Here is a 72,089-nt window from a genome sequence, read left to right as displayed (position 1 = left end):
TTATCCTTAAAGCGGAGTTCCAGCTGAAAAAAAAAAAAAGTCAGCAGCTACAAAAACTAGCTGCTGACTTTTAAAATGCAGCCACTTACCTGTTCCTTGGTCCAGTGGTGTGCTCACCATCGCTGATTTCACTGGCCGTCTTCTCTCCCTAGCACCGTCATCTTTAGTGTGGGCACCCACCCAGCTGGGATAGCTTGTGGCTTCACAGCTGGGTGTCCACTGCGCATGCGTTAGAATCACTGCGCTTTTTGAATGGCCCTGTAGTCTTCTGGGACTGTGCACTGGATCTGTCAGGGCTCCAGGGTGTGACCAGAAGTGTGTGAACTGACGCAGGGAAACGCAGGCTTCAGATATGTTATAAATAAGACAATTTATTAAAGACTAACAATACAAACATAAACGCAGTGCACCAAACCCCAAGCTAACACAAATACATACAACAAGGTGACACAAACCCAAACCTAAACTGATACAGATACACAGGTACATACACATATAGAGCACAACGTAATCAGGCAGGCCGGGACGATAACTATCGGGCAGGTAGGTACAGGAGGAGCAGGTGGAGAGAATGGTCAGGGTCACAAGCCAGGGATCAAAACAGGAGAAGTAGCAGAGGTCCGGATCAGGCAGGGTCGGCAACAAATCAGACAGGAACAGGAATGCAGGATACAGGGGCCCATAGAAAAACACAAACCAAGGCAGAGACTGCAGGTCTGGCTATCCCTTAAATACACCTGCATGATCAGCTTCACGTGTTTGGCTGGCTGCAGGGTTGAGTCTCTGATTGCTGGGAGCACCCGCTGGCCAGCCCTGGTACTGCAGCCCACAAGGCAGGTGAGTCCCACCATTACTGGCAAGTCCATTCCTGACAGGATCTTTCAGTGCACATGCTTTGTGAGCAGTTTTAACCTTTTGGGCTTATTAAAGGATTGGGTGTTTATTTACTACACCATGAGAGTATGTTTTTGCTTCCTGGCTTGATGTGCTATATCTTGAATCCTACCATGGATGGATGAGCTACTTGAGAATGTTTGAAGGATTGCTGCAGATTTTAAACCCAGTGTGGCTGGGAAAGTGCTTATGATCTTACCTGAGTGTGGGTCAAACTGTGAGGTAAGAGGCTGAAGTGACAGGTGGTTGGCACTGCAGTGGAGCGCAGATAGCTATATATTGTGGATCACATATAAAAGAGTTTTGTGAATAGCAAGGAGTCCGAAACATGAAACACATTTGATGACAGACTTTTTTAGATTAATATACTGTATGGACTTCACTTTATGATGTTTGTTTCATTTATAGTGTAATTATCTTTGTTATTTTGCACATTTTATTTAAGTTGTTTATATTGTTGTGTCACACTTTTAATTATTTCTCATTTTTTATGGTGTGGGAACACGACAGCTGGAGTGGCAACATCTGTGTGGGGGGAGATTTGTTTTGTTTTGTTTTTTTTTTGTATTTGAGGTTTTGTTTGGCTAGTTTGGGGTTATTTTGTTCTTGCTCTAAAAAAAGTAATTTAAAGTATGGTATCAAAAGAAATTACTATCAGTCACCAAATAATTATATCAAGACTGCCTAGGTTGACTGCAAAACAAAGCAGCAATTGTAAGACAATCATGTTCAAAATCAATATAACATTAATCACAGCAGCGCTCCACACTTTTAAAAGTTCATAGTTTTCCACCAATTGGTGATGAAAAGTGGAACAAATCCCAGTCAGTGAGATGTTTTCTTCTGGGTAGATAGCTCACAGCTTCACTCCTCCACTTTTAATCAGAGTAGCAGATCAATCACCCTTTGTGCTCAGTGAACCACATCCCCTCAGGATACAACACTCACCGCAAGCAAATGCCTGTCATATTACTGATAGGCAAATAGCTCGTTTATTCGATCATCCATTTAGGTGGATCCATCTAAAATCTTCCTTCCCCACAGTGGTACTTTAAAACTCTAAAAGCTCAAGATAAGGGAACAAAGCAACACACAAAGCATAATTCCATTTAACAAATTTATTGCTTGTTCATTCCCATTAAAAACTCACTCACAAACATAAAAAGAATGATCGCTTATTACAATCTCAATTCGTTAGACGTCAGACCTCCAAAATCACAGTAATGCATGCGGTATCTCACCACCCTGTTGATCCACGGACTGACGTTACTTCCTTCACGCCATTTACCCACGTCCCTAATGTTTCCTCCTTACAACTATTTCTGAGGGGATGTTCAAAATCATGTTAAAGGTACTGGGACACAAACAGTTGAACACTGTTCACGTAATCAGTAAAATATTTGGGGTATACATGTGCATGTAATCACAACAGTTTTTAGGCGGCTTTTTGAGGGAAATAAATATAATTTAACATTGATTTATTGATTTAAAAATGTCTGGTGTCAGTCCAATTAAAAATTCAGCCTCATCAAAATGTTTTAAAGAAAAGTATGGGGCTGCAAAAAAATTATACTCACCTAGGTGAATGATAATTCATCTGTCCCCTCAGCTTCTAAGAATAACTACACTATATTGGGACACCCCTTGGATTGAATCATTGGATTCAGGTGTTCCAATCACCTCCATGGCCACAGGTGTAAAAATCAAGTACCTAAGCATGCAGACAGCTTCTACAAACATTTGTGAAAGAATGGGTCGCTCTTAGGGGCTCAATGAATTCAAGTGTGGTACCATGATAGGTTGCCACCTGTGCAATAAGTCTATCTGTGAAATTTCCTTTCTACTAAATATTCCACAGTCAACTGTTAGTGGTATTATAACAAAGTGGAAGCAACTGGGAACAAGAGCAACTCATCCACAAAGTCATAGGCAACTTAAAATGAGAGAGCGGGGTCAGTGCATGCCGAAGCATAAAATGCACAGAAGTCGCCAACTGGAGATTTGTTCTCTGGAGTGACAAATCATGCTTTTATGTAATCCAATGGACATGTCTGGGTTTGCCAGAGGAACGGTACTTCCCTGACTGTATTGTGCCAAGTGTAAAGTTTGGTGGAGGGGGGATTATGGTGTGGGGTTGTTTTTCAGAGGATGGGCTTGGCCTTTTAGTTCCAGTGAAGGTAACTCTTAAGGCGTCAGTATACCAAGACATTTTGAACAATTTCATGCTCCCAACTTTGTTAGAACAGTTTGGGTATGGCCCCTTTCTGTTCCAACGTGTCTGCTCACCAGTGCACAAAGCAAACGAGTCCTGACCTCAACCCGATAGAACTCCTTTCGGATGAATTAGAGCAGAGACTGTGAGCCAGGCCTTCTCGTCCGACATCAGTGCCTGACCTCACAAATGCATGTCTGGAAAAATGGTCAAACATTCCCATAGACACACTCCTAAACCTTGTGGACAACCTTCCCAGAAGAGTTGAAGCTGTTATAGCTGCAAAGGGTGGGCCAACTCAATATTAAACCCTACAGACTAAGGGATACCATTAAAGTTCATGTGCGTGTAGGGGCAGTCGTCCCAATACTTTTGGCAATATTGTGTATGTGATCAAAGTCTCTCTGCTCTGCCCCTTCAGTGCTCATGGGAGCACCAGGTTTTTGTGGGGGTGACAGCATGTGGCTCAGGTTCTCAGGAGCATGCTGAGAGCCTGAGCAAGCTGCTGGTCCAGGCATTTCGGTAGTTCCCAACTGTAAAGTCAGGATATTTCCTGAGCCTGGACTGGCTGAGTGATGTCATCTGACAGGCTTTAGCCTGCTGTCAGCTGAAAATAGGCAACAGGTGTACAGAATGAACTGCTCTTCTGCGATCCATAGGAGAAGTAGGGCCAAAATAACTTAGGCCATACTTCTCCTTTTGTTACTGTGCATTTAGTCACTACAATATACTTTTGTCAGGTTAATTAGTACACTTGAATGTTAACCACTTCCCGTCCGGCCCATGTATAGCAGTGCAGGGGCAGTGTAGGGGCGGGTGGGCATTTATAAATGTCATCCCCACTCCCTGCTTGTGTGTACTCCCTGCTTGTGCGCGCTCCCCTCTCTGACATCATTGCTTACTACGTGTGAAATCTTTGAATGATCACAGAGATCACATGGTACAAGGCTATTCACAACAGCCTTGTACCATATGACAAGCTGTGACCAATCACAACTCACTTAGTATTTCTCAATGGCTACAAGAATGTAGCCAGAGAGAAGGAGAAATTATTGCTTTTATAGCCTTTATAGGTGTGAAAGCAATCAGTGTAAAAAAAAAAAAATCTTCATCACCTCCTACAAATATTAGTGTCACTATGACACTGTACTGCTAGGGTGACGGTATGTTAAAAAAAGAAATTCATAAATAATAATATAAAAAAATAAAATAAAAATGTAAAACAAATTTTGAAAAATTATAATTTTTGTTTATAAACTAATTTGAGTTATTTTTTTTTTTACTAAAAATAAATTTTGGCCAAGATTTATGAAGAAAGATTATTTATTTGCAAAATTTTATAAGAAAAACACTTTTTTCAAAATATATGGACTTTTTCATTTATATAGCAAAAAAAATAAAAATCCTAGTGGTGAATAAATACCACCAAAATAAAGTTTTCTCTATCTCAAAAAAATTTAAAAAATTCATATGGGTACAGTGTTGCATGACCGTGCAATTGTCAAAGTGTGATAGCACTGAAAGCTGAAAATTGGCCTGGACAGGAAGGGGGTAAAGGTGTCAGGACTTGAAGTGGTTAATTTCTTGATAATTTCTTGATTTAAAAAAGGCTGATGTCAGTATTGTCCAAAATGTGGCCTAGTGAAAGTGTTTAAATACTGTACGCATAGTCATATTCTTTTTTCTGTACAATAAAAACATACTCATATTTATTTCTTCTTTTAACAATGGATGGTGTGGGTCCTGTACAAAATGTGACATAGTGTATAGATACCATGCACATATTCACAATATTTTGTTTCTATTTTTCAGTGCAATATACGCATTTGAATGATGATTTCTTGTTTTAAAAATGGTTGTTGTGGGTCCTGTTCAAAACGCAGCCTAGTCAATTTTTTTTTGTTACATACAGTGCACAGTTACTACATATTACACACCCCTAATATACTGTATGTATATATATATATATATATATATATATATATATATATATATATATATATATACATATATATACTGTATATGAGTGTAAAGGTGTGCTGGTTGCTTTAAATCTTAAACAGCAGTTGCAAAGCATTTTTTTTCTTTTCTCTCTTTGTGAGTGACAGACAGGAAAAGCAGGACTGTGCTCTAATTGGTTGTTGCTACAGCTGAAAAAGATCCACCCATAGCAGCTGAACTTATGATTGGCTGTGGAGGAAAGGAGAGGGGAAAAAGGAAGAAGAAGCACATGAGAGGAGGCAGACATTTTCAGGGGATTGCATGGAGCAGGGGCTCCTGATGTAAAGTCACAGAGGCTCACTCTCTGTGCTCCTGGAACCCATAAACTGGGCTGGGAGTGTGTAGCAGAGAAATTGTTGCAGGAGGACGGTGTGCAAACCAAGGATTGTCCTGCCTGACACTCAGGATTACAGCCACTCAAGTGCATGTGTCTCTCAAAGTCTGGAGCTTCTGAAAGAGAGAGGATTTCTACTGCTGTCTAATGCTATCTAGAGGACAATCCAGAAAAAGTGAGTACTCTCTGATGAAAGGGGATTTTGATATTGCTGCATTTGCTGTTCATCTCTGGAGAATGGTCATGAGAAAGCCTGCTCTCTAATTCTCAGAGTGACACAGATCTTGGAAAGCCCAAGCTGCTCAGAATTAGCTATTCCTGCTGCTGATTGATGAGAGAACTCTGTCTCTGTATATTACTGGTTTGTCTCCTCAAGACTTGTGCTGTGGCCGAAGAGTGTGTTTAGTTCCAAATCCCCACAGAAGCTTGCTGCTTTGAATATACTGAGCAAGTGTCAGTATGTCAGGATTTCACCTATATGGTAAAGATTTGTTGAAGTGTTGTTTTTCTTCTATTGCAATGTTCACTGGAAGATTCTGCTTAAAGGAGACTGTGCTATCCTGCTACCCCTGGATTACAAATACTCTCCCATGCAGAGAGTGTGTGCTCTTCCATTGATTAAAGGGCCCCAACGTTGAGAGACTTTAAGTTTCATCTCACTGGCCAGTGGTTAGGTAGGACATTTCTGCTCTAGATAGTATTGCTATAGCAAATGTCAATAAGCTGCTAAATCTCATTAACAGTTATTGTTTCATGTGTCAATGTCACTCTCATATGTCACCCTAGTCAGTGTGATACTAGTCAGTTTTTGGAGTGTTTGGCGAGTGAATTGTGACTTCTTACTAACTGTGTTATGCAAAGTGGTATTTGTGTTTTACAGTTGTGTCCAAAATTATTCAACCCCCAATGCTGTAAAGGGGTTTAGGGACTATAGTGTACATTTGGAATTGTATTCAGAATCAAATCCTACAAGGACGTTGTAACTACCCAAATGCAACTAAAATGACATCAATTGTTTATGTAATACAGTAGTAAATGGTTCTTATGTGGTTTCTTCATTGCCACAATTATTCAACCCCTTAAAGACTACCACTCTGAAGAACAGAGGTTCATACAGGTGCTTTCCATCAGGTATTGAAAACACCTGTGGATGTCACCGAGCAGCAATCAAGCATAATAAGCACCAATTAGGCAGCTTTAAAATGACTGTGATACTCAGCTCCTTCTAGACATTTACTGGTGTGGTTACAAACATGGTGAAGGCAAGAGAATGGTCCAGGAAGACAAGAGAAGAGGTGATTTCTCTTCACAGGAAGGGCAATGGCTATAAGAAGATTGCAAAGATGTTAAACATACCAAGAGACACCTTAGGAAGCATCATTCGCAAATTCAAGGCAAAGGGCACTGTTGAAACGCTACCTGGTCGTGGCAGAAAGAAGATGCTGACTTCGACTGCTGTGCGCTACCTGAAGCGTAGAGTGGAGAGAAGTCCCCGTGTGACTGCTGAGGAACTGAGAAAAGATTTGTCAGATGTGGGTACAGAAGTTTCAGCCCAGACAATAAGACGCACACTGCGTAATGAAGGCCTCCGTGCCAGAACTCCCAGGCGTACCCCCTTGCTGTCTCCAAAGAATAAGAAGAGTCGACTGCAGTATGCCAAAAGCCATGTGGACAAACCACAAAAGTTGTGGGATAGTGTTCTGTGGACTGATGAAACAAAATTAGAACTGTTTGGGCCCATGGATCAACGCTATGTTTGGAGGAGGAAGAACAAGGCCTATGATGAAAAGAACACCTTGCCTACTGTGAAGCATGGTGGAGGGTCAATCATGCTTTGGGGCTGTTTTGCTTCTGCAGGTACAGGGAAGCTTCAGCGTGTGCAAGGTACCATGAATTCTCTTCAGTACCAGGAGATATTGGATGGAAACGTGATGCAGTCCGTCACACACCTGAGGCTTGGGAGACGTTGGACCTTTCAACAGGACAATGATCCCAAGCATACCTCCAAGTCCACTAGAGCATGGTTGCAGAGGAAAGGCTGGAACATTTTGGAGTGGCCATCGCAGTCACCAGACTTAAATCCGATTGAGAACCTCTGGTGGGACTTAAAGAAAGCAGTTGCAGTGCGCAAGCCTAAGAATGTGACTGAACTGGAGGCCTTTGCCCATGAAGAATGGGCGAAGATACCCGTAGATCGCTGCAAGACACTTGTGTCAAGCTATGCTTCACGTTTAAAAGCTGTTATAACTGTAAAAGGATGCTGTACTAAGTACTAAGATTGAATGTCACTTGGGGGTTGAATAAAACTGATAATGCTGTGAGCACAGAAAAGACATTTGTGGTTATTTCATTATAACTGTTATGTTATATTTGTCTGACCTACAAGTGCCTCTTTAATGTAAATGTAAGCAAGATGACTGAATGATCAAAAGCAATGTCAAACTGGCCAAAACACTCAATTTCAGTGGGGGTTGAATAATTTTGGACACAACTGTATGTACATTACCTGTGTTAAATCAGCTAGTTCTTTTTCAGGGTTTGTCTTCTTCAATAAAACCCAGAAAAAATATTCTCAGAGTGTTGAAGTGTTCTGGGTATGATCGGAGGTGTCACCAGATTCAGGTGGGAGAAGAACCTATATATCTAGCCAAGTTCCACCCAAGAGTGTGCTACCTGTATATACAGTAAATGTTCAAAGAAGAGTAGACAGCACCTGCAAAACTAGTTGCTGCACACAGATCCCTGCTTTCTAGGCTTGATCTGTAGCAAGGATCCAAAACAGGGGTTGCATCACACATTGTTGAACATTTAAATAAACTTTATTTATGTGGCAACCCCTGGGTTCTTGCTATATTGCTATATATATATATATATATATATATATATATAGCTCAAAATAAATTAAAGGAACTCCTGGGATATTGATCAGGTAATTTAAGTAGCAGAGGGGATTGTTAATCAGTTTCAGCTGATTTGGTGTTGATGTTGATGGGCATCAATGAGATGACACCCATAACAGGAATGGTTTTACATTTTTTTTTTTTTATTTTTTCCCTACTCATCTTTTCTGTCTGTTTTTCACTCACTTTGCACTTGGCGAGGGTCAGTGTCACTACTGGTAGCATGAGGCGATAAGTGGACCCTACAGAGGTTGCACAGGCAGTCCAACTCCTCCAAGATGGCACATCAATACATGCTATTATCAAGAGGTTTGCTGTGTCTCCCAGCACAGTATCAAGAGCATGGAGGAGATTCCAGGAGACAGACAGTTACTATAGGAGAGCTGGACAGGGCTGTAGTAGGTCCTTAATAGGATGAGCACTGCCAGAGCCCCACAAAATTACCTTCAGCAGACCACTGGTGTGAATATCTCTGACCAAACAGAGCCATAGAAGGTCCTTAACCCATCAGCAGGACCGGTGTCTGCTCCTTTGTGCAAGGAGGAACAGGATGAGAACTGTCAGAGAGAATGTCTCTGACCAAACAATCAGAAACAGACTTCATGAGGGTGGCCTGAAGGCCCAACATCCTCTAGTGGGCCCCGTGCTCACTGACCGGCACCATAGAGCTCGATTGGCATGTGCCACTGAACACCAGAATTGGCAGGTCTTTCACTGGCGCCCTGTGCTTTTCACAGATGAGAGCAGGTTCACCCTGAACACATGTGACAGGCGTGAAAGGGTCTGGAGAAGCCATTGAGAACATTATGCTGCCTGTAACATTGCTCATAGTGACTGTTTTGGTGGTGGGTCAGTGATGGTCTGGGGAGACATATCCATGGAGGGATGCACAGACCTCTACAGGCTAGACAATGGCACCCTGACTACCATTAGGTATCGGGATTAAATTTTTGGACCCATTGTCAGACCCTACACTGGTGCAGTGGGTCCTGGGTTCCTCCTGGTGTACAACAAGGCCCGGCCTCATATGGCAAGAGTATGCAGGCAGATCCTGGAGGATGAAGGAATTGATACCATTGAATGGCCCCCACGTTTGCCTGACCTAAATCCAATAGAAAACCTCTGGAATATCATGTTTTGTTCCATCCGACGCCGCCAAGTTGCACCTCAGATTGTCCAGGACCTCAGTGATGGCCTGGTCCAGATTTGGGAGGAAATACCCCAGGACACCATCTGTCGTCTCATTAGGAGCATGCCCCAACGTTGTCAGGCAAGCATACAAGCACGTGGGGGCCATACAAACTACTGAATATCATTTGGAGTTGCTGCAATGAATTTTCAGCAAAATGGACTAGCCTGCTGCATAATTTTTTCACTTTGATGTTCAGGGTGTCTTTGAATTCAGTTCTCTGTAGGTTGATAATTTTAATTTCCATCATACAATGGGGCATCCTTACATTCCTATCACATTACCCAGGCCATATCAGTATAGATATCCAGCATGATATTTTTCCCCACTGAGATCTGATGTGTTTTCAAAGTGTTCCTTTAATTTTTTTGAGTAGTGTGTATATATATATATATATATATATATATATATATATATAAATATAATCTCTGTGTGTGTGACAAATGGCTGGTATGAGTACTGTCCAAAATGTCAAAACATGACCTAGTCAAAGTTTTTATGTATTGTGCACATATATAAAATACTGTAAAATATTGGGTGCTATTTCAGAAAAAATAAAACTCTATTGTTGATATGATTGTTGATTAGTCACTACATAATTTGTTTTTTCTTTTTCAGGGCAAAAAATACTCTAATGTCGATTTCTTGATTAAAAAATTGCCGGTGCGGGTGATTTCAAAATGCTCATACTCACTACAATATTGGACTGCACAGTAAAAACACTTCAATGTTTATTTCTTGATTTAAAAATGGCTGGCATGAGTCTGTTTAAAATGTGCCCTACTTAAATACTGTGTATATAATCACAAAAACATTTAAACAACAACAGTATTTGTGGGCTTTTCCATGGAAATAAATATACTTTATTATTCATTTCTTGATTAAAAAATGCCTGGTGTGGCAGCTCTGCATGAGTTTTTTTAACTCAATACTGGATCTGTTTCCGCATCGTCAACCCTATGGGAAGCTCATAAAGCGTTTATCAGAGCTCATTTTATAATGGAAAGCTCACGTCTAAAGAAATCCTTGCTCCATCAGAAAACGGAGCTTATGAAACAATTACAGTTGTGTCCAAAATTATTCAACCCCCAATGCTGTAAAGGGGTTTAGGGACTATAGTGTACATTTGGAATTGTATTCAGAATCAAATCCTACAAGGACGTTGTAACTACCCAAATGCAACTAAAATGACATCAATTGTTTATGTAATACAGTAGTAAATGGTTCTTATGTGGTTTCTTCATTGCCACAATTATTCAACCCCTTAAAGACTACCACTCTGAAGAACAGAGGTTCATACAGGTGCTTTCCATCAGGTATTGAAAACACCTGTGGATGTCACCGAGCAGCAATCAAGCATAATAAGCACCAATTAGGCAGCTTTAAAATGACTGTGATACTCAGCTCCTTCTAGACATTTACTGGTGTGGTTACAAACATGGTGAAGGCAAGAGAATGGTCCAGGAAGACAAGAGAAGAGGTGATTTCTCTTCACAGGAAGGGCAATGGCTATAAGAAGATTGCAAAGATGTTAAACATACCAAGAGACACCTTAGGAAGCATCATTCGCAAATTCAAGGCAAAGGGCACTGTTGAAACGCTACCTGGTCGTGGCAGAAAGAAGATGCTGACTTCGACTGCTGTGCGCTACCTGAAGCGTAGAGTGGAGAGAAGTCCCCGTGTGACTGCTGAGGAACTGAGAAAAGATTTGTCAGATGTGGGTACAGAAGTTTCAGCCCAGACAATAAGACGCACACTGCGTAATGAAGGCCTCCGTGCCAGAACTCCCAGGCGTACCCCCTTGCTGTCTCCAAAGAATAAGAAGAGTCGACTGCAGTATGCCAAAAGCCATGTGGACAAACCACAAAAGTTGTGGGATAGTGTTCTGTGGACTGATGAAACAAAATTAGAACTGTTTGGGCCCATGGATCAACGCTATGTTTGGAGGAGGAAGAACAAGGCCTATGATGAAAAGAACACCTTGCCTACTGTGAAGCATGGTGGAGGGTCAATCATGCTTTGGGGCTGTTTTGCTTCTGCAGGTACAGGGAAGCTTCAGCGTGTGCAAGGTACCATGAATTCTCTTCAGTACCAGGAGATATTGGATGGAAACGTGATGCAGTCCGTCACACACCTGAGGCTTGGGAGACGTTGGACCTTTCAACAGGACAATGATCCCAAGCATACCTCCAAGTCCACTAGAGCATGGTTGCAGAGGAAAGGCTGGAACATTTTGGAGTGGCCATCGCAGTCACCAGACTTAAATCCGATTGAGAACCTCTGGTGGGACTTAAAGAAAGCAGTTGCAGTGCGCAAGCCTAAGAATGTGACTGAACTGGAGGCCTTTGCCCATGAAGAATGGGCGAAGATACCCGTAGATCGCTGCAAGACACTTGTGTCAAGCTATGCTTCACGTTTAAAAGCTGTTATAACTGTAAAAGGATGCTGTACTAAGTACTAAGATTGAATGTCACTTGGGGGTTGAATAAAACTGATAATGCTGTGAGCACAGAAAAGACATTTGTGGTTATTTCATTATAACTGTTATGTTATATTTGTCTGACCTACAAGTGCCTCTTTAATGTAAATGTAAGCAAGATGACTGAATGATCAAAAGCAATGTCAAACTGGCCAAAACACTCAATTTCAGTGGGGGTTGAATAATTTTGGACACAACTGTATCTCAGGCAGAAAAAAAGCTTATAGAGTCACCCTCTTCCCCTAAACTTTGGTTAGTGGTACAGCTTAAGGAGCAACTTTGGGTACTCGAGGCTAGTTCCGTAGTAGAGAGACTGCTATGGATGAGACAGAGGTTTTATCAATTTGCTAATAAGTCACATAGGACGCTGGTTAATAAATTGAAAGCACATTCGACTAATTCAACTCCTGAATTTCTGTTTCAAACAGATGGTACTCCCACATTTTGCCAATTTATTGCAGATCTGGGTCCCGCCCTATTGTAACTTTATTTTTCCTTGTTGAGAGGAGAGGAACCTCATCCACAATTTAAACATTCCCATATCACAGTCATTCCCAAGCCTGGCAAGAACCTAGCAGCCCCCAGCCAACTATAGGCCCATAGCCTTGTTGAACACAGATAATAACATTTTTACAAAAATTCTAGCTAATAGTTTAGCCCCTTTGCTGCCCAAAATCATACGCAACGATCAAGTAGGGTTCATCATGGCAAGACAGGCAGTGACAACATTAGACGCATGGTCAACTTAGTAGACATACTCAAAATCTCACGATCACTGGATTTGTTGCTGAGTTTGGACGCTCAGAAGGCATTTGACAGGCTGGGATGGTCTTATATGTTTGAATTATTGCAACATGTGGGGGTGCAAAGACCTTTTTTTAAAGCGATTGAGGCATTGTATTCAGTGGTGTATTTAGGTTTGGTGCTGCCATAGGCAGCACAAAAATCATCTGCCCACATGGACACCGACCAACACAACCCCCCTTCTCCCTCTCACGGAGAGAGAATGACGTTGACCAACAACACCCCTGCACCCCACCTGGGAGAGCCTTCCACTACACCCCCCCCACCGGTGACAGAGAGACACTCATCTTCACAGCTCTGGACATCCCCGAGAGCCAGGCTCTACATACACCATCAAACATGCAGCAACCTCTCTTGGATCCCACCTGGTTCCCATGGTGCACATGTCCCTTCTTTCATGCCTTCTTCTAGGGGGAGGTGCTTCCCCCCTGAAAAATGCCGCCCTAGGCAAGTTCCTTGTTTCCCTTGTGGCAAATACACCCCTGATTGTATTCACGACCTACCGCACAGGTTAAACTTCCCTATGCCATGTCTGACACTTTCCCCATGTTTAACGGTACAAGACAGGGATGCCCTCTATCCCCGCTTTTATTTCATGTTGTGCCTTGAGGCATTGGCTGTAGCAATCAGAGCACACCCTGACATAGCGGGAGTGAATGTGAGAGGGAAGGAGAATACGCTCTCACTTTTTGCAGATGACGTATTATTGGCGATTACTACTTGTCACTGCCTGCTTTGCATAAACTCTTACAAGTTTTTAGTGACTTGTAAACACTTCAATGACGGAAGCTATATCTCTTAATATCCCACCCCAGGACCTCTTACTACTGCAAAAAAAACTACCCGTATCATTGGTGCATGTCTTCTATCAAATATCTTGGCATTCATTTAACTCTGACCTATGCCCATTTATATGACGCTAACTTTCCCCCCTTGTTTCGAAAAATTTGCGCTCTCTCAATGTGATGCTTACAATATATCTTTCTTGGACAGGGTGAATGTGTTAAAGATGTCAATTTTACCTAAGCTACTTTACCTCTTTGAGACTCTCCCTGTGGCAATACCTCAGACTTTACAGTGAGCGTTTCTTTGATTTATTTGGCATGCCAGGAGGCCCTGAATAGCTAAGACAGTTCTTTTATCTTCCAGAACTAGCAGAGGTCTGGGGGTACCAGACATTACCAAATACTACTTAGCTACTCATTTAAGACAAATGGTGTTCTTGTTTACTCAAATTCCCTGAAATAGATGGTCGGAGATTGAAATGGGTTATATATATCTGATCCACACCTGTTCGCTGCTACACCCGTCTAATTATACATTTTCCCTGCCCTCACCCCCCCCTCCCCATGCTCAATTCTATGAAATTTACCTTTAAAATATGGTCGGTTTGTGTGAAGTCTCAACAGCTGATGTCTGCATGCTTTCCCCTGATGAATATTTTATACAATCCGGAACTTCCAGATAGTCTGTCTTACCAACAGATAAGTTCCTGGACAGTCGATGGGATATTTCAATTCTGTCATCTGATTAACCCAGTCTCACACAGGATCAGGTCATTTGAGGAGATCAGGGCAAGGAAATCCACGATACCTGTATCAGCTCGATATACTTACAGTTTTGTCATTTTTTCCATGCCCTGAATCCCTCTCTAACATTGGACCACCCCACGGATTTTGAGAGGATTGCTGTTAGAGATCCATCCCAACAACATCTCATCACTTCCCTATATAAACTACTCCTCAGTAATGACTCCCTTGCTGAAAACCCTCATAGGTATGTGAGAAGGTGGGAGGAAGAACTTCACTGCCCAATTTCTTTGAAATATTGGCAGATGATTTGGGACTCGTTACTAAGACCTCTCGATGTTTTGTGTATAAAGAGAACCTACACCGTGTTCGAAATTATTATGCAAATTATATTTTTCTCATTTACCTAAATAATTGATGTAAATAACAGTCAGCATAATTTTCATGTTATCAACAATTAAGAGTACAATTCACATTTTATTGAACAAACCTCCTAATGATAGCAGTATTTTTTTTAAACATAAAAAACTTACAATGCACTGTTCCAAATTTGTTGTGTTTGCAGCATATTTGCTGAAATCAAAAGCTATTTCAATCAAACTTTTAACAACATTTTAACTTTTTAAACATTTTAACAGGTCACGTTACATTGTAACATAGGACCCCTTATTTGATAGCAGCTTCACAAGTCTTGCATCCATTGAACTTGTGAGTTTTTGGACAGTTTCTGCTTGAATTTGTTTGCAAGATGTCAGAATAGCCTACCAGAGCTGCTGTTTGGATGTAAACTGCCTCCCACCCTCATAGATCTTTTGCTTGAGGATGCTCCAAAGGTTCTCAATAGGATTGAGGTCAGGGGAGGATGGAGGCCACACCATGACTTTCTCTCCTTTTATCCCCATAGCAGCCATTGATGCAGAGGTATTCTTTGCAGCATGAGATGGTGCATTGTCATGCATGAAGATGATTTTATTACGGAAAGCATAGTTCTTCCTTCTGTACCAGGGTAGAAAGTGGTCAGTCATAAACTCCACCTACTTTGCAGAGGTCATCTTTACACCTTCGGGGACCCTAACAGAGCCGACCAGCTCTGTTCCCATGATTCCGGACCAAAACATGACTCCACCACCGCCTTGCTGACGTCGCAACCTTGTTAGAACAGGGTGGCCGTCCACCAACCATCCACTACTCTATCCATCTCGACCATCCAGGGTTGCACGGCACTCATCAGTGAACAGGACTTTTTGAAAATTAGTCTTCATGTATTTTTCTGCCCGTTTCTGCTTGTGAGCATTGGTTATTGGTGGCCGAATAGAAGGTTTATACACAGTTGCAAGACTCTGGAGGACTCTACACCTTGATGTCCGTGGGACTCCAGAGGCACCAGCAGCTTCAAATATCTGTTTGCTGCAATGTAATGGTATTTTAGCAGCTGCTCTCTTGATCCAATGCATGGATCTGGCAGAAATCTTCCTCAATATGCCTTTATCTGCACGAACCCGTCTGTGCTCTGAATCAGCCACAAATCTCTTAATAGTGTGATGATCACGCTTAAGTTCTCGTGAAATATCTAATGTTTTCATACCTCGTCCAAGGCATTGAACTATTTTGCTCTTTTCGGCAGCATAGAGATCCTTTTTCTTCCCCATATGGCTTGAAAATGGTGCTCTGCTTAATAATTTGGAACACCCTTCTTAAGTAGTTTTTCCTTAAATTGGGCTCACCGGCCAATCTAATTATCACAGGTGTCCGAAATTGTTTTCAGTGATCAAAAGAGCCCTGACACACAATGCCATCCATGAGTTAAACTGAAAAACAAAATATTTCATCTTTGTGACACTTAAATAGAATTTGCATAATAATTTGGAACGCGGTGTATATAAAATATTGATGCATTAATACAAGACCCCTGTAGTGATACATGTGATTAATCCGAATCTGTCTGAACGGTGCTGGAGGTGTCTGCATGACATAGGTTCAATGGCACAACATTTTTGGTTTTGTCCACAGATTATGAGTTGCTGGGATATAGTTAAAAGAGTCTTAGAACAAGTACTAAATGTTGCTCTCCTCTCATATCCGCTACTTTATCTTCTGGGGCTTCCTTTTAGGGGTATTTCTAAACACTCTAAAAAGTTGGGAGTGTATATCCTGACGTCTGCTAGACGGGTGATACCTAAATTCTGGAAACGAGTAGATGCCACTACACTGAATCTATTGAGAGCGATCTCTGAAATCAGAGAAATGTAATATCTTACAGCTCTAGCGGGTGATTATTCAGGTTATTTTCAGTTTATTTGGGAACCATGGGATCATTCTCCTTTTGGTAATACTCCTCCCTCCCCAACCCCCCCCCCCCCCCTTGTATAGCCTAGATGCCTCTTTGCTCACCAAACCACTAACATGTTATGTACTCTAATTCACTTTGTGATATTGCGTTCTACAGTTTGCCATGCTGTCCATTTATGTTTGTTTTGTTTTGATTATTGTTTTTCCATTGGCAATATTCACACCTAAGGTGTTGTATTTTCTGTTCTGTCAAAATAGGCCTCGTCCTTTAATAAAAATTTACAATATTAAAAAAAATGCCTGGTGTAGGTACTTTGCAAAATTTGTCCAAGACAAGGAGTTTAAATACTGTGCTTGTAGTCACTACAATATTATGGGGGCTTTTCAGGGAAATAAATACATTCTAATGTGGATTTAAAAATGTTTGTTGTGGGTTCTGTTTGAAGTGTAGCCTACTCAAATAATTGTGTAATAGTGTAATTGCAGTCATCACACTTTTGGGGGGCTTTTTAAGAGCAAAAATACTCTATTTCTTGAATTAAAGTGGTTGTAAAGGCTAAGGGTTCTTTTACACTTGCTTTGACTTTAACACACATCAAAGCACCTACTGTTTCAATATGGTTTTTAGATGTGTTTTTGATGCTTCTGTGATGCTTTTTGAAGCTTTAATGAAGCTGGGCTAATGGTGTGTATGTGTATGTTGATTTTCTATTTGTTCTAAAGGGGCTTAGAATGTCGGCTCAGTAGTGCCCCACTCAGCTCATTAGTACTCTTGCTCAGCAGATCTCCAGCTTATTAGTACCTTTGTTTTGTTCAGAAGATCCCCTGCTCGGTTGTACCCCCAGCTCTGCCAAAGCCCCAGTCATTGGTACTCTTAGCTTTGCTGATCCCCCACTCAGTAGTAACCCCCAGTTTTGCTGATCCCCCACTTAGTAGTAACCCCCAGCTCTGCTTATCCCCCACTCAGTAGTAACCCTCAGCTCTGCTGATCTTCTGGTTTGCTGATTCTCCTCTCTCTGGTCCTCGCTCCCCTACCACTATATTGCTCCCACGCTGCACACCATGTGTGACAGGGCTAGTTTCTCCTGCTCCAGTCTGCCAGCTCTGCTGATCCTCCGCCACTCAGTCCTTTCTCTCTGGTCTTGCTCACCTTCCACTATAGCATCCCCATGTTGCACACCACATTTACGTCTGCTAGTTGCTCTACTTCAGTCTGGACCCTGATCACTTTCCCATTGCTCCATGCTGCACACCAGATGTGACATCTGCACTAGACACTTCCAAAATATATACAAATGAACAGGCAGTGACTGCTGATAATGTCTTTCTGGTTTGCTTGTTGGTTTCTCAGTGCATCCTGGGATATCTCATACTTGCAATACCACCAAAACAAAGCAAAGCTTTGTCATAGAATTCTTTGGAGACTTTGGAGATGCTCTGAAGCACCAAGAAAGCGACATGGGGTATAATTTTTGAAGTGAAGCAAAGCATTGGCATTCTGAGTGCTTTAAAAAGGCATGCCCAATGCCACATTTTGAAGTAAATGTAAATGAGCCCTAAAGGTTTTTTACCTTAAAGCAGTCTCTTTATTAAGGTTAAAAAAAAACTTAAAACAGCAGTGACCCTAGCCCCCCTTTCTAATACTGTATCAATCCAGTGCTGTGCCCCGTTTCAGTTCTTCTCTTCCTCTCTGTGCTCACAAGCAGGAGAGCCATTAGTTCCTGCTGCTGTCAGTCAAGTCATGAGGGGAGGGGGTAAGGGGTGGGGCTGAGCCAGGCTGTGTGTCTCAATAAACACAAGTGATCGGCTTTTACATATGCATGCTGGGCCAACATGTGTGTTCGCCTTTGCGCATGAGCACAGTGGGAATAGGGGCGCTTTAAAAATTTTCCAATTTTATTATTTATTTTATTTGAATTTTTTTCTTTTTACACTGTGTCTTTTTTTTCTTTTGTTGCTATCACAAGGGATTAACAACATCCCTTGTGATAGCATGGTCATGACAGGTCCTCTTTATGGAGAGATCTGGGAATTATTAGACCACTGGCATTAAAATCATCTGATCTGATTGAACCACTATGTCAGGGACGCACTGGCCATAGTGCAGCTAAAGTTTCAAGGCGCACACAAATGTGCATGCGCAATCCTGTGGGTGCCCATTCTGCTATGCAGAGGCATGCCCATAAGTGCAGGCATGTGGGCATTCAACCCTGATTCTGGCGTCAAGTGGCAGCTGCACTAGCTTGTTGCTGTCTTATCTGCAGCTCCCCCTATATTTCTTTGTTTGATACCTGTGATTGACCCAACTTGTCCTGACCTCACTTGATTGCTACCTGCACTGACCTTGCCTTGTTTCCTGGATTCTGCCCCTGCCTCCTATCTCTGTCTGATCTGCCTTTAACGTTGTTGACATTGGCCTGTGACCTGACTTCTCTTCTGCCTACTGTCTATGCCTGATCTGCCCATCTGATACCCATCTTGCTCATCTGACCTGCTCTGCTGTGCCATCTGCCTGCTGCCAGCCTGCCTGCTACCTGCCTGTTCTTCTGTGCCATCTGCCTGCTGCCAGACTGCTCTGCTGTGACATCTGCCTTAAGCCAGCTGCTGTAATCCTGTCATCCATCCAGCAAGGTGTCAGCTCTTTCGGCACAGGCTACTGGACTGATCAGGCACTCATACCACGCTGTGCTCTTGTGGTTGCTGTTCCACCCTCAGTGGCTCTTGAGCTGGAGCTGTACAAGAGGCCTTCCTCTTCACATCAGGCTCACCAGCGAGGTGCGTGACACACTAGAAATAAAATTTACCTGCTAGTGCTAGCAGAGATTAGGCCTGTTCTTGCTAACACTGCAGATTTGTGTACAATGCATCCGATGTGGCTGTCAGAGGAAAAGACGAGGAAGCCCGGGCAAATGCGCCAATTTGCGTAAAGAAGTGCGCATGCGCATAGGTGGGTGACACGTAATAAAGCATTCCTGTGCACGAAAACACACCAGCACACGCAGGGTGCACTAATTGGTGACACTCAGTGGCCTTTATAAGGACTGCAGTTCTGCTCAGTGATTGCTGGATTATCATCAGCCCCTCCCGTTCCTGTGTTCCTGAGTTTCCTGCTGATTTCCTGTTACCGACCCGGCTTGATCCTGACCTTGTTCTTGTCTGCTGCTCTGTGTATGATCCCGGCTTGCTCCTGACCTTGTTCCTGTCTGCTGCTCTGTGTATGATCCCGGCATGATCCTGACCTTTCTCCTGTCTACTGCAACTCTGTGTATGACCCTGACTTGATCCTGACCTTGCTCCTGTCTGCTGCTACTCTGTGTATGACCCTGGCTTGATCCTGACGTTGATCTTGTCTGCTGCTCCATATTGATCCTGGCTCTGGCTACTGACTACACTACCTGTCCTCCGGGATCCATGTGTCCTCTGGAGAAACACCTCCTGCAACTGAAGCACCCACGGGTTCCATCTCATCAGACATTTCCAAGCAGCAACACCAATGGCAACCCGTGCTTCTTTGGGCACTGCACCTCCTGTTTCCACCTCCAGGGGCGCACTGCACTTAGCCGTAAGGGGAGCCCTCTCTCTATAGCAGCCTCCAGTCAGGTACGTGACAGCATAATCCAGCCATAATGTCAGAGGCTGAGAGAGGTGTCTCCCTGATAGAGGCTCTGTGCCAGAAGGTTGCCACCCTCATGCAAGCGGTCAAAAACCTACAAGAAGGCTATTTCCAATTAGAAGGCTGCCTGCAGAATCTTGCCACTCCTTCAGCTCCTGCTGACTAAAATCCACCCAGGGCACCCTCTGCATCCTCCACTTCTGTTCAAGAAGGCCCTGCAGTCGCTCCCACAGTAATGCTACCTCCACCAGAGCCAAGAGTACCAGTCCCGGAACGCTTTTCTGGAGATCGTCGAAAGTTCAGGGCGTTTAACAACGCATGTCTGTTATATTTGGCACTTCAACCCAGAACTTTTTCTTTAGAGTCTGTGAAGGTGGGGTTCATCATCTCGCTACTTACTGAACCTCAGTCCTGGGCACATCACCTCCTGGAGCAAAAAAGCCCAGTTTTGAACTCTGTTACTACCTTTTTCAACGCCATGTCCCAACTATATGACGATCCCCATGCATGGCCACAACAGAAGCTGCTCTTCACTCCCTCAAGGTCGCCGACCCGTGGAAGATTATACGATTGAATTCCGTAAATGGTCAGCAGATATGGAATGAGGCCGCACTCAGATACTAGTATCGGCTTGGTCTCTCTGAAGGACTCAAAAATGAATTAGCCAGAGTCGAGCCTCCTACCTCCCTTGAAGGCCTCATCCAGTTGGCCATCCAGCTTGACTGTTGTCTGCGGGAACGGCGATTGGAAAGATCTAATTCCTACCGTCCCTCCTGGATGCTACCCAAAGTGCCTTCCTTTTCTGCTCCTCTGCCCACTGTGCCACCTGCTCCTGTTGCCGAAACTGAACCTATGCAGATTGGCCTAGTCCGCTCCTCCTTGTCCCCAGATGAAAAGACACGCCCGAGACAGTTCAACCTATGCCTCTACTATGGAGTGGCTGGACATTTCTTACAAAATTGACCTGTGAGACCTAGTAAGTCTATTCCTCCACAGGCTATTTACTCTCAGATGTCCAGATAATTACCAGCTCACCTTATTCTACCTATCCTGTTGCAGGTGGCGGGAAGGGAAGTCAAGCTCCAAGCAATCATTGACTCCGGGGCATGCAGCTGTTTTTTGGACATCACCCTAGCAAAGAAGTTGCAGGTTCCACTAAGAGACAAAAAACAAAGACTCGCAGTCCATTTAGCTGATGGGACTTTTCCTCGATCTGGTCCTGTAACACAGGAAACCATTCCTATTTTGACATCCACAGACTCAGGCCATCAAGAATTTCTCTGCTTTGACATCTTGTGCTCCCCCATGTTCCCGATCATCTTGGGAATACTGTGACTTCGGGCCCATAAACCTCATGTGGACTGGCCTACAGGAAAGATTTCCTTTTCCTCCATCTACTGTCTACAACATTGCTTTCCCCCTGAACTCTCAGACTCTCCCAGTTGCCTGACCTTTCAAATGGTGCCCGACACCAGTCAAATTGTGCCTCCAACCTACCATGAAGACCTAGATGTTTTTGATAAACGGAAGGCCCTATCAAACTCCTTCCCGGGGCAGAGATTCCCTTTGGGCGAATTTTTCCATTATCCGAAGTTGAGCTGGAGGCTCTAAGAGTGTACATTGACGAGAGTCCTAAAAAGGGGTTCATTGGCCCCTATTCTTCTCCTGCTGGTGCTGGAATCTTTTTGTGGAGAAAAAGGATCACTCACTCAGGCCTTGTGTGGATTACCGGAGACTAAATAAAGTAACTATCAAAAATTGTTATCCGCTCCCTCTGGTCCCGGAGATCTTCCAAAGATTCCGTGATGCCCGAATATTTACAAAACTGGATCTCTGGGGCGCCTATAACCTAGTCAGAATCCACAAAGGAGATGAATGGAATACAGCTTTTAGAACCCGCTTTGGGCACTTCGAATACCTGGTTATGCCCTTTGGGTTGTTGAACGCTCCCGCAACCTTTCAACTCCTCCTGAACGACATTTTCTGGGAATTCTTGGATCACTTCTTGATAGTCTACCTTCACGATATGCTTATCTTTTCTGCCAGCCCTGGAACTCCACCAAGTGCATGTCAAAAAAGTCCTAGCTACCCTAGGACAGCATGGATTATATGCAAAGGCGGAGAAATGTGAATTTGAAAAACTATCAGTCCAATTCCTGGGCTTAATCATTTCCACTGATGGGATTTCTATGGACCCCCAGAAGGTAGCTGCCATCACCAACTGGCCGGCCCCCACTGATATGAAAGGTATCCAAAGATTTGTGGGCTTTGCCAATTTTTACAGAAGATTCATCAAGAACTTTTCCTCTATCATTGCTCCCATTACCCAATTAACTCGGATATATACCCGATTCCAGTGGTCTCCGGAAGCCCTAAGAATCTATTTACCTCTGCTCCGGTGCTACAGCACCCCAACCCGACTCTGCCCTTTGTCCTTCAGGTCGATGCCTCGGAGATTGCCACAGGAGCAATCTTTTCGCAACATCAGGGGCCCAAGGCTCTCTTGCACCCAGTGGCCTTTTTCTCCCGAAAGATGACTCAACCGGAAAAAAAATTACGACGTGGGGGACAGCGAATTACTGGCTATTAAATCTGCATTAGAAGAGTGGCGCTACCTCTTGGAAGGCGCTGCTCACCCTATCATGGTTTTTACCGATCATAAGAACTTGGAATATCTTCGAACCGCAAAACGGTTAAGACCAAGACAAGCTCGATGGGCCTTATTCTTTTCAAGGTTCAATTTTCATCTAACATACTGTCCAGGGTCTAAAAATGGGAAAGCAGATGCCCTGTCCCGTATGTTCCCAGACACTCCTCAAACAGCTGCTCCCAGTACTATTTTATCCTCACATAATTTCCTACTCATTCAACCTAATTTAAAAGCAGCAATTAAACAAGCTTCACTTTTTTATGCCGGGTCTGAGAGATTATCCTTGAGGAAGCATGAGGATTTCTTGTGGCATGAGGACAAGATCTTCGTTCCCCAAGAAGTCAAGCCACAAATATTTAAGATATGCCACGACCACTTGCTTGCAGGTCACTTCGGGGTACGGAAAACCACTGAACTTGTCCAGAGATCCTTTTGGTGGCCCAACCTGAGACAGGAACTGTAAAGAGTATGTTAACTCCTGCGCAACTTGTCTACGCAATAAGGGCAGCCATACCAGAGCCTGGGGCTTACTGAGACCCCTGCCAGTTCCTTGACAGCCTTGGAAGATGATTTCTATGGACTTTATTGTGGACTTACCTCCCTCTGAGGGATTCACCATCCTTGTGGTAGTGGATAGACTGTCCAAAATGGCTCACTTGCTGCCCATGGTGGGTACTCCTATTGCTACTGAAACTGCACAAACATTTATTAAGGAGATAGTAAGACTACACGGGATACCCAACAATATAGTTTCTGACAGGGGGGTACAATTTACGTCCAAATTTTGGAGATCTTTGTGCAAAATCCTGAATATTGAAGTATGTCTCTCTTCTGCTTATCATCCAGAGAGTAATGGGCAAACGGAGAGGACTAACCAAACTTTGGACCAATACCTAAGATGCTTCTCCACCTTCTCTCAAGATAACTGGGCATCTGTTCTTCCCTGTGCAGAATTCGCCTACAACAACTCTGTCCATGTTTCCACCAACCTGTCTCCTTTCTGGGCAAATTACAGTTTTCACCCTTCCTTTGTTACGGATGCCATTCCAGAAGCATCAGTACCTGCAGTCCAGGATAGGTTAACTTTCATACAATCCAATTACCAGATACTCCAGAGGACCATGCAAAAAGCTCAGGAGGATTACAAGAAACAATTTGATAAAAGAAGGAGGGGTAACCTTGGGTGGAAAGTGGGAGACAAAGTGTGGCTTGCTACAACCAATCTCAAACTTGCTTGCCCTTCATGAAAACTAGGTCCCAGGTTCATTGGACCCTTTAAAATCAAAAGGGAGATTAACCCTGTGGCCTTTGAACTGGACTTACCCGACTCTTATAAGATTCACCCGGTCTTCCATGTTTCTCTACTCAAACCAGCTGTAATGTGCCCTATCCCTGGAAGAGAGGAACCGCCCCCGCTGCCAGTCACAGTAGGGGAAGACATCAAGTTTGAAGTTTAAACCATCTTGGGTGGACGGAATAGGGGGAGACAGATTCAATATCTGGTTAAATGGAAAGGGTATCCACCGGAGGTTAGTTCCTGGGAACCAGCAAGAAATGTGCATGCTCCCAAGCTGCTTCAAGAATTTTTTTACAGATTCCCTGAATAACGAGCCTGCCTGGGCATCCGGAGGCTGCCCCTTGAGGGAGGGGACTGTCAGAGGAAAATACGAGGAAGCCCAGGCAAATGCGCCAATTTGTGTAAAGAAGTGTGCATGCGCATAGGCGGGCGACACGTAATAAAGCATTCCTGTGCACGAAAATACACCAGCACATGCAGGGTGCACTAATTGCTGACACTCAGTGGCCTTTATAAGGACTGCAGCTCTGCTCAGTGATTGCTGGATTATTGTCAGCCCCTCCCGTTCCTGTGCTCCCTGCTGATTTCCTGTTACCGACTCGGCTTGATCCTGACCTTGTTCCTGTGTGCTGCTCTGTGTATGATCCCGGCTTGCTCCTGACCTTGTTCCTGTCTGCTGCTCTGTGTATGATCCCGGCTTGATCCTGACCTTGCTCCTGTCTGCTGCTACTCTGTGTATGACCCTGGCTTGATCCTGACCTTGCTCCTGTCTGCTGCTACTCTGTGTATGACCCCGGCTTGATCCTGACATTGCTCTTGTCTGTTGCTCCATATTGATCCTGGCTCTGGCTGCTGACTACACTACCTATTCTCCGGGATCTACATGTCCTCTGGAGAAACTCCTCCTGCAACTGGAGCACCCACGGGTTCCATCTCATCAGACATTTCCAAGCAGCAACACCACTGGCAACCCATGCTTCTTTGGGCACTGCACCTCCTGTTTCCACTCCAGGGGTCAGGTACGTTACAGTGGCAGTAATCAGAAATTACACTGATAGTGCACTTGTAGGGGGGAGGAGCTAAACACAAGTGGTGGATGCAAATGAGGCTGATCCTGCTAACACTGTGTTTTGGGGGATACTATACTAATGGGGACACTAGTATTGTTCTGATCAAAGATACTAATCTGTTCAGACACTATACTAGCAATGGTGGTTATACTGTGTCTGTGACAGTGTGGTGGGAAATCAAAGGGTTACCTGTGGAGGGCATTCAGACACTACCTGGGAGGGACACTAACTAATGCTGGTGCTATCTGACATTACCTGTGACAATAGTACAGTGATCAGTAACAAATCTGAACACTGTACTAATGATAGGGCAGTGAAAACGTTAACTGAAGGGTGATCAAGGGGTTAAATGTGCCAATCTAGGTGTTTGTAAGTGAAAGTGTGCTGCTTGTACTCAGGAAGGTCTGCTCTCTTCTGTCTCTAAACCAAAAAGGGATCAGAGAAAGAAGATCTGTGTAGTTCCTGTGTCTGCGTTTACAAGATATGGACACATGCTGTACTTTTGATTCGGTACAGCCGATCAGCAGGTCCAGGCCAAAAATCATTGGCCTGGACCTGATGATCGACTTGTGCTGTACCGAATGACAGCAAAGCCAGGGCGGAATGTGTGCTTGCCCCCTACCCAGAAGTGCCAGATCTGGTGCAACAGGGCCACCCTGCCGCAGTATAAGTGTGGTGGACGGTTCTGAACTGGTTAAGGGGGTTAAGGGCTTTACATATACAGTTGTACATTTAAATGAGTCCCTGCCCTCAAGGAGAATGAAATCTAAGGTCCCTAACACATTCATGCATGCGGGCACGTTTTTGGGGTATGGGAGGAAACCCATGCAAGCACAGGGAGAACATGCAAACCCCATACAGATAACATCCTAGTTGGGATCTGGTAATGATGTACATTCACATCAGTCCCTAACCCTCAAGGGGTGTACAATCTAGGTTCCCTAACTCACATTCATACATACACATATTAGGGCCAATTTAGACAGGAGCCAATTAACCTACCAGCATGTCTTTGGAGTGTGGGAGGAAACCCACGCAGGCAGAGGGAGAACATGCAAACTCCAGGCAGGTGGTGCCATGGCTGGGATTCAAACCAACTACTCTAGTACTGCCAGAGGGAAGTGCTAACCATTTAGCCACTGTGCTGCCCTATGAATTTAATTGTTCTCTTTTGTTTCCCTTAACATCTTCTTTTAATAAGTGTATGCACTGTTTTAATCATTCTGTATTATAGACTTTTTATAGTTGGCAGTTTATGTGACCTACTGAGAGTGAATCTATTTAAAATGTTATATGAAATGCTATGTGTGTTTGGCATGCATACTCTCCACACCTAAAGAGGCCAGACAGGAAACTTTAGGAGACAGTAAAAGCAAACTTCTGTGCAAACCTTGCCTTTTTCATTTAATTTGTCTATTTATCTTATTTCATATTTTTTTTTCTCTTTTACTATTACTAAGGATAAATTGTACCCCTGACTGCAGGGCATAATAAGACCAAAAAGCTTTATATATTCTCTCCTATGCAACAAAATCTTGAAAAACATGGCAAAGCAAAAACAAACCATATCTAAAATAAATGGTAAGTATATAACCAGGTACTGCTTTAGCTATTTTGAAAAGTGGAAACAATATAGCACCAATAAAATGCTAGCTGAACTGTTAGTTTAGAGCATAGGAGAAAAGTGTACAGAATTTGGAAAATCCAGGACTGTGTTCTTTGGACATAACAAGTAAACTAAATTGATAAGTGAGTTAGCTGAAACTGTGCATGATCCTGGCAGAATGTAGCCCATGTGTGCTGGAATGCAAAAGTCAGTGAAAGGTTACAGTGTTGGTGTAATAAATTTCTTATCTTGAAGAGTGAAAAGCATGTTAGCAAAAGCTTGTGGTTATGAGCTGTGTTGAGGTTATCATTGTATAGATTTTGAGCCTTGGAGATAGGGGCATCCTAGACTACGTCTAAGTTTCTGATGTGTGAGTCTCAGGAATGTTTGATTTGTAGCTGAATACTAGATTTAAATCATAAGCACTAATTTCGGAAAAGCTACAACAAAATAAAGCATAAAACTGTACATTCACAAGGGGCTACCAGGGGCGGACTGACCATTTGGAAACTCGGGCACTGCCCGAGGGTCCGGGGTCAGTAGGGGGCCCCATGAGATGCCCCTGGTACCTTTTTTCATAGGCTTTTTTGAGTTTGGGCAAGGACACAGGGGCCCCATGATCCCCTATTGCCCGGGGGCCCCATGAGTTGTCAGTCCGTCCCTGGAGGCTACATATGGATAAGTTGGTTGTTTTTGTTCTTACAGAAATACTTTTCTATTTAAGAATTGCATTTTTATTTTCCTGGAGGCCCTGTAAGGGCCCATGGACACTTTTGCATGCATACTGTATACTTCTGAACACTGGAAGTGCATTTTTTTCTTCAATATATGCTCTGTGGTGTACTGAGAACCAGTTACATCAGTTTGTGTACTATTGAGAATGATTGGCAATGCACAGCAGTACATCACAACAGCGTTTCAAATGCAAATGCTTGTAAACGCAGCAAACGCACGCCCGGATGGGATCCTGGAAGAGGACAACCTCTGTCTTTTTTTTGCCGTCCCCGTCTCCCAATCCCCCTCTCTTTTTATCTTTCTATATTCCCCCCCCCCCCTTTTTTTTTCTGTTTTGTTTTTGTTTGGATTCAGATTCTTGTTTATACGGAACTAGCTTATTTTGTCCCCTACATCTTGTCGAGGATTCCCTCCTCGACACTATATTTATACATATTTCCATAATACATGCTATTATGTTATTGATCCTTACATTTTCTTTTTTTTTTGTATGAAACTATTTGCACCTATTCACATGGATCATTGTCACATGTGTGCGATGGCTTTTCTTATGTATGTCTACTTGTACTTATTTTCATTTTTTTTTCTCCATGTCTTGTATTGTTAAACTGTTGAAAATGTAATAAAGACAAATTTGCCTTTCAATGCAAACGCACATAAACGCGTTATGCAAACATTATATCACATGCACAGAGGAAGCTAGCTATGACTGTACGTATGTAGTGGTCACAAACCAGTAGTTTGATGTTTTGTGGCTCCGTTGTCTGACGTGTTTCGTCATGTGATCAGTGACTTAATCATTTCCTATGATTACGTCACTGATCACGTGGTGAAACGAGTCAGAAGATGGAGTCACAAAACGTCATCCCGCCCGGAAGTGTGAGTATGTCCCAGGGGTGGACTGACAACTCATGGGCCCCTGGGCAATAGAGGATCATGGGGCCCCTGTGTCCTTGCCCAAACTCAAAAAAGCCTATGAAAAAGGTACCAGGGGCATCTCATGGGGCCCCCTACTGACCCGAGTTTCCAAATGGTCAGTCCGCCTCTGGTATGTCCATTTTAGACACTACTCCAAGGATATGCATTCTTAAGGGGGCAATATACTATTGGAATAGAAATCGCTCTATCTGGTACACTGGATGTTACAAGTGCACAATTCTTGTGAGTGTTTTTAATCTTCTTTTAATAAATTATATTGTTATTTTGATACTGCACCATGAGATCTTTTTGTATTTTTGTCACATTAATTTGGCAAGAGTCTTGTGGTCTTAAAGTGATACTTACCTAATGCACGTGAAGTGGAGGAATATTGCCAGCTATTATTCCCAGAGTGTTGGGAAAGCATGTTTGACCTTACCATTGTGTGGGTCAAACCTTGAGGTAAACAGCAGCATTGGAAGGTGATGGTTCATTGTGGTGGATTGAGTATATTGAGCACGCATGACATATACGTGTCAAGAAACATGATATTTTGAATAAAGAAATTTCTCACTTGATATTTTAAGACTTTTTATAAATTTTGCATTTGTTTTTATTAGTTTAATGTGTTAGCATTTACATGCATTTTTTTATAGTATTTATGAAGTTTTTAGGGGAGTTATGAATTATTAAGCTCTGTATGTATAAGGGAAGTTGGGATTTATTGCACTTTATCTACTCATATCATTAGTTATATCACTATTTGTGTTTTATGCGTTTACATGCATTTGTAAAAAAAAAAAAATTGCACATTTATATTTTGTTATACACACTTTAGTTGTGCTGCACTTTCAGCATGAGGAACCTAGCCAACATCATTGACTAAATATGGTCATGACCCTATCTGGTCAATGATGTCATCCAGGATGCCCGCTGGCTTGTTTACAATTTGAAACAAGCCAGGGGGTGGGCAGTCAGAAGCTTCCTTTATTGGCAGTAGTAATACCACTGTTAAATGAATGGTTATTGGCCACAGCAGCCATAGGTTTGGGCAAGCAAAATGATCAAAAGAAACTATAGTAGTGATGCTGTGTACATTTTACTAGATCTCATTTAGAACAGGAGAGACACCAGACAGTGTTTATCAAAGTAATCAACATTGGGGTGTATTGTTTCACAGAAAAAAGCCAAAAAAATATTGTGCTGACTCTATTCACAGTATTTACACACTTTTACTAGGCAGCATTTTCTGAGTAAAAACAGTCAAGTGTTAATCAAGAAATCAAAATTACACTGCATTATTTCACTACAAAAAGCTGTACAGTGTTAAAGCAAACTATGTATAAGCAATGGCAACTCTAGGAACAATATTGGGGGGGGGGGCACATAAGATACCACAGTCAAAACTGGGGGGGGGGGGGGGACTAATAATTTTCACCACTAAATTACACCACTGAACAAAACTAAATAAGTACAGTATATATTAATAAGATTACTGTAGCACCCTTCAAGATAGCTATGGGGAGCTACAGTCCATTTGTTAGACAGGGGCTGAGTAGAAGCCTGTGCAAATAGTCAGAGGGAGGTCAAATTCAGGTCAGAGGTTCTGCAGACCAACTCTCTGGAACTTCCTCCTGCTCTAGGATCTTGGATAAGATTCTAGAAGCAGTGGGAGGGAGTGAGGAGTGGCTGGTCTGCACTCTCAAGGGATCCTGGCCAATCCCCAACAGGCTTGGCATGGGACCAGGACAGCCCTTAAGAGTGAGAGAGCCTGTTCAGCAGCAGGAGAGTTCAGGTGGAAGATAGATAAGTGAGGCTGGAGAGCAGGAGCCTGGGAGGGAGCTTAGATGGGAAGGGGCTCACATACAGGCTGTCAGGGATCGCGGCTCCGGAATCCGGGATCGCGGCGCCTTCCCCCGCACATGTGCACTGGCGGCAGATCACTCCGGGACACAGGCACTAGGTCCCGGCGAGCCGCGGCTGACAGGACGCCGCGCATGCGCAGTAGGAGCCGGGGGCGTCCAATGACAGCCGGGGGCGCGTCCTAGCCGGCCAATGACAGTGCAGGGCATCTTTAAATAGTGCGCAAGGTCTATCTGTGATTCTGAGTTCCTGCACCCGTCTAGTGACCCTGATTGACCCTGACTACGCTGCCTGCCCCTGTGATTGACCCGGATTGCCCTGACTACGCTGCCTGCTCCTGTGATTGACCCGGATTGCCCTGACTACTCTGCCTGCTCCTGTGATTGACCCGGTGTGCCCTGACCTTTCTACGGACTGACTTACCCTGCTGATCCTGCGTGTGACCCGACTACTCTTTGCCCGCCGATTCTGTACCCCGCTTACCCCCACGGGACCACGATCCGTTACCACCCCGCTGGGGCCGCCATCCTCTTCACATCTGGCTCTCCCGGTACCTGCATACGTCCCCGGAGGTCTCCTCAGCCACTGGTGGGCCTGCTCAGAGGTTGTGACCTGGCCCGGGACTGTTTCAAGTCCATCCCCACCATCAGAGGCCCTGGTGAAAGCACAGCCCGGGCTTAGACCCCACGCTCTGGGTAGGTCTGTCAGTTGGCAGCCTGAGGCACCACCTGGCGGATCATAACAGTACCTTGCGGCCATGACAGAGCCAGGAAGTGGACCGGCGTCCTTAGAGGATATTTGCCAGCACCTGGCAACTTTGACCCAGGCTTTCCAGAATTTCCACAGTCGCTGCGCCCGACTGGAGGACCGCATGGAGTCGTTAGCCCCCCTGACTCCCCCTGCTCAGAGTCCTCCATCTGCAGAACCTCCCGCTACCCCAGCATCCAGAGCGGTTGCCACATCCCTAGCTCCTGAACCCCGTGTTACCCTGCCGGAACGATTCCGTGGTGACCGGAGCCGCTTCCGAGCCTTCCGGAACGCTTGCACCCTGTATTTCGACTTGCAGCCCCGCACATTCACCACCGAGACCGTCAAGGTGGGGTTTATAGTCTCTCTCCTTCAGAATGAGCCCCAGGATTGGGCTCACCGTCTGATGGAGAAGCACGACCCCCATCTTGACTCCGTGACCGAATTCTCTCAGGCCATGGCTGTTTTGTATGACGACCCTCAGCGGGCTGCTTCCGCAGAGGCTACCCTATACTCTCTACGGCAAGGCCGCCGGACAGCCGAAGAATACGCGTCCGATTTTAGGCGTTGCATGGGAGACACCAGATGGAACGATGCGGCCTTATGTCACCAGTTCCGCATCGGGCTGTCTGAGTCTCTCAAAGACGAACTAGCACGAGTAGGCCTACCTGACTCCCTGGAAAAACTGATTGAGTTGGCCATTCAAATTGACCGTAGACTAAGGGAACGTCGGCTGGAAAGGAGCAGCCAGGGTCAAAGGGTGGCATGGATTCCACCGAGAGACACAGCTCCAGCCCCAGGGAACCATCCGCGAAGCACGGAATCAGGGGACAAACCGGAACCCATGCAACTGGGACTGGCCCGTTCCCACTTATCGGTCGAGGAACGTCAGAGGAGACGATCACAGAACCTATGTCTGTACTGCGGGGAAGCTGGTCACCAGGTGCGCTCCTGTCCTGCAAAAATGAGTAAGTCCACTTCCTTTTCTTTTACTTTACCTGCAGGAAGAGATGATCAGTCAAGTTACCTGGCCATACCTGTGTCTTTACAGCTCCCCGGAGGAACATTGTCGGTGACCGCAATCGTTGACTCAGGAGCCTGTAGTTGTTTTATCGATCTGACTTTTGCCCACCGGCAAAAAATCCCTCTCCAGACCAAAGAAAGGGGGTTCATCATCTTCTTGGCAGATGGGTCCAGTATAAAATCAGGGGTGGTGGACCAGGAGACACCACCCATTTTCACCACAATGGCAGACCATCACCAGGAGTTCCTCCGTTTGGATGCCATCGCATCTCCCCTTTTTCCAGTCATTCTGGGGCTCCCTTGGCTGCGGGCCCATAACCCCCAGATTGACTGGGAAAAGGGAATAATTCAATTTCGGTCACCTTACTGTTTGAGTCACTGCCAAGTCACAGGATCCGTGGTTCCCCGGTTCCTCCTGTGCTTGGATGGTGACACTAATCTATCCCAGGTTATTTCTCCGGCCTACCATGACTTCTTAGACGTTTTCAGTAAGCGAGGAGCTGACATTCTTCCTCCGCACCGTTCCGATTGCCCCATAGACCTCCTACCCGGATCTGAAATCTCGTTCAGCCGTATCTTTCCTTTGTCTGAAACGGAATCGGGAGTACTGAGGGAATATATTGACGAAAACCTTCGGAAGGGATTTATTCGTCCATCCACATCCCCAGCCGGGGCCGGGTTGTTCTTCGTAGAGAAGAAGGACAAATCGTTATGGCCCTGCATGGACTACCGTGATCTGAACAAAATAACGGTAAAGAATCGTTATCCCTTACCCCTAGTCCCCGAGCTCCTCCAGAGATTGAGATCAGCAATGATATTTACTAAATTAGACCTGCGGGGGGCCTATAACCTTGTTCGTATCAGGGAGGGGGATGAGTGGAAGACGGCTTTCCGTACGAGATTCGGTCACTATGAGTATTTGGTGATGCTGTTCGGGCTCTGTAACGCACCGGCAACCTTCCAGCACTTTATCAACGATGTTTTTCATGATTTCCTCGATGTTTTCGTGGTGGTTTATTTGGATGACATCCTAATTTTTTCCCCTTCACTGGAGGTTCATCGAGGTCACGTGTTACGGGTATTGGAACGGTTGCGTCAACACGGGCTATACGCTAAGGCAGAAAAGTGCTGTTTCTTTTTTTTTTTTTTTCTTTTAATTTAAATATTTATTATTTTTTCATGTTATTACAAAAATTCCATAGAAAGAGACACAATACATATAAATAATCAATACATTTCTACTTTGCCCCTTCTAATTACCTCTTTTCTTTCCCTCCCCTCCCAACCCATTTCGACCCCCCTTCCCCCTCCCTCCCCACTGCAAGATCTCCAATCTCTCAAGGCCCAATAACTTTAAATACCTTCCTAGTTTAAAATTTTCTATATTTCTCTTTCAATCCTGATTTTTCCCATTTTCCCCATCGCGAATAGTATGTTTCCAACCTGTCTTCCTGCATATAGTAGGTTTTTTCCATTCTACTAATCTGATTTACCCTATTGATCCAATCCTCCTCCATCTGTCTTCCTCCAAAACTTGGGTATCAACCCTTTTGCAGCACTTAAGTAGTACCATACACCTGATTCTTTATATTTATTTACTGTTGTCACAACATTATGTAGGAGACACATGGTTGGGTCTAACCCTATGTCCTTTCCAGTTATTTTTTCTATTAATTTAACTATTGTCTTCCAGAAAACCTGAATTTTTGGACATTGCCACCATATGTGAAACACCGTGCCCTCCTCCCCACATCCTCTCCAACACATTTTTGAATTCTCCCCACTCATCTTGTGCTCAGTGCTCGGTGTGATATGCCATCGTGTCAGACATTTATAGTTAATCTCGACATCTCTCATACTAACACTCTCGTGTACCAATCTAAATATCTTATTCTGTTGATCCTCATCTATCACCACCTCCAAATCTCTTTCCCAATTTTTTATAAAAATTAACTTTGTGACTGTTTCTAATTCTGTGAGTACTCTATACCTTTTTGTAACACCGTGTTTCCCATCTCTACGTGTTTCTAATAGCCTTTCGAACATATTCCACTCCTTTTTTAATCTCAAGGGTTTTGGGAGATTTCCAATGAAACATTTTAATTGATGATATTTCCACTCGTCTATTCTAGTAAACATATCTCCCCCCCTCTTTTAATTCTTTAAATGTTTTCAATTCCCCCTCTACCAATACGTCTCTCAATTGGATATCTTCCTTTTTAAACCATCTCCCTGATATCTCATCGTTTCATGGAGGGAAATACTCCGTGTTTGCAAGAGGCATTAATATAGAGTTAAAATCCCATTTCATGTGTTTATGTAAATTATCCCATATCCTTAAAACATTTAAAGTGTAAGTGCTTGTGCTTTCTTTAATTCTTCTATAATGTGCTGGAACCCATATCATCTTACTCAAACTAATTCCACTCAATTCGTTTTCTATTTTTACCCAACTTTTTCCCTTATGGTTAAATGTCCAATCATAGATTCTTGCTAAAATTACTGCTTTATAATACCTCTTGACATCAGGGAGTCCCATTCCCCCTTTCTCTTTAGTCCTACTTAGTGTTTCGTATGATATTCTTGGTTTTTTATTCCTCCATATATATTTTCTTAACATTCTTCTCATTATCTTAAAAAAACGCCTCTGGAAGTTTGATTGGGACCATTTGAAATCTATAGAGTATTTTAGGTATAATTACCATTTTAACTAGGTTTATACGTCCTAACCATGATGGATTTCCTCCTTCTAATCTTTTTAATTCTTCCTTAGTCTCATTTATCAGAGAAATATAGTTTAATCTATACAGTTGTTTATGTGAGGTGGCAAGTTTTATTCCTAGGTATTTTATATCTTTTTCTCTCCATATAAAGGGGAATTCTTTTTGTAATTTTTCTTTTTCGCTCTTTGGTATATTGATGTTCAGAATCTCTGTTTTTGTTGGATTAATTTTTAGGTTTGATAATTCACCATATTCCTTCAAGGTCTTCATTATACTTGGTAGTGTTATTCGGGGATTACCTACATAAAACAATAGGTCGTCCGCAAAGGCCGCTACTTTGTGTTCTATATTTTCTATCTGGATTCCCTTTACCGCTCCACTATTCCTTATTATTGACAACAGGGGTTCCAATGTCAAAACGTACAACAAGGGGGACAATGGGCAGCCTTGTCTTGTTCCATTGGACATCCCAATGGATTCCGACCTCTCCCCATTTACCGTGATAATTGCGGTGGGCTCCCTATATAATTTAGCTATCCACTCACGCATTCTCTCTCCAATCCCCAGCACTTCCAAGTTGTCCATCATGAAGCCCCAGTCCACTCTATCAAACGCCTTTTCGGCATCAATTGACAAGAGCACCACCGGGGCTTTCCCTTTTCTACTTTTCTGAATGAGCATTAAAGTTCTCAACCCGTTATCTCTACCCTCTCTCCCCGGGACAAAGCCCACCTGATCTCCATGGATCCATTCAGGCATTAGATCTTTCAGCCTGTTAGCTAGAACCTTTGCGTACAACTTAGTATCAGTGTTCAATAATGAAATTGGTCTGTAGCTAGAGCACTGAGAAGGATCTTTTCCCTCCTTATGAATAAGAACGACATGGGCCTGAAGGGATTCCCTCCTCCCCTCCATCCCACCTCCCAAGTCATTCATATACTTCTTCAGCTTCGGTAACAGTAATTCACTAAATTTTTTTTATAGTACTTAACTGTATAACCATCCGGGCCTGGACTTTTCCCACCCCCTGTACTTCTTAATGCTTCTTCTATTTCTTCCTGGGAAATTTCCACGTCCAAGGAGTTCAATTGTGTTTCACTAAGCTTTGGTAATCCCGCATTTTTTAAATATATCATCCTTTTTTCGTTAATACCTTCTCTAATTTCTTTTGGGGAACCTTGGGGGCTAATGTTATACAAGTTTCTATAATAGTCCGTAAATACTTGAATAATCTCTTTAGTTGAGTGGACCAACTCCCCCTTAGGACTTTTTATCTTTTCTATATAATTCCTATTTTTCTTTTTATTCAGGGCTCTCATTAAGTATTTTCCTGGTCTATCTCCCCATCTATATCTTTCACTTAATACTTTGTTATATACTCTTCTCCTCTCCTCATCCATCAATCTCTCTAGCTCATCTTTTTTATCCATTAACTTCTGTCTTGTTTCTCTTGCTATTTTCTTATTTTGTGTCTGCTCCAAATCCAGGATTTCTTTTAGGAGCCCACTAACCCTCTCTCTTCTTTCTCTTTTCTTCCTTGCTCCCATCGCTATCAGGATTCCTCTTATATATACCTTGTGGCTTTCCCATACTATGGCTGTCGATACTTCCTCTGTCTCATTCTCCTTAAAATATACCTTGATCTCTTCCTCAATCTTCTGAGCTATTTTCTCATCCATGAGAAGGGCCTCGTTCAACCTCCATCCTAGGCCTCCCGTCCACCGTCTTCCCCATCCCATTTTCATGATGACAGGGGCATGGTCCGAGAATGTGCTCATCTCTATTTCTATTTTAACCAACAGTTCTATGAGTTGATGATCTATTAAAATATAATCCAATCTCGAGTATGTCTCATGTGCATTAGAGAAGAAGGTATAGTCTCTGTCTTTCATATGCATTATTCTCCAAGTGTCCACCAGTTGATACTCGTGGATCACTTTTTTCAAAGCTCTCAGAGACCTACCACCTTCTCTCTGCACAGGGGAGGTTGCGTCCTTTTGTGGGTCCATACAGAGATTTAAATCTCCTGCTACTATCAAACGCCCTTTTTTGAAGTCTATCAGTTTTTTCAACAGGCCCTTCAAATAGATCTCCGGCTTTTTGTTGGGGCAATATATATTGGCTAACGTACACTCGATTCCCTGTAGTTTACCTTTCAAAAATAGGAATATCCCCTCCGGATCGGTCTTTCTTTCCTCCAGTTCAAATCTCATATTCTTTGCCAACCCTATTGCCACCCCTTTTGCTCTTTTAACTGGAGAATCGGCATAATACCATGTTGGATAATATTTGGATTTTAATTTCATGTTTGATTCTATCTCAAAATATGTTTCCTGTAAGAATACCACCGACATTTCCCTATGGTGTAGTTCCTTAAACAACTTAAATCTTTTCCCAGGACAGTTCAGCCCATTCACATTATATGTTATAAACTGTATTTCTTCCATCCTTCTTAATTCTGTCTATCTCTCCTCTAATACACCTCCTCCCATTAGGCCCTACTATCTTGCAGCATATTAACCCAACCTCCCCTCCCCCCTCTCCCTCCCCCCTACCCCCCCTCTCCCACCCCCTTCCCCCACCCCACCTATCTCCCTCTCTTTTTTTTTCCCCTACCCGTTTTTAGGCTTAAAAACTGCCTACTAATCATTTGTGGGTGTAATCCCACCATTGATTTAAAATTTTGGGGATAAACTCCGCCCATGGCCGGCTCACCACTCCTCCGCCCTCCCCATCTCCCCTCTCTCTATCAACTGGACACAGAGAAAAATCTTCACTACCCACATCAACCGGAACTCCAGGGGAGCTACCACACCGACAGAGGAGGGACCAGGGGGGGGCGCGAGAGGGGGAAAAAGAGAAAAAAAAAAAAAAAAAACCTTATTAACTCTTCCTCCTCTCCCTCCCCACCCCCCCTGACCCGCTGACAGTCCTCTTTTCTTGTATCTTCTGTTTCTCCTTTTTCTTCTTCCCACCCAACTATCTCCATTCTTTGCAAATCCAGTCTGTCACAAAAATCTCTCAGTTCCTCCAGGAATCTCAGATAAGCTGTAACACCATTTTTCCAGCCAATTAGGCACGCTGGGGGACCCCATCTATACTGCACGTTCTGTTTTTTCATTTGCTCCAATAGGGGTCTCACGGATCTCCTTCTCCATAGGGTCTCTGGTGTTAAGTCCGCATAAATTTGAATAGTTATATCTCCGTACTTAATAATGATCTTCCTTTAATCTTCCTCCATATCTCATCTTTAATCCCAAATTTTTGGAACTGAACAACTATATCTCTCGGTCTCTCTTTTTCAGTAGCCTGTTTAAACTTTCCTATTCTAAACACTCCATCCACTTTGATCCAGTCTGTTTCAGGTCTGTCTCTTATGGAGTTTAAAAAAACTAGTTCATGCAGTGTTTTCCCTTTTACCGACTCTGGAATTCCTCGTACTCTAAGGTTACACCTTCTTTCTTTATTTTCTTGAACTTCCATCCTATAGAGCATTTTTTTCTGAGTAATCTCCAAATTGGTTATTTTTTTCCCTAGATTATCTATGGTTTTGGCCTGATTTTTAACTTTCTCCTCTGTTTCTTTCAGTCTTGATAACAGATGTCTTAAATCATTCCGTATAGCTGTCATTTCATGTTTTATCGTTTTCTCCAAACTTTGAAACATTTCTATCATCTCTTTCTTATTTGGTACTTGTAGTTCACCGTCAATTTCTTTTTTTTCCAAGCCATCTGCTATTTGTTGGCTACAACTGCTATTTATACCCAGTGATAATCTAGGGCGATTTCCCAAACTAGTGTCCATTTCCCCTTTTGCACTTGCGCCTTGGGACCTTTCTGGAGTAGTATTTCAATATGATGTGAATTTCTTTATTGTGCCTGTTTGAGACCCTTTGAGCCCTGCTCCCTTAGGGCCTTTATTCTTCATTTCCTCTGTATATCTTATTTTCTTCTATATTCTCAAGATAGTATTATACCGATCATTTATAATTTATGAACCCGGCAAGCCTGCTATTTTTTTCTTGCGTTTTGCCCTCCTGGGTCCCTTCGCTTCTCCTCTTCTTGAACCCTGGGAATCCCCCCTCCTCTCCTTCACCGCTTGCTCCCCTATAACATTCAGGGGTCCACTATACAACAAACCCCCCGCAGCTCTCACTCACCCTTCTCCTTTCTGGACGGTGGCTTCAGGTTTTAGTGGAGGGCTTGCTTAACAGCTCAGTCCTTGGGGGATTCCTCTGGGTTTCCAGCTGTGCTCATCATTTTTTCCCCTTTTGTTTTCTTTCACTTTCCTTTTGGGAACCGTCCCAGGGCAGTAGGGTGGGTCTCCTGGTTCTCCTGGGTTTCCCAGACCCAGGATCGAGCAGCCGGCCGAGGGGTACTGCCAAAAGTAAGCCGGCGGCTCCCTCTTGCATCAGGAAGCCAACCAGCTTTTTTTTCCTCCCAGTGATCCTCCGCGGCTGGTCACGTGTTCCCACCGCGTCTCCTCGTCTCTCAGCTACCCGGGTCTCTCTCTCCTGAAGCGCCGGGGGGGGATCAGCTCCTCACCGCAATCTCCATCCAGCTCTCATCCCCGGGTCTCCGATCTATCCTCCACAGCTCTCCATACTCCGGTGGGTAAGCTCTATAACCCTGCTCCCGAGGGTCGCTGGGGCGGTCGGAAAGCGGAGCCTAGCAGAGAGCTAGTGCCACACGCTCCCCACAGCCGCCATGTTCAGGCTCCTCCCCCCCAGAAAAGTGCTGTTTCGAACAGCGCAAAATCACGTGCTTGGGACTGGTTCTCTCTTCCGCGGGGGTCGCGATGGATCCCCAGAAAGTCACGGCGATCTTAGATTGGCCAATACCCGCCGACAAAAAGGGGGTACAGCGTTTCATCGGGTTTTCTAACTTTTATAGAAAGTTTGTTAGGAACTTCTCCGGTCTGGTCTCCCCGATCACGCAACTGACGAAACAAGGGGTCCGCTTTAAGTGGACTCCCGAAGCTCAGACGGCATTCGAAAAGCTCAAGAAATTGTTCACCTCTGCTCCCATTCTCGGCCATCCGGATTCTTCTCTCCCATATGTTTTGGAAGTGGACGCCTCCGAAAACGCGGTAGGAGCGGTTCTGTCCCAAAGGAATGGTACCAAGGAACTACTGCACCCTGTGGCGTTCTTCTCCAGGAAGTTGACACCGGAGGAACGTAACTATGACATTGGAGATCGGGAGCTCCTGGCCATTAAATCCGCTCTAGAAGAATGGAGGTATTTACTGGAAGGAGCCACACACCCAATCCTAATATTCACAGATCACAAAAACCTTGAATATTTAAGAACGGCAAAACGACAGACCTCGCCAGGCGAGATGGGCTCTTTTCTTTTCTCGATTTATATTCCATATAACGTACTGACCCGGTACTAAGAATACAAAACCAGACGCTCTGTCCCGCATGTTTGAGGACCCCGACGACGCAGTGGTACCTGACACCATCTTACCTTCCGGAAGCTTCCTCGCTCTACAAACGGAACTTCGCTCCCGACTTCTCGATGCTTCTGTAGGACTACCAGTTCCGTCTGGGTCACCCCTCCAGAACCACGGTGGGCTGTTTTGGAAGAAAGATCGGATCATGGTCCCAGAAGAAGTGCGAACCTTGGTCCTAGGGCACTGCCACGACCATCCAATGGCGGGTCACTTCGGGGTTACGAAAACTCTGGAACTACTACGGCGCTCGTTCTGATGGCCGGACATGATCAAGGATTGCGAGCGTTACGTCCAGACCTGTCCCACCTGTCAAAAGAACAAGCCCTCCAGGAGCAGGGCATGGGGATTGTTACGTCCATTACCTATACCCAAGCGGGCCTGGCAAATGATAGCCATGGATTTTGTGGTCGAACTCCCACCATGCCAAGGCTACACAGCAATAATGGTGATCGTCGACCGCTTCTCAAAGATGGCACATTTCGTACCCCTGGAGAAGACCCCATCGGCACCAGAAACGGCACGGATCTTCATTAAGGAAGTAGTGAGGCTTCATGGGGTTCCCGAAGATATAATGTCAGATCGGGGAGTCCAATTCACCTCCAGGTTCTGGAACGCCTTTTGTAAAGCGCTGGGAATCAAGCTGTCGCTTTCCTCCGCCTACCATCCACAGACCAACGGCCAAACCGAGAGGACAAACCAAACGCTGGAACAGTACTTACGATGCTACACATCCTACCTTCAGGATGACTAGCTGACGTTGTTGCCTTCCGCAGAATTCTCGTACAACAACTCGAATCACTCAGCTATGGGTCAATCCCCGTTCTTTTCCAATTATGGATATCAGCCCACATTCCTCCCTGATCTGATGCCTGAAAATCCGGTACCGGCGTCTCAAGACATCTTGAACTTCTTTTCTGTCAATAACAAAACGATTCAGGAAGCCATCGCTAAAGCCCAAGAGGACAGTAAAAGGGCGTTCGACAGGAAAAGAAGGAGAGTTACTGCTTCAACCAGGGGATCAGGTTTGGCTGGCAACGACCAACTTGAAGATACTGTGTCCTTCAAGGAAGCTGGGACCCAAGTACATTGGCCCATTTCCGGTAAAACGAGTAGTCAACGAGGTGGCCTACGAACTCGAGCTTCCGCGAACCTTCAAGATACATCCTGTGTTCCATGTGTCTCTCCTGAAGCCATCCAGACCGGATCCCTTCCCGGACCGTGAATCCAGACCTCCCGAGGCAGTCACCATAGGTGACCAGGAGGAATATGAAGTGGAGACTATCCTCAGTTGCCGAAAGAGGGGGGGCCAGACACAGTTCCTGATAAAATGGAAGGGGTATGGCCCTGAGGAGAACTCTTGGGAACCCGCCCAGAACGTTCACGCACCCAGGCTCATCCGGGAGTTTTTTCGTAGTCACCCGCGGTGGAGAGATCAGTGGGGCGCCCCGGAGGGTGCCCATTGGAGGGGGCAATGTCAGGGATCGCGGCTCCGGAATCTGCACTGGCGGCAGATCATGCCGGGACACAGGCACTAGGTCCCGGCGAGCCGCGGCTGACAGGACGCCGCGCATGCGCAGTAGGAGCCGCGGGCGCGCCTCAGGTGTCCAATGACAGCCGGGGGTGCGTCCTAGCCGGCCAATGACAGTGCAGGGCGCACTATTTAAAGATGCCCTGCACTGTCACAGATTGCCGCAAGGTCTATCTGTGATTCTGAGTTCCTGCACCCGTCTAGTGACCCTGATTGACCCTGACTACGCTGCCTGCCCCTGTGATTGATCCGGATTGCCCTGACTACGCTGCCTGCTCCTGTGATTGACCCGGATTGCCCTGACTACTCTGCCTGCTCCTGTGATTGACCTGGATTGCCCTGACTACTCTGCCTGCTCCTGTGATTGACCTGGATTGCCCTGACCATTCTATGGACTGACTTACCCTGCTGATCCTGCGTGTGACCCGACTACTCTTTGCCCGCTGATTCTGTACCCCGCTTACCCCCACGGGACCATGATCCATTACCACCCTGCTGGGGCCGCCGTCCTCTTCACATCTGGCTCTCCCGGTACCTGCATACATCCCCGGAGGTCTCCTCAGCCACTGGTGGGCCTGCTCAGAGGTCGCGACCTGGCCCGGGACTGTTTCAAGTCCATCCCCACCATCAGGGGCCCTGGTGAAAGCACAGCCTGGGCTTAGACCCCACGCTCTGGGTAGGTCTGTCAGTTGGCAGCCTGAGGCACCACCTGGTGGATCATAACACAGGCAGGGGAGCTTGGAAGAAGAAAAGCTCAGGACCTCATCTGCCCCCAAAGCAAAAACCACCTGTGCAGCAGGGAAGGAGTGGCCCAACAGAAGGCCTGGAAGCAACCACCCATCAGCTCACAGACAGAGGACTGTCTGTGAGTAGACCTACACCCCCTGGGCCAGAAAGGGGAAGGAGCACTCTAGTGGGAAACTGGATTAGCTGCTACCTGGGACTGTTTCACACAGCAGTGGCAGGCACTGGCTCCCCTGCCCAGGGATTAACTCAGTACAGCTGGATGAGGAGAGGATTCATCTAGGGTCTGGGGTGGTACACCAGGAGATGCTGGCTAGCCCTCCAGAAGAGAATAATTGCTGTCTAAAGAAACTTGTACATAGTTCCAGGGAGATTGTTCTCAGCTGCCATTTCTTTGGGCATAACCTCTCCCATACACCCCTACCCCATCCAAGTTCAATTCCCCTAATAAAATACAAAAAACCAAGCTCAAAGACTGGTTACTGTCTCCTGGATGTAAGTCTGTGTGGAAAATGTGTGTTGCCTGGCTGTGCAGTACTATGGGGCGGCCCAAAACTCAGCAAAACAGTAATGCAGTATGCAATGAGACCTTTTCATTGTACTAACCTAAGGCCCTTTTCAAAAGAGCAGACGATGGGGTCTGTCTGTTCGTTTTTCAGGTGGACTCGATTGGTTCATCGATAGACTTCTATGGACGATCCTGTATGGCAAAAACAGACAGATGGGGACCCATCCCCATCCATCCAGCAGAGCGAATCAGATGACAATTGGGTGGAAATGAACAGGCGGTCTGTTTCCATCCGACCGTCCCACTGAAATCAGCGGCTAGTGCTTGTGTCCACTCTGCAGCAGCAGAGCGGACAGAGACCTGTCATCTGCCTGCTCAGAAGCGATCAGCGGAGAGATCCCCAGTTCACAGGTGGATCACACTGATGGATCCGCCACGTGTGAAAGGGGCCTTACACTTAAAAGACAAGCTTTCCAGAGTTTTCCTTTCTTCCCCAGGTACTGCTGCAGACCTGAGAAAGAAAGGAAAACTCTCATAAGCTTTTATTTATAGTTTAACCGCTTGCCCTCTGTCTGTAGCAGGTTTACTGTTACAGGGAGGACATCCTACGCAAAATCGTGTATATATACATGATCCGCGCTACCATTGTGTTCATGGACAGTGGGTGCACACCCTCGCCCTTCCGTCGGTGCTGTATTTCGGTACAGCACCGATCACTCACCAGATTCAGGCCAATGATGCCCTGGATCTGCCAATTGGCTGTACCATATTAGCCTGTGCCTGTGTTTATATTACACAGACTCAGGAAATTATGCAATCTTCTTTCCCTGGAGCACATTCCATTCTAGAGAGAGAAAAAAGCAGATCCATGTCCAAACAGCACACTTTTACAGTAAAAGCACTGCTAGGTCACATTTAACTCTCTGATTGCCCCCAGTTAAACCGTTCACTGTCTTGTCACCAGTGTCATTAGTACAGTGTACAGATTTTTTTGCTGATCACTGTATTAGTGTCACAGGCAACTTCAAATAGCGTTAGCGTCAGTTAGCATCCCTTTCAGATTGTCTGTCCTTAGATCAGAACTATACCAGCGTTCACAATAGTATAGTGTCCCCAAAAACACAGTGTTGGCAGGATCAGCTGCAATACCTGCCAGCACCTGCTTTTAGCCCCTACACTTAACTCCTCCCCTTCTCCCCCAGCAAGTGCAGTGTCAGTAGATCATTGTCACTTTATACATTGCACACAACACTGCAGGGTTATCAAGATCAGGCCTTATCTCTACTAGCACTAGCAGGTCTTTTTTTTTTATACTGGTTCAAGCAGTCCCTGACAGCCCAGTGCTCTTTTTCCCATAAGACGCACTAGGTACCTATAAATTTAGTGGACAAAATGTACAACCAAAGGTCCACTAGTGAAGATGCCTACAGTATTCTGAGTATATCAGATGAGAGTGAAGGGTACGCCTCACTGACAGGATCAGGATACAAACCTGTAGAGAGTAGCGGCACCCTGACAGATAACTCAGATGATGGAGTAAAGTTCCCTGCTAAGGTCAGGCATACCCAACCCCGTTACCAGGTTGCTGAGTAGATTCTTATAAGCAGCAGAGTGCCATTATTAGTGCCGCTCTACCTTTTGGTGAACTGGTGATGACCAGCGGCCTAGTACATCCTGGTTTTTCACATAATAGCACTGCAGTATCACTTGGTGACATGGCATGTCCCATAAGAGCAGTACAAGCTGGTGCGGTGGCTAGCACAAGTAGTGTCCTGCAGCCACCAAGAATTTTAACACAGGCCCATAGAGCCCATAATGTCCTCCCAGATGTGTTTGCAAATCTTGATTGGCAGCCCAAAAAAATTCTGTAGCACCTGTACTTCCCCCATTCACTGCCCAACCCAGAATGCAGTTGCAGGCATCATCATGGTATCATTTTTTTCAGCCAGCAATAAGCTTTCTAATTAGCTGCAGGATTGCTTTTACAAGCAGCAGGAGGAAATCCCCCCCCCCCCCCCACCGCTGCCTTTCATGGCTTTCTCATGTAGTACCGTGCCATTGGGCAACCTGAGAATGCAGCCAGCATTTACACCAGCTGACCATAGAGCTGATTGAAGACCGGAATGGTGCCAATCATCTATATAGTCTAAAACCAGAAGCTATGAGCATTTCATCACTTCAGTTTTGCTGGATATAAACAGCGCCATTTTTAAATTTGGAAAGCATCTGATCACACCAATCTTGGTGAGATCAGATGATTTAAGGGAAGAGGAGATATCTAGAGTCTAATACACCCCAGATTTCTGAGAAAAGAATACCTGTCACTACCTATTGCTATCTCAGAGGATATTTACATTCCCTGTGGTAACAATAAAAGTGATCCAAAAAAAAAAGAAATGAAAGGGATAGTATAAAAAAAAAAAATCAAACTAAATTTAAGAAAAAATTAAAGCACCGTCATCCCCCCGTGCGTGCGCAACAGCGTATGCAAGAATTGGCCCTGTGTCAGTATGTAAACAGTGGTTGCACCATGCATGCGAAGGTCAGATCGAGAGCAGTAATTCTAGCACTAAACCTCCGGAGTAAATCTAAAGTGGTAGCCTGTAAATGCTTTCAAAATGTTGCCTGTGATAATAAAAATGTGTATAGTTTGATGCCGTTGCACAGGGCATGCGCAGTTTTAAAGTGTGTCATGTTTGGTATCTTTTTGCTTGGCCTACCATCATCATAATTAAAATTAAAAAAAGTATTTAAAAATAAAATATTGCATTTGAAAAATCACTTGGCAAGCACTGTGTGACAAAAAAATTGCAATACCCACCATTTTATTCTCTAGAGTTTCAGCTTTAAAAAAATAAATGATGTTTGGTGGTTATTTTCTAGCAAAAAATACTTATTTTTTCATGTGAAAAAAAAGTGTCACAAAAGGCTTGGTCTTTAAGTGGTTAGAAGAGTGAGTGATGTGTGTCATAAGCTTATGATGCTGGGCATAAAATGCCAAAATAACAAACCCCTCCCCCCCAAAAAATTACCATTTTTTGGAAAGTAAACACCTCAAACTATTTGCAGAGAGGCATGTTGAGTCAATAGAAGAATTTATTTTTTACCACCAGAGCTTTTAATAAATATAAAAATTAAGGAAAGCTATCATCGTTTAATTGTTACAAAGAATATAACGGGGTATGCAAAAAGGAAATAAAGGCCGCAAAATGAAAATGCACAACAGATTGCAAAAGATAGCAGGACAAACCCCCAAAAATTCTTCAAATATATTAATAGTAAAAAGGTCCGGTCCGAGCATGTAGGCCCTTTATAAAATAATCTAGAGTGGGTGACCGGGGACAAAGAGAAGGCAAATTTATTAAATACCTTCTTCAGCTCTGTGTATACAAAGGAGCATGGGGCAGCTCTTGTCCATAATGGGCATGGTATTGACACAGCTCCAGATAATCCACATTGGCTCACAATTGATATGATCCAGAAATATCTAGACAGAATAAAGGTGAATAAAGCATCTGGACCGGATGGCATACACCCACGAGTCCATAAAGAATTGAGCTCTGTCATTTCAAAGCCATTGTTTCTAATTTTTAGGGACTCTTTATTGACTGGCATAGTACCACTGGATTGGCATAAGGCCAATGTGGTGCCAATATTTAAAAAGGGGTCAAAATCTTAACCAAGTGATTAAAGACCTGTTAGTTTAACATTTATTGTTCGGAAGATACTGGAGAGTTTAATAAAAGACCACATAGATGAGTTCTTGCTTGAAAAAAATATTTTAAGCAACAGACAGCATGGATTCATGAACGACAGATGTTGTCAAATAAATCTGATTTCTTTTTATGAGGGGGTGAGCAAAACCTTGGACAGAGGGGTGGCAGTGGACATGGTATACTTGGATTTTGCAAAAGTGTTTGACACAGTTCCCCACACACGGATAATTTGTAAGGTAAAGTCTACAGGCTTGGAAAAATCTGTATGTCAATGGATGGAAAACTGGCTAAAAGATCATATTCAGAGTAGTGGTTAATGATTCATACTCTGAATGGTCTAGAGTTGTCAGTGGTGTACCCCAAGGTTCAGTGTTGAGACCCTTACTTTTTAATATATTTATAAACGATATAGGGTCTGGATTAGAAATACCATTTCAGTCTTTGCAGATAACACCAAGCTGTGCAGTGGAATACCGACCTTACAGGATGTCTCCAACTTACAAGCCAACCTCAATGCACTGTTTAATTGGGCAACTATGTGGGAAATGAGGTTTAATGTTGATAAATGTAAGGTGATGCACTTGGGGACAAAGAATATGCATGCATCATACATACTAGGGGGAGTAAAATTGAGGGAATCAATGGTGGAGAAGGATCTGGGGGTTCTGGTAGATCACAAGCTTAATAATGGCATGCAATACCAAGCTGCAGTTTCTAAAGCAAGAAAAATCCTCTCTTGTATTAAAAGAGGTATAGACTCCAGAGAGAGAGAGAGATATCATATTACCCCTGTACAAATCATTAGTAACACCTCATCTGGAATATGCAGTTCAGTTTTGGGCACCAATTCACAAAAAGAACATTGGGGAACTGGAGAAAGTACAGAGAAAGGCAACTAAACTGATAAGAGGAATGGAGGAGCTCAGCTATGAGGAAAGATTAGAGGAACTGAATTTATTCTCTATTGAGAAGAGGAGATTAATGGGGGATATAATCAATGTATAAATACATCAGTGGTTCATATAGTGAGCTCAGTGTAGAGCTATTCACCCTGAGGTCATCACAGAGGACAAGGGGGCACTCTTTACGTCTGAAGGAAAAGAAATTTAATCTAAAAACATGGAAAGGTTTCTTCACAGTGAGAGCTGTGAAAATGTGGAATAGACTACCTCAAGAGTTGGTTCTGATCAGCTCAGTGGATTGCTTTAAAAAAGGCCTGGATTTTTTCTTGGATACACAGAATATAACTGGATACTAAACTTTAGAGGTAAAGGTGAGCCAGGGAATATCCGTTTGCCTCTTGCAGGATCAGGAAATATTTTTTTCCCCTGCAAGAGCAAATTGAATCATGCTTTGCTGGGGTTTTTTGCCTTCCACTGGATCATCTGTGGGTATAGGATTATAAGTTTTTGTTTTTTTTTTTTAATGGTTGAACTGGGTGGACGTTTGTCTTTTTCAGCCAGACTAACTATGTAACCACAAGTTTTTGGAAAATGACCAAAAAAACCCACAAAGTTGTCATGATAAATTGTTACACATGCCATGGGTATATGTGATATTACTCCACAAAATACATTTTGCTACTTCTCCAGAGATACCACATGTGAGAGACTTTTTTGCAGTCTAGCCAAGTACAGGACCCCACAATCCAATGGCCCTTTGAAAGCCTTATTTGTATAAAGTGACAAAGTTGTGTTAAAAAAAAGTTTGTTTTTTTTATTTTCCAATAACGTGTGGCAAAAAACATTCAATGCACTCAGCATGCCTCTCAGCAAATAGTTCCTTGAAAAGTATTCATACCTCTTAAAGTTTTCCACATTTTGTCATGTTACAACCAAAAACGTAAATGCATTTTATTGGGATTTTATGTGATAGACAAACACAAAGTTGTGAAGTGAAAGGAAAATGATAAATGGTTTTCAACATTTTTTACAAATAAATATCTGAAAAGTGTGGCGTGCATTTATATTCAGCCCCCCTGAGTCAATACTTTGTAGAACCACCTTATGCTGCAATTACAGCTGTAAGTCTTTTTGGGTATGTCTCTACCAGCTTTGCACATCTGGAGAGTGAATTTTTTGCCCATTCTTCTTTGCAAAATAGCTCAAGCTCTGTAAGATTGGATGGAGAGCGTCTGTGAACAGCAATTTTCAATTCTTGCCACAGATTCTCAGTTGGATTTAGTTTTGTACTTTAATTGGGCCATTCTAACACATGAATATGCTTTGATCTAAACCATTCCATTGTAGCTCTGGCTGTATGTTTAGGAAGGTGAACCTCTGCCCTAGTCTTTTGCAGACTCTAACAATTATAAGATTGTCCTCTATTTGGCTCCATCCATCTTTCCATCAACTCTGACCAGCTTGCCTGTCCCTGTGGAAGAAAAGCATCCCCACAACATGATACTGCCACCACCATGTTTCACGGTGGGGATGGTGTGTTCAGGGTGATGTGCAGTGTTAATTTCCCACTACACATAGCATTTTGCTTTTAGGCCAAAAAGTTCAATGTTGGTCTGATCTGGTCAGAGCACCTTCTTCCACATGTTTGCTATGTCCCCCACATGCCTTCTCGCAAACTGCAAACAGGACTTCTTATGGCTTTCTTTCAACAATGGCTTTCTTCTTTCCACTTTTCCATAAAAGCCAGATTTGTGGAGTGCATGACTAATAATTTGTCACGGTGTAAGGTCAGGTTCAGAGACCAATTGCTATAGCAGTAAAAGGCTTACCTGGAACCAGCAGGATAGGTACACCAGCGGATCCCCCTGGGAATGACGCAGGCTCACCTGAGGTGCGGGGTCTAAGTATTAACCGGTATTCACCAGAGCTCCTAATGGTGGAGATGGATTGGGCTGCGTGTTAATACCAGGTCGCAGATCTCAGGATCACCCCACCAGGGAATGAGCAGACTGGGAACCAATAGCAGATCAACAGGTAAGGGATCAGACGAAAGCAGAGTCGGTCACAAGCCAAGGGTCGGTCACAAATGGTAGCAGATCAATCGTGGTCAGGAACAAGCCAAAGGTCAGTAGCGGAGGTGTAGACAGCAGCAGGAACAGTAGCAGGAATATTGGCTGGAAAGGCACAATAATCTGGCAAGGAGGAAGTCCAAGGACATGGCTTATATAGGAAGTTCATGGGAGGAGCAAGGAGTTCAAGGTTCAAGAGCAAACAAGGCACAAGGCAGGATTATCCAATAGATGAGGCAGAGTGTTGTCCAGCATCCCAGGTAGCTCAGTGAGTAGAGTTACTGCCTGACACAGTAGAAGTCCCAGGTTCAAGTCCAGGCCCTGACAGTACTCCCCTCCTCCCAGGACGTCCTCTGGACATCTTAGGACTAGGCTTGCGTGGAAACCTCTGGTGGAATTCTCTCGTTAGTCTAGGAGCATGAACATTCTCCTCAGGCTCCCAAGAATTTTCTTCTGGTCCATATCCTTCCCATTGAACCAGATACTGTAACCTGTTCCTAAAGATCCTGGAATCAAGGATTTTCTCCACCACAAATTCTTCTTCACCCTGTACCTCAACAGGTGGAGGAGGTGAAAAAATTCTTCCAGGGAAAGGATTTTCCTGAAACGGTTTGAGTAGCGATATATGAAAAACAGGGTGAATCCTCATACTATCCGGAAGCTGTAAGCGAAAGGTGACTGGGTTGATTTGGGCAGAAATCTGAAAAGGACCCACAAACTTTTGACCCAACTTAGCAGATGGCACCTGGACCTTCAAATTCTTTGTTGATAACCAAACTTCTTCACCCACATGAAACGTAGGAAGTGTTCTCCGGTGTCTGTCTGCAGACTTTTTGTAATACTCCTGAGCTTCCCTCAAAGTCTCAATCAATTTCTCTTGAATCTCCTGCAATGTAGTTAGTCTATCGGTAACAGCAGGGATTGGAGTTGTGATAGGGAGATCAGGAATAAAAACTGGATGGTAACCGGCGTTTAAGTAAAAAGGACTTTGAGAGGTGGAACTATGTTTAGAATTGTTGTATGCAAACTCTGCAGTGGGAAGACAGTCATCCTGAAGATAAGTGACAAAGCATCGAAGATACTGTTCCATTGTTTGATTAGTTCTCTCAGTCTGACCATTAGACTGGGGATGAAAAGCAGAGGACAGATTAATTGTAACACCTAAGGCTGAGCAAAAACTTCTCCAGAATTTCGAAGTAAACTGCACACCTCTGTCAGACACCACATCATCAGGGATTCCATGCAGTTTAAAAATTTCTCGAACCATCAATTCAGCGGTCTGTTCAGCAGTGGGCACCCCCTTAACTGGAACAAAATGGGCCATTTTAGTGAGACGGTCAACCACTACCAAAATGGTGGTCATTCCTTTTGAGGGAGGTAAATCAACCACAAAATCCATAGAAATAGACCCCCATGGTCTTGATGGAACAGGGAGTGGCTGAAGCAACCCCAAAGGGGAGGCTCGGGGAATCTTATTGCGTGCACAGGTCAAGCATGAGGTCACATAGCGTTTGACATCTTTCTTGTACCCCGGCCACCAAAAGGAACGTGATAATAGTTCTTCGGTCTTAGCGACTCCAAAATGCCCAGCAAGTTTGGAATCATGAACCAACTTGAGAGCTTCCACCCGAACAGATTCAGGTACATGAAGATGATGTCCTTGAATCCAAAAGCCATTCTTATAAGTCAGGTTAATGTCCGTAGGTGGATGATTGAGAAGTGGGTCATTCTCATACCCCTCTTTAAGAAGATTCAAGAATGCCTTAGGACATGTGGCCCCTAGAAAGTTCTTTTGAGGCAGGATTGTGCATTCAGAAGTGTTCTCCTGGAGAGGCCCAGACAACATTCGTGATAAGGCATCAGCCTTTCCGTTTCTTGACCCAGGTCGATATGAGATAATAAAATTGAACCTGGAAAAGAACAGTGACCAACGTGCTTGTCTAGAAGACAATCTCTTGGCAGAACGGATGAATTCTAGATTTTTATGATCCGTGAAGACAGTCACAGGATGCTTAGCCCCTTCCAACAGATGCCTCCATTCGGAAAAGGCTTCCCTAATTGCCAGCAACTCCTTATTCCCAATGTCATAATTCCTTTCAGCAGATGACATCAAACGAGAAAAATAAGCACAGGGATGAAGCTGCATTTTTTCTCCTCGTCGCTGAGAAATGATAGCTCCCACGGCGGAGTCTGAGGCATCCACTTCCACAATAAAAGGTAGCTCAGGATCAGGATGTACCAATATTGGTGCAGATGTGAAGAGAGTCTTTAGCTTACTAAAAGCAGTTTGTGCCTCAGTTGACCATGCAAAGGGCACTCCTTTCTTTGTCAGCTGTGTAATTGGTGCTATTACCTTAGAGAAGTTTCTTATGAATTTCCTGTAAAAGTTTGCAAATCCAATAAATCGTTGCATTTCCTTAACGTTTCCAGGGGCAGTCCAATCCACCACTGCCTTGATCTTTTCAGGATCCATGCTCACTCCTTCTGAAGAAACGATATATCCCAAGAACTGGATCTGGGCTCGTTCAAACTCACACTTCTCCAGTTTGATGTAGAGTCGGTTCATCCTTAACCTTTTGAATACAGTGCAGACATGCTTGCGATGCTCCACCAGGTTGTCCGAAAAGATGAGGATATCGTCCAGATAAGCAATAACAAACTGGTCCAACAAATCTCGAAACACATCATTTATGAAGTGCTGAAAAGTCGCGGGAGCATTACATAGGCCAAAAGGCATAACTAGGGACTCAAAGTGTCCATTTCTGGTTCTAAAGGCAGTCTTCCATTCGTCGCCTTGACGCATGCGTACCAGATTGTATGCCCCCCGTAAGTCAAGTTTTGTGAAGACTTTGGCAGAGCGGAGTCTTTCCAACATCTCTGCGATTAAAGGGAGTGGGTAACGGTTTTTAACAGTGATTTTATTCAAGCCCCTAAAATCAATGCATGGACGCAAGGTGGAGTCCTTTTTCTCAACAAAGAACAGGGCTGCTCCTGCAGGAGAGGTTGAGGGTCTGATAAAGCCCTTCTCCAAATTCTCATCAAGCCACTCCCTTAGCACCTTTAACTCAGGTTCTGATAAATTGAAAATGCGGCTGAATGGTATTTCTGCTCCTGGAAGCAGTTCAATGGGACAATCATATGGACGATGAGGAGGTAGTTGATCCGCATTTTTCTTATCACAGACGTCTCGAAACTCATGGTATTGTGGAGGCAGATTGTCATATGACTGTGTAGTTACCATATCAGCCTGTGATTTCCTGATTGGTAGACAACTTGTAGCACATGGTTTCCTACAATGTTCCTCACAATGGGGGGATGTAAAATTTATGGTCCGTGCTCCCCAGTTGATGAAGGGATTATGGGTAGTAAACCAAGGGATGCCCAGGATGACAGGAAATTTAGGTGATGTAATCAGCTGAAAGCTGATGGTCTCAAAATGGTCAGCCTGAAATTGGAATACTAGAGGAACTGTTTCATGAGTAACTGGTCCTGATGATAAAGGTGAACCATCAACTGTCTCCATATCAATAGGGGCAGATTTGTTTCTCCTGAGAATATTATTATTGTGGGCAAACTCTATGTCCATAAAGTTTCCCCCAGCCCCAGAGTCCAGCATAGCAGAACAAGGAATTTCATGGCCCTCAGTAAAAAGTTTGATAGGGACAACAAAATGAGACTGTTTAGGACCAACTTTATTTTCTTCATCGATCAATGGGGAGATAGACTGGGTAATTGAATTTATGCGTTCAGGCAGGATAACATCAGTCGCAGCAATTGTTCTTTTGGCTTTATTAGGACAATTGACTGCGTAATGCCCAGAGTCCCCACAGTATAAACATAAATTCTCCAAACGTCTTCTCTCCTTCTCTTGAGTAGAAATTGATCTTTTAACAGTATCTACTTGCATAGGTTCAGGTGTGTTATAATCTGAAGAAATGTTTAAATCCTTCTGACTGAACTGATTAGCAGAAAAACGCATGCCACCATTACTTCCCAATCTCTCCTTTCTTCTTTCTGTCAGTCTTTGGTCAATCCGAATGCATAATTGGATGAACTCCTCAAGATCGTTAGGAGTCTCTCCTCTGGCGAGCTCATCCTTCACCTGTTCAGAGAGCCCCTGCCGGAACTGATTCTTTTGCGCTGCTGGGTTCCAGGTGGTGTCTGAGATCCAGCGTCGAAATTCAGTTGTATACTCCGCAACAGGGCGTCTACCTTGCCTCAAACTATGCAGCTTTGCTTAAGCGGTAGCGCAGCGGTTGGGATCATCAAAGACCTGGTTCATTGCAGTCACAAAAGTCGCAAAACTGTTTAACATTGCATTGTTTTGCTCTATATAGGGAGAGGCCCAAGCTAGGGCTTCCTCAGTCAGGAGGTTTATAACAAACAATACCTTCTGCCTCTCAGTATTAAATGCAGCAGGTTGCATCTGGAAATAAATGCGGCATTGGTTAAGGAAACCCCTGTAGTGGCGGCGGTCTCCATTGAACTTGAGTGGCAGAGGCATGCGTGTATTAGCAACATCGCGGGAACACATGTCCAGCAATCGTGTCTGCAGAGCATGGATCTCTTCCTGTTGCCCCTCTACTACACTTTGCAGTTCAGCAAATTTCTTTTGGTAGGTAACACCAAACTCTTGTAGCTCTGAAATTTGCTGCCTGACAGGAGCCATGGCATTTGCTATAGCGGCCTCCATGTGTGGGCCAGATTATTCTGTCACGGTGTAAGGTCAGGTTCAGAGACCAATTGCTATAGCAGTAAAAGGCTTACCTGGAACCAGCAGGATAGGTACACCAGCGGATCCCCCTGGGAATGACGCAGGCTCACCTGAGGTGCGGGGTCTAAGTATTAACCGGTATTCACCAGAGCTCCTAATGGTGGAGATGGATTGGGCTGCGTGTTAATACCAGGTCGCAGATCTCAGGATCACCCCACCAGGGAATGAGCAGACTGGGAACCAATAGCAGATCAACAGGTAAGGGATCAGACGAAAGCAGAGTCGGTCACAAGCCAAGGGTCGGTCACAAATGGTAGCAGATCAATCGTGGTCAGGAACAAGCCAAAGGTCAGTAGCGGAGGTGTAGACAGCAGCAGGAACAGTAGCAGGAATATTGGCTGGAAAGGCACAATAATCTGGCAAGGAGGAAGTCCAAGGACATGGCTTATATAGGAAGTTCATGGGAGGAGCAAGGAGTTCAAGGTTCAAGAGCAAACAAGGCACAAGGCAGGATTATCCAATAGATGAGGCAAAGTGTTGTCCAGCATCCCAGGTAGCTCAGTGAGTAGAGTTACTGCCTGACACAGTAGAAGTCCCAGGTTCAAGTCCAGGCCCTGACATAATTGTCCTGTGGACAGATTCTCCAACCTGAGCTGTGGATCTCTGCAGCTCTTCCAGAGTTACCATGGGCCTTTTGGCTGTTTCTCTGATTAATGCTGTCCTTGCCTGGCCTGTCAGTTTAGGTGGACAGCCATTTCTTGGTAGGTTTTCAGTTGTGCCATACTCTTTCCATTTTGGGATGATGGATTGAACAGTGCTCCGTGAGATGTTCAAAGCTTGGGATATTTTTTTATAACCTAACCCTGCTCTATCCCTGACCTGTCTGGTGTGTTCCTTGGCCTTCATGATGCTGTTTGTTCACCAATGTTCTCTAACAAACCTCTGAGGACTTCACAGAACAGCTGTATTTTTACTGAGATTAAATTACACGCAAGTGGACTCTATTTTTAGTAATTAGGTGACTTCTGAAGGCAATTGGTTAGGATTATCGGAGTAAAGGGGGCTGGATACAAATGCATGCCACACTTTTCAGATATTTATTTGTAAAAAAATTTTAAAAACCATTTATCATTTACCTTCCACTTCACAATTATGTTCCACTTTGTGTTGGTCTATCACATAAAATCCGAAAAACATTTTTGGTTGTAATATGAGAAAATGTGGAAAATTTCAAGGGGTATGAATACTTTATCAAGGCACTGTGTCTACTTTTCAAAAAGGGGCCTTTTGGGGGGTGTTTGTACTGCCCTGGCATTTTAGCATCTCAAGAAATGTGATAGGCAGTCAGAAAGTAAAAGCTGTGTAAATTCCAGTATCTACACCATAGTTTGTAGAAACTATAACTTTCACACAAACCAATAAATATACACTTATTGGGATTTTTTTTTTTACCAAAGATATGTATCAAAATACATTTATGCCTAAATTTATGATGAAATTTGAGTTTATTGGATTCTTTTTTTTGTTTACAAACGATTTTATTGTATAAAAGTAGACTGTAAAACAACAGTACATTTTCAAATGATACTTACAGCAAAAACAAGGCACTTTTGAAAAGTACAATACAGAAAAGTATATTAATGTAAGAAAGAGAAGAAATAGAAAAGAGTAGATTGCAAGTACATGAAATACGTAAATGATAAGGTAGGTTAAATGATACATCTGTCAACAGTATATGCCAGCCAACTTTCACTGGGAATGTTGTTAATCATGCAATAAATGTCTATAATCCCTCCATAAAGTTTATTGGATTATTTTAGAACAGAATTAGAAAATATTTTTTTTTTTAAATTTCGGTCTTTTTTTTTTATAGTACAAAAAATTAAAAAAACAGAGGTGATTAAATGCCACCAAAAGCAAGCTCTATTTGTGGGAAAAAATAACATACATTTCATTTATGTACAGTATTGCATGACCACGCAATAGTCAGTTAAACTAGCATAGCGCCGTATAGCCAAAATATTGAGTACATTTCAGTATCTACAGTATACCATAGATTGTAGATGCTATAACTTTCACATAAACTGATTAAAATACACTTATTTGGATTTTTTTTACCAAATACATGTAGCAAAATATATTTTGACCTAAATCTATGACGAAATTTGAGTTTATTGGATATTTTTTATACCAGAAATTAGAAAATATTGTTTTCTTTTTTTATATTTTATTTTATTTGTTTATAGCGCAAAAAATAAAAATACCACCAAAAGAAAGCTCTAATTGTGGGGGGAAAATGTCATAAATTTCGTTTGGGTACATTATTGCATGACTATGCAATTACCAGTTGAACTGGTGGAGCGCTGAATAGCAAAAAATGGCCTGATCAAGAAGGGGGGTAAATATTCCGGAGGGCAAGTGGTTAAAGCAATGTCAGCAAGCACTAGGGCTGTGTAAATAATCCCCTATGTTACATATGTCACTAATGAAGACCAATGAATATTATAATTAGACTATGACCAACTGGATTTTGTACATAGATTAGATGTAGCCTGTGAAGTTAACATTATTAATTTTATCCTCTCAGCATGAGTATTTAGCTTCTCCTAAGAAGACACACATGACAGTCAGAGGCATATCTAGGAACCTCAGGGCCCTGGTTCAGGAAGACATGAATGGTCAGAGATTGCAGACATACTACAGGAGATGGCGAGAGACTCCAGACATACTACAGCAGATGGTTAGAAACTGCAAGCATAATACAGGAGATGTTCAGAGACTGCAGGCATAGTACAGGAGATGAAAAGAGACTGCAGGCATACTACAGGAGATGGTCAGAGACTGCAGACACACTACAGGAGATGGTCAGAAACTGCAGGCATACTAAAGAAGATGGTCAGATACTGCAGACATAACACAGGAGATGTTTAGACTCTGTAGACATACTACAGGAGATGGTCAGAGACTGCAGACATACTGCAGGAGATGGTCAGAGACTGCAATCATAATACAAGAGAAATCTACGCATCGTCACTGCTGCTAGGCGACTGGTGGGGGCTCAGCTGTCTACAAGCAATAGTGTCAACCTTCTCGTGCATGAACCCATCAGCCCCATAATGTAACCAGCACTGGGTCCTAATGCACTGCCGCCGCTATCATGGGGGAAGTGTGTTCGCTAGGCTGTGTCTGTAAGAGTGTCATATACACTCGGCTCAGCTGCAGCCACTGGTGCCTATATTTACAGACTGATTCTCCTGTCCTATGTACAGGAAAATCAGTCTGTTTTTTCAAACTGTCCCTACAGTAATGGACTGTTCACAACACTGCTTGGAGCCCCCAGGTGCAAGTGTGACCACTGCGACCCTGGCAGTTCCGCCACTGGCATGGGGGCACATTGGGGGCAAAGAGCAACCTGGGGTGGCAATTGCCTCCTTGTAGTGACCCCTCTATGTATAAGCACTTTTTGTATGGCCACTTGTCTACTCTTGGCACACTGTTTACTTCAAAGAGTGAATCATATGGTTTGCACACAATATTTTATTTGTGGCTGCAGAACCTGCTTATCCCCTACTAACCTTACCTCCATATCCACAGCCTCTCCGTTTAGGACTGCCTGACATCATGAATACAGGGAATAGTCTAAGTTTATTACCAGCTATAGCATTACGGTATTGAGGATTTTGTGCTTAGCAATGTGGTGAGTAGGTGCACTAAACTGTACCCCTCAAGTATGTGATGATGTACTGCAAACAAAGGTAGCTTTGTCTGAGTCAAGAGCTTTTGCTGGTGACCCCCCAGTGACATAAACTAGACAAATTATATTACAGTAAACCAAGTAGAGATAACTGCAGTAAGGGTGACTGCCTCATCGCTCTTCTTTTTCCATTCAACTCTATGCAGCTCAAAACTAGATCGCACCACTTCAAACAGGCACACGACCCAACCCTTTTAAAAAATGCAGAGTATGTGGATGGCATATATGTGAACACCCTCCAAATGAAACCATTTTATTTATCAAGTCATATGATTCATAGTGGTCTAAAACTCAACCAAAACCATGTCAGTGTGAACCAGGGCTTAAGGTACAGCCAATCTGTTATTACATTATAATAGTGTTGTTCATCTGTCAGTGTTGTCTCGTAAGAAGCAGCTGGCCTGATGCATTGTGAATACATGATATTAGCCGCGTGGCGCAGGCACCGTTCAGGGAACGCTGCGTACAAGGTGGTATCAAAACGTTTTGAGACTAGTTTTGTAACAAGCCAATAGGTGCAGCACAAGGTTGCACACACATTCACAGAGAGCACTGACCTTTATAAGTCAGTGTTCCAAAAGTTAGAACAAAGAACATACATGAAATTCTGTTTGAAACTGGGCAAATCTGCCACAGATATGTTTGACATGATTCATCAAGTTTACGACAATGCTGCAATGAGTTGTTTGAGGTGTTTTAAGTGGCACACGCACTTCAAGAGTGGAAGAACATCACTGCAAGATGACAAGAGATCAGGAAGACCTTCAACGAGCTCAACCCCTGAAACTGACCTCTTCCCGAAGATGAAGATCCAGCTCAAAGGTCGCCATTTTATTATTATTATTATACCGGATTTATATAGCGACAACAGTTTGCTCAGCGCTGTACATTATAACATTATAATGGGAGACAGTACACGAGACAGTACAGTAACAATACGATTCAATACACGAGGGGTTCGAGGGCCCTGCTCCTTGGAGCTTACAATCTAGGAGGGAGGGGATAGTGGTACAGGAGGAAATAGCTGTGGGGGATGGAGTGGTAGGAAGAGTGGAGGAGTTCAGTAATTATCTGAGGGCGGGGTAGGCTTCCCTGAAGAGATGGGTTTCAGAGTGCGCCTACAGGTGAGGAGAGTAGGTGATAGTCTGATGGATTGGGGTAGGGAGTTCCAGAGGATGGGGGAAGCCCTGGAGAAGTCCTGGAGATGGGCATGGGAGGAGGAGACCAGGGAACTAGAGAGTAGGAGGTCTTGTGAGGAGCGGAGAGTACGTTTTGGGTGGTATTTGGATACCAGATCAGTGATGTAGTTTGGGGCAGTATTATGAACAGCTTTATACGTCAATGTTAGTATTTTGAATTTTATCCGTTGGGCAATTGGAAGCCAGTGGAGGGGTTGGCAGAGAGGGGTGGCGGATATGGAGCGGTTAGTAAGGTGGATGAGTCTGGCCACAGCATTCAAGATAGACTGAAGCAGGGATAGCCTGCGGTGAGATAAGCCAATGAGGGGGGAGTTACAGTAGTCGAGGCGTGATATAATGAGGGAGTGAATGAGTTGCTAAGTGGTTTCCGGGGTTAGGAACGGACGTATTTTGGAGATGTTGCGGAGGTGAAGTCTACATGAGTTTGTCAGCGAATGGACCTGGGGCTGGAAGGACAGATTGGAGTCTAGAATGACATCTAGTACTCTGGCTTGAGGGGAGAGACTGATGGTGGTGTTGTTGGTCTTGATGGAGAAGTCGGGGGGGGGGTGGGGGGAAAACTAGGAGCTCAGTTTTGGAAAGATTTAGTTTGAGGAAGTGGAGTGACATCCAATCCGATATGTCGCTCAGTGGGCTTGTGATACGGGCGGAGACTGAAGGGGTGAGGTGAGGGGTAGAGAGATAGATTTGCGTGTCGTCGGCATAGAGATGGTAGTTGAAGCTGTGAGAGTGTATCAGTTGGCCAAGGGAGGAGGTGTAGATGGAGAAGAGAAGGGGCCTGAGGACAGAACCTTGAGGGACCCCAACAGAGAGGGGGAGTGAAGAGGAGGTGGCAGCGTTATAGGTAACACTGAAGGAGCGCTGTGATAGATAGGAAGAGAGCCAGGAGAGAGCGGAATCTCTGAGGTCAAGAGAGTGTAGGTTTTTGAGGAGGAGGGGGTGGTCAACCGCGTCGAAAGCCGCAGAGAGGTCGAGAAGTAGGAGCACTGAATAGTGGCCATTAGTTTTGGCGGTTAGCAGGTCGTTGGTGAGTTTGAGTAGGGCAGTTTCGGTGGAGTGTAGGGGGCGGAAGCCAGACTGTAGGGGATCAAGGAGGTTGTTGTCGGTGAGGTGGGAATTTAGGCGATTGTAGACTAAGCACTCTAGGAGTTTGGATGTAAATGGCAGCTGGGAGATGGGTCTAAGGTTGTTCAGGCCAGTGGGATCCAGGGAGGGTTTTTTAAGTATGGAAGTGATGTGCGTGTGTTTTAGAGGGGAGGGGAATGTGCCAGTAGAGTGGGAAAGTTTAAAGATGTGTGTGAGGGAGCGTATGATGGAGAAAGAGGGTGATCATAGGAGTTGTGAGGGGACAGGGTCAAGGGGGCAGGTGGTGAGGCGGGCTTTAGAGAAGACCTTAGTGACCTCTTCAGTGGTAGCGAGGTAGAAGTAGTGGAGTGTTGAGGGGGTTTTAGGGTGAGGAATGCTAGGTGGGATTGAAGTCTGGGCAGTGGCAAGGTCGAGGGAGTGGAGTGTTGAGGGGGTTTTAGTGTGAAGGATGCTAGGTGGGGTGGAAGTCTGAGCAGTGGCGATGTCCCTATGAATTGCGTTGATCTTGTTTTTGAAGTGGTTAGCAATCTCGTGGGTGGTGAGTGAGGTACTGGGTGGGGGTGGGGGTGGAGAGAGTAGAGAGTTAAAAGTAGAGAAGAGCTGGCGAGGACTGGAGGAGAAGGTATTAATGAGGGTAACAAAGTAGGCTTGCTTGGCAGCGTGAAGGGAGGAAGTGTAGGTTAGGAAGGCAGATTTATATCAGGGGAATGCTTGTTGGGATCTGGTTTTCCGCCAAATCGTTTGAGATTTTTGGTATGGTCAGTCTGCCAGGGTTGTAGCGGTCAGGGTCTAATGCTTCATGTAGTTGGGGGTCCTAGCGAGTCTAGAGCGGCTGATAGCGAGTTGTTATAAGCAGTAGTGGCCAGGGCAGGACAGGGGAAGGATACTGTCGTAAAGTTGTTCAGCAGCAGAGTGGAAACGGGCAGGGTTCAAGTTGCGGAGGTTTCTGCTGGTGATGGTTTGACGTTTGGAGGGATAGGTGTTTGAGGACGAGGAGACTGTGAAGGTGATGAGATTGTGATCAGAGAGGGGAAATGGGGTGTTTGAGAGGTTATAGGGAGTACAGTGGTGAGAGAAGACAAGGTCTAAGGTATTTCCGTCGGAATGAGTGGAGGACTGAATACACTGCGTTAGTTCAAAAGAAGAGGTTAAGTGGAGGAGTTGTGATGTAGCCGGGTTATTGACGTTAATAGGGATGTTGAAGTCTCCGAGGATGATAGTGGGTAGCTCAGAGGAGAGAAAGTAGGGTAGCCAGGTGGCGAAGTTGTCGAGAAAGCATTTTGAAAACATTGCGGAGATGCAGTGATTTGCCCAGTTTCACGCAGAATTTCACATTTGCTCTTTGTTCTAACTTGCTGTCCATGATTAAATAGCAGACGTGGTAATTTATATGGTCAGAATAGCACCAGTTGCACAGCTCCCGATGTACACAGGGCAATTTATTTTGGCACACTTACTCAGTGCTCCCTCTGACTGTGCTTGCATCCTTGTGCTTACATCTGTTGGCATGTTACAAAACTACACTCAAAACTTTTTGATACCAGCTCGTAAAGAGGAGTGTACTGATGATATGTGGCTAACAAAACCCAAACCAACAGCAGACACCCAATGTCAACCCAATGATCCATGGTACAGTATATGGTTCGTATGAATCTGCCTTCTGTCCTTCAACGGTTCATTTTTATATACATCCCCAGAGCATATAGATGTAATGTACAGCACTGAGCGAACTATTGGCGCTTTATAAATACTGTATAATAATAATTAGAGATGAGCGAATTATTCAAAAATTCGGTTTGGCTGATTCGCCGAATTTGCCGAATAAATTTGCTTCGAGCCGAATATATTCGCTGCGAATTTAACTTATAAAAAGGGTGTTTCTAGGCTTCAGAGAGCCTTTATATTAGTGCAGAACACTGTACCTTTAATTTAAATGCCCTTGGAGTCTGCTGGGGAAGAGAAATAATACTGTCAGTCAGTATGACATGCAGATGAGTGCCGTCGATCTTAGAATCACCGCACACTTCACTCATTTGGGCAGTCACGGGGCCAAAACCAGAGTGTGGAGCCACAGTGTGGCGGTGGAGGCAGCAGCAATGGGAGGCCATACAGCACCCTATGACAAAATGGAACCCACCAGCAGTGTGAGGAGACCTGAAAGTGGCACATGGCAGAGTGTGGCGATGGAGACAGCAGCAATGGGAGGCCGTACAGGGACCCATGACACACTCTGGACCTGGCAGCAGCATGAGGAGGCGGTACAGGGGCCCATGACAGATTACGGGCCTGGCAGCAGCATGAGGAGTCGGTACGGGGGCCCATGGCAGATTACGGGCCTGGCAGCAGCATGAGGAGGCGGTACAGGGGCCCATGGCAGAGTGGCGGAGCGTAAGCAGCTAAAATTGAAGGCCATACAGAGGCCTATGTTAAAAAGTCCCCCCAGCAGCAGCGTGGGGAGACGACTATCAAGAGTCCAATGGCAGAGTGGCGGAGCAGAAGCAGCTTCAATTGAAGGCCATACACAGGCCTAGGTTTAAAAGTCCCTCACAGTTAATTCCAATAACGAACTCTACTCCTCCGTGCAATCTACTTACGAGACCCTGGGCAGGTCTGGGTCCAATTTGTGGTAGAGACTGGTTTTGTTCAGCCATGCTTGAGCGAGTAATAACAGGTCTGTGCTGCCCTTTGGTGTCTGGCTTAATGCGCACAACACTGAACGTCCCAGCGTTTGTCAACGATTTGCCGTTAAGTGATGCAAACCCGCTGAACCACGTTCATGAGGAGCCGGTACAGGGGGCCATGAATCAGTATGGACCTGGCAGCAGCGTGAGCAGATGACAGAGGCACATGGCGCAGGGTGGTGGTGTAGGCAGCATTATTCTGAAGCCATACACAGGCCTAGGTTAAAAAGCGGAAGCCGTCAGCAGCGTGAGCAGACGACAGATACACATGGCGCAGGGTGGCGGTGGATGCAGCAGTATTCGGAAGCCAAACACAGGCCTCGGTTAAAAAGCGGAAGCCGTCAGCAGCGTGAGCAGATGACAGAGGCACATGGCGCAGGGTGGCGGTGGAGGCAGCAGCAATGGAAGGCCATACAGCACCCTATCACAAAATGGAACCCACCAACAGTGTAAGGAGACCTGAAAGTGGCACATGGCAGAGTCTGGCGATGAAGTCAGCAGCAATGGGAGGCCGTACAGGGACCCATGACACACTCTGGACCTGGCAGCAGCAAGAGGAGGCGATACAGGGGCCCATGGCAGAGTGGCGAAGCGTAAGCAGCTCAAATTGAAGGCCATACAGAGGCCTATGTTAAAAAGTCCCCCCAGCAGCAGTGTGGGGAGACGACTATCAAGAGTCCAATGGCAGTGTGGCGGAGCAGAAGCAGCTTCAACTGAAGGCCCTACACAGGCCTAGGTTAAAAAGTCCCCCCAGCAGCAGCGTGGGGAGACGACTATCAAGAGTCCAATGGCAGAGTGGCGGAGCGGAAGCAGCTTCAATTGAAGGCCATACACAGGCCTAGGTTAAAAAGTCCCCCCAGCAGCAGTGTGGGGAGACGACTATCAAGAGTCCAATGGCTGAGTGGCGATCCGGGAAGTCAGCATTGTGATTGCAGATGCAATGCAGAGATTCTATGAGGTGATGCCGTGGGTGCGAAGAAGATCATATACCGTCGTACTTCCATCCATAAGACGGAACAACCTGCGAACCGGGAGCTTTATTGCCCTGACCCGCTGAGCAGCTTCTGGGATACCCAAGAGGCCCATGGCAGAGTGGCGGAGCGTAAGCAGCTTCAATTAAAGGCCATACAGAGGCCTATGTTAAAAAGTCCCCCCAGCAGCAGCGTGGGGAGACGACTATCAAGAGTCCAATGGCAGAGTGGCGGAGCGGAAGCAGCTTCAATTGAAGGCCATACACAGGCCTAGGTTAAAAAGTCCCCCCAGCAGCAGTGTGGGGAGATGACTATCAAGAGTCCAATGGCTGAGTGGCGATCCGGGAAGTCAGCGTTGTGATTGCAGATGCAATGCAGAAATTTTATGAGGTAATGCCGTGGGTGCGAAGAAGATCATATACCGTCGTACTTCCATCCATAAGACGGAACAACCTGCGAACCGGGAGCTTTATTGCCCTGACCCGCTGAGCAGCTTCTGGGATACCCAAGAGTTTGGCTTCTGTGGGGAATATGGTTGAAAACTGAAACTTAAAGGCATGTTGACGGAAGGGCACCAGTGTCAGTGCTCCGGAGGGAATATAGCTTCAAAGCTGACACTTAAAGGTATATCGACGGTCAGAGACCACAGGAAGTGGAGCTTGCGACTTAAATCGACTGAATGTGGCAGACGTGAAACGTCTATGGGCCGTATATGAAACGGGTTGTTCCTCTTTCTGGAATAAGTGTTGGAAATGGCCACTCTTTTTGGTGTGGCGTTTTGTCTATTTAATTCCGATAACGGACTCTACTCCTCCGTGCAATCTACTTACGAGACCCTGGGCAGGTCTGGGTCCAATTTGTGGTAGAGACTGGTTTTGTTCAGCCATGCTTGAGCGAGTAATAACAGGTCTGTGCTGCCCTTTGGTGTCTGGCTTAATGCGCACAACACTGAACGTCCCAGCATTTGTCAACGATTTGCCGTTAAGTGATGCAAACCCGCTGAACCACGTTCATGAGGAGCCGGTACAGGGGGCCATGAATCAGTATGGACCTGGCAGCAGTGTGAGGAGACCCGAAAGTGGCACATGGCGCAGGGTGGCGGTGGAGGCAGCAGTATTCGGAAGACATACACAGGACTAGTTTAAAAAGCGGAAGCCGTCAGCAGCGTGAGCAGACGACAGAGGCACATGGCGCAGGGTGGCGGTGGAGGCAGCAGTATTCGGAAGCCATACACAGGCCTAGGTTAAAAAGCGGAAGCCGTCAGCAGCGTGAGCAGACGACATAGGCACATGGCGCAGGGTGGCGGTGGAGGCAGCAGTATTCGGAAGCCATACACAGGCCTAGGTTTAAAACTGGAACCCAGCAGCGTGAGCAGACGACAAATACGCACATGGCAGAGGATGGATCTGGCAGCAGTATGAGAAGGCGGTACAGGGGCCCGTGGCACAGTGTGGTGATGGGGGCTACAGCAACTGGATGCCAGAAAGTGGCCGATAGGGCTATATACTGCATGGAATTATAAAGTTGTAAAGACAGCGGCCTATAAGGCTATACACACTATAACAATCATGACTTGATTGACCATTGGCCTATAAGGCTATACACAGCATGAATATCATGACTTATTCTGAGAGTGGTTTGGAAGGCTATATACAAAAAGTAATTCATGAGCTGTCGGGACAGCGGACAATAAGTACATATATACAAATCAATTCATCAGCTGTCCAGCCAGCGGCCTCAAAGGCGACACATATAGAAAGCAATTCATGAGCTGTTCAGACAGCGGCCTCTAAGGCGACAGATATACAAAGCAATTCCCGAGGTGCAGCTTGCCGTTGGCTGTAAACTGTACGTTTATGTCACTGGAATGCACTAATCACTCAAAAAATATTACCGCCAGCCGGCGTGTAAATGGATTTAACTCTTTGAACGTACAATAGTGGTTGTGAAGCAGAAAGTCAGTTTATTGTACACAATCGGTCAATTGCAGCTTGCCGTTGGCTGGAAACTGTACGTTTCTGTCACTGGAATGCACTAATCACCCAAAAAATATTACCGCCACCCGGCGTGTAAATGGATTTAACTCTTTGAACCTACAATAGTGGTTGTGAAGCAGAAAGTCAGTTTATTTAGCACAATCGGTCAATTGCAGCTTGCCGTTGGCTGGAAACTGTACGTTTATGTCACTGGAATGCACTAATCACCCAAAAAATATTACCGCCAGCCGGCGTGTAAATGGATTTAACTCTTTGAACGTACAATAGTGGTTGTGAAGCAGAAAGTCAGTTTATTGTACACAATCGGTCAATTGCAGCTTGCCGTTGGCTGGAAACTGTACGTTTCTGTCACTGGAATGCACTAATCACCCAAAAAATATTACCGCCACCCGGCGTGTAAATGGATTTAACTCTTTGAACCTACAATAGTGGTTGTGAAGCAGAAAGTCAGTTTATTTAGCACAATCGGTCAATTGCAGCTTGCCGTTGGCTGGAAACTGTACGTTTATGTCACTGGAATGCACTAATCACCCAAAAAATATTACCGCCAGCCGGCGTGTAAATGGATTTAACTCTTTGAACGTACAATAGTGGTTGTGAAGCAGAAAGTCAGTTTATTTAGCACAATCGGTCAATTGCAGCTTGCCGTTGGCTGGAAACTGTACGTTTATGTCACTGGAATGCACTAATCACCCAAAAAATATTACCGCCACCCGGCGTGTAAATGGATCTAACTCTTTGAACGTACAATAGTGGTTGTGAAGCTGAAAGTCAGTTTATTTAGCACAATCGGTCAATTGCAGCTTGCCGTTGGCTGGAAACTGTACGTTTATGTCACTGGAATGCACTAATCACCCAAAAAATATTACCGCCACCCAGTGTGTATATGGATTTAACTCTTTGAACGTACAATAGTGGTTGTGAAGCAGAAAGTCAGTTTATTGTACACAATTGGTCAATTGCAGCTTGCCGTTGGCTGGAAACTGTACGTTTATGTCACTGGAATGCACTAATCACCCAAAAAATATTACCGCCACCCGGCGTGTAAATGGATCTAACTCTTTGAACGTACAATAGTGGTTGTGAAGCAGAAAGTCAGTTTATTTAGCACAATCGGTCAATTGCAGCTTGCCGTTGGCTGGAAACTGTACGTTTATGTCACTGGAATGCACTAATCACCCAAAAAATATTACCGCCACCCAGTGTGTATATGGATTTAACTCTTTGAACGTACAATAGTGGTTGTGAAGCAGAAAGTCAGTTTATTGTACACAATCGGTCAATTGCAGCTTGCCGTTGGCTGGAAACTGTACGTTTCTGTCACTGGAATGCACTAATCACCCAAAAAATATTACCGCCAGCCGGCGTGTAAATGGATTTAACTCTTTGAACGTACAATAGTGGTTGTGAAGCAGAAAATCTGTTTATTTAGCACAATCGGTCAATTGCAGCTTGCCGTTGGCTGGAAACTGTACGTTTATGTCACTGGAATGCACTAATCACCCAAAAAATATTACCGCCACCCGGCGTGTAAATGGATTTAACTCTTTGAACGTACAATAGTGGTTGTGAAGCAGAAAGTCAGTTTATTTAGCACAATCGGTCAATTGCAGCTTGCCGTTGGCTGGAAACTGTACGTTTATGTCACTGGAATGCACTAATCACCCAAAAAATATTACCGCCACCCGGCATGTAAATGGATCTAACTCTTTGAACGTACAATAGTGGTTGTGAAGCAGAAAGTCAGTTTATTTAGCACAATCGGTCAATTGCAGCTTGCCGTTGGCTGGAAACTGTACGTTTATGTCACAGGAATGCACTAATCACTCAAAAAATATTACCGCCACCCGGCGTGTAAATGGATCTAACTCTTGGAATGTACAATAGTGGTTGTGAAGCAGAAAGTCAGTTTATTGTACACAATCGGTCAATTGCAGCTTGCCGTTGGCTGGAAACTGTATGTTTCTGTCACTGGAATGCACTAATCACCCAAAAAATATTACCGCCACCCGGCGTGTAAATGGATTTAACTCTTTGAACGTACAATAGTGGTTGTGAAGCAGAAAGTCAGTTTATTTAGCACAATCGGTCAATTGCAGCTTGCCGTTGGCTGGAAACTGTACATTTATGTCACTGGAATGCACTAATCACCCAAAAAATATTACCGCCACCCGGCGTGTAAATGGATTTAACTCTTTGAACCTACAATAGTGGTTGTGAAGCAGAAAGTCAGTTTATTGTACACAATCGGTCAATTGCAGCTTGCCGTTGGCTGGAAACTGTACGTTTCTGTCACTGGAATGCACTAATCACCCAAAAAATATTACCGCCACCCGGCGTGTAAATGGATTTAACTCTTTGAACGTACAATAGTGGTTGTGAAGCAGAAAGTCAGTTTATTTAGCACAATCGGTCAATTGCAGCTTGCCGTTGGCTGGAAACTGTACGTTTATGTCACTGGAATGCACTAATCACCCAAAAAATATTACCGCCACCCGGCGTGTAAATGGATTTAACTCTTTGAACGTACAATAGTGGTTGTGAAGCAGAAAGTCAGTTTATTGTACACAATCGGTCAATTGCAGCTTGCCGTTGGCTGGAAACTGTACGTTTATGTCACTGGAATGCACTAATCACCCAAAAAATATTACCGCCACCCAGCGTGTAAATGGATCTAACTCTTTGAACGTACAATAGTGGTTGTGAAGCAGAAAGTCAGTTTATTTAGCACAATCGGTCAATTGCAGCTTGCCGTTGGCTGGAAACTGTACGTTTATGTCACTGGAATGCACTAATCACCCAAAAAATATTACCGCCACCCGGCGTGTAAATGGATCTAACTCTTTGAACGTACAATAGTGGTTGTGAAGCAGAAAGTCAGTTTATTTAGCACAATCGGTCAATTGCAGCTTGCCGTTGGCTGGAAACTGTACGTTTATGTCACTGGAATGCACTAATCACCCAAAAAATATTACCGCCACCCAGTGTGTATATGGATTTAACTCTTTGAACGTACAATAGTGGTTGTGAAGCAGAAAGTCAGTTTATTGTACACAATCGGTCAATTGCAGCTTGCCGTTGGCTGGAAACTGTACGTTTATGTCACTGGAATGCACTAATCACCCAAAAAATATTACCGCCAGCCGCCGTGTAAATGGATTTAACTCTTTGAACGTACAATAGTGGTTGTGAAGCAGAAAATCAGTTTATTTAGCACAATCGGTCAATTGCAGCTTGCCGTTGGCTGGAAACTGTACGTTTATGTCACTGGAATGCACTAATCACCCAAAAAATATTACCGCCAGCCGGCGTGTAAATGGATTTAACTCTTTGAACGTACAATAGTGGTTGTGAAGCAGAAAGTCAGTTTATTTAGCACAATCGATCAATTGCAGCTTGCCTTTGGCTGGAAACTGTACGTTTATGTCACTGGAATGCACTAATCACCCAAAAAATATTACCGCCACCCGGCGTGTAAATGGATCTAACTCTTTGAACGTACAATAGTGGTTGTGAAGCAGAAAGTCAGTTTATTTAGCACAATCGGTCAATTGCAGCTTGCCGTTGGCTGGAAACTGTACGTTTATGTCACTGGAATGCACTAATCACTCAAAAAATATTACCGCCACCCGGCGTGTAAATGGATCTAACTCTTTGAACGTACAATAGTGGTTGTGAAGCAGAAAGTCAGTTTATTTAGCACAATCGGTCAATTGCAGCTTGCCGTTGGCTGGAAACTGTACGTTTATGTCACTGGAATGCACTAATCACCCAAAAAATATTACCTCCACCCAGCGTGTATATGGATTTAACTCTTTGAACGTACAATAGTGGTTGTGAAGCAGAAAGTCAGTTTATTTAGCACAATCGGTCAATTGCAGCTTGCCGTTGGCTGGAAACTGTACGTTTATGTCACTGGAATGCACTAATCACCCAAAAAATATTACCGCCACCCGGCGTGTAAATGGATCTAACTCTTTGAACGTACAATAGTGGTTGTGAAGCAGAAAGTCAGTTTATTGTACACAATCGGTCAATTGCAGCTTGCCGTTGGCTGGAAACTGTACGTTTATGTCACTGGAATGCACTAATCACCCAAAAAATATTACCGCCACCCGGCGTGTAAATGGATCTAACTCTTTGAACGTACAATAGTGGTTGTGAAGCAGAAAGTCAGTTTATTTAGCACAATCGGTCAATTGCAGCTTGCCGTTGGCTGGAAACTGTACGTTTATGTCACTGGAATGCACTAATCACCCAAAAAATATTACCGCCACCCGGCGTGTAAATGGATCTAACTCTTTGAACGTACAATAGTGGTTGTGAAGCAGAAAGTCAGTTTATTTAGCACAATCGGTCAATTGCAGCTTGCCGTTGGCTGGAAACTGTACGTTTAAGTCACTGGAATGCACTAATCACCCAAAAAATATTACCGCCACCCGGCGTGTATATGGATTTAACTCTTTGAACGTACAATAGTGGTTGTGAAGCAGAAAGTCAGTTTATTTAGCACAATCGGTCAATTGCAGCTTGCCGTTGGCTGGAAACTGTACGTTTATGTCACTGGAATGCACTAATCACCCAAAAAATATTACCGCCACCCGGCGTGTAAATGGATCTAACTCTTTGAACGTACAATAGTGGTTGTGAAGCAGAAAGTCAGTTTATTTAGCACAATCGGTCAATTGCAGCTTGCCGTTGGCTGGAAACTGTACGTTTCTGTCACTGGAATGCACTAATCACCCAAAAAATATTACCGCCAGCCGGCGTGTAAATGGATTTAACTCTTTGAACGTACAATAGTGGTTGTGAAGCAGAAAGTCAGTTTATTTAGCACAATCGGTCAATTGCAGCTTGCCGTTGGCTGGAAACTGTACGTTTATGTCACTGGAATGCACTAATCACCCAAAAAATATTACCGCCACCCGGCGTGTAAATGGATCTAACTCTTTGAACGTACAATAGTGGTTGTGAAGCAGAAAGTCAGTTTATTTAGCACAATCGGTCAATTGCAGCTTGCCGTTGGCTGGAAACTGTACGTTTATGTCACTGGAATGCACTAATCACCCAAAAAATATTACCGCCACCCAGTGTGTATATGGATTTAACTCTTTGAACGTACAATAGTGGTTGTGAAGCAGAAAGTCAGTTTATTGTACACAATCGGTCAATTGCAGCTTGCCGTTGGCTGGAAACTGTACGTTTCTGTCACTGGAATGCACTAATCACCCAAAAAATATTACCGCCAGCCGGCGTGTAAATGGATTTAACTCTTTGAACGTACAATAGTGGTTGTGAAGCAGAAAATCAGTTTATTTAGCACAATCGGTCAATTGCAGCTTGCCGTTGGCTGGAAACTGTACGTTTATGTCACTGGAATGCACTAATCACCCAAAAAATATTACCGCCAGCCGGCGTGTAAATGGATTTAACTCTTTGAACGTACAATAGTGGTTGTGAAGCAGAAAGTCAGTTTATTTAGCACAATCGGTCAATTGCAGCTTGCCGTTGGCTGGAAACTGTACGTTTATGTCACTGGAATGCACTAATCACCCAAAAAATATTACCGCCACCCGGCGTGTAAATGGATCTAACTCTTTGAACGTACAATAGTGGTTGTGAAGCAGAAAGTCAGTTTATTTAGCACAATCGGTCAATTGCAGCTTGCCGTTGGCTGGAAACTGTACGTTTATGTCACAGGAATTCACTAATCACTCAAAAAATATTACCGCCACCCGGCGTGTAAATGGATCTAACTCTTGGAACGTACAATAGTGGTTGTGAAGCAGAAAGTCAGTTTATTGTACACAATCGGTCAATTGCAGCTTGCCGTTGGCTGGAAACTGTATGTTTCTGTCACTGGAATGCACTAATCACCCAAAAAATATTA

The sequence above is a fragment of the Staurois parvus genome, unplaced genomic scaffold (assembly GCF_062004578.1).
Source record: "Staurois parvus isolate SC_StPar_1 unplaced genomic scaffold, SC_StPar_1.0 ptg000434l, whole genome shotgun sequence".
NCBI classification, from domain to species: Eukaryota; Metazoa; Chordata; class Amphibia; order Anura; family Ranidae; genus Staurois; species Staurois parvus.
Note: the sequence above shows the minus strand (reverse complement) of the source record.